We start from the raw sequence: 72,089 nt of genomic DNA, 5'->3' as shown, positions 1-72,089 counted from the left end.
AAATGCCTCTGAAGCCAGAATAAGGACCCAGGCTTCCTCTAAAGCGTCTCCATAAGTGACTCGAAAGACCATATCAAAGATGAGTAACAGTCAAACCTCTCTAGAGCATAAGAAAGAATGTGTCGCAAGAAGACTGCCCTAAGTGAACCATATGAGAAATGACAAGTGCAGGGTGCTCAACAACATGAGCGAAATATGTGTCACGAACTCGAAGGGCCATGTAGTGTGCAGTGGAACAGGAAATATAGAAGAGCAATGATGAATAAGAGATAGGCACAAGGTAATGGGGTAAGGGAAATGAGGTCGAATGTAAAATCATGAAGGCAAGACGTGCAATGCCAATGAATATGAAGGTCAAGAGCCATGACTATGAATGATAAGGCTGGGGAAAAACAACTCTGAACACCAAAAGGAGGAAAAATGGCGACTCTAAGTGCCTGAATGAGTATGTATGATAGCTCTGGACACCAAAACTTAAAGGAGGATGGTGGCACCGAATACCAAGTTGGACAATGGCTCCGAACGCCAAAACAAAGACACGGCTCTAAATGCCAAACTAAAGAAAATGATGGCCCTAAATGCCAAACTGAGGACTTGGCTCTGAACGCCTAAGACTGGTGAAAGTGACTCCAAATGGTAAGAATGACTTCGAATGCTAAACTAAAATGAAATGGTAATCCTAAATGCTAGCAACGTGGTTCCGAACAACGAACTAACAGAGAAAGACAACTCTAAACGCCAGGAACTCTAAATGCTAGGAATATGGCTCTAAACGCCGAACTAGAGGAAAATGGTGGCTTTGAATGACAAGTTTATTAATGGCTCTGAAAGCCTAACTATGAACAATGGCTCTGAGCACCAAACTATGGAGATATAATGGCTCTGAATGCCAAACTATGAACAACAGCTCTGAATGCCAAACTGTGAGCCATGGCTCTAAACGCCAAATTGAGAAGTGGTGATGGCTCTGAACGTCTGAATGTGAGCAATGGCTCTGAACGCCTAAATGTGGATGATGGCTCTGAACGCCCGAATGTGAACGATGGCTCTGAACGCCTGGATGTGAACGAAAGCTCTAAATGCTAAACTGTGGAGAGGTGATAGCTCTGAACGTTTGGATATGAACGATGGCTCTGGATGCCCTACTGTGGAGAGATGATAGCTCTGAACATTTGGATATGAACGATGGCTCTGGACACCCTACTGCGGAGAGATACGACGACTCTGAATGTCAAACTAAGGACAAACGACAGCTTTGAACGCCAAACTGAGGATGCGACTCTAAACACCAAACTGTGGACGAAAACTCTGAACGCTAGGAATAGTGAAAAGATGATGACGACTCTGAATGCCGAAACTGATAAGCGATGATGGCTCTTAACACCAAAACTGAGAAGCGATGATGGCTCTAAACACCGAAACTGAGAATGCGGCTCTGAACGCCAAGATGAAGATGTGGCTCTGAACGCTAAATGAAAAACAAACAATGACTCTGAACGCGAAAATGAAAATGAACAATGGCTCTGAATGCTAAAACTTAAGACGCAGCTCTGAACGCCAAACAGAAGATGTCTCTAGATATCGAAATGAATGTGTGGCTCTGAACGCCGAAACGAAAAATGTGATGATATCGAACTAAAGGCATGCAATGGCTCTGAACGTCGAACAGAAAGAATGACTCTGAACGCCAAACTAAAAGTGATAGCTATGAATGCCAAACAAAAACAACGGCTGTGAATGCCAAACTAAAACAGTGACTCTGAATACCAAACTAAAGAAAGATGGCGTCATCAAATGTCAAAATGAAAATATGGCTCTGAATGCCGAAATGAAAATATATGGTGGCTCTGAATGCCAAACTAATAAAAACCTCGATGAATGTCGAGCTGAAACAACGGCCCTAAATGCCCAACTAAACTGGTAACTAGGAATGTCAAACTGAGAAAGGGGAATCTAGGCGTCATGACTAAGAAGACATGGTGGCTCTGAACGCCAAACTGAGAAAGGGCAACTTTGAATGTCGTAAACCAAGAATGAATAGTGGCTCTGAACGCCAAACTGCAAGGAAATGATGAAGGGGGGATATGCCCCAGTGTAGCATGCTGCCACAACTCTCAATCCATTGGAAAAGTCTGAAAGAGACTCCACGAGTCTCGAAAAATGCTCTACTAGCAAATTAGAATGATCAAATCGACTGTGAACATAGTCCCACAACTCACCCAACTAAATCACGATGCCTGACGAGATGTCTTAATGAGTCAGACGCCTCTAACTCGAAATACCCTGTTGGGAAAGTCCATCGTCATCTGAAATGAATAATCCGATAGAGTCTCAAGGGAATAATCCGCTAAGAGACATACCACAAACTCAAAGCAACAATCCACTGAAGAGTCATGGCTAGTAGGGTGATCAAAACCTGAACATTGTGCTCCACTGAAAGCTCATCTCGACGAAAATCACAGGAATAGTGACCAGTAAAAGCAAATACAATATCTCATGGCCGAGTGATGAAAACTGTAACGGACCTGTGAGAGAGCGATCGCCTTCATAGCTAGAGGAGGAAAATATGCCCCAGTATAACATCAGATGTATATGATCTATCAAGACAACTCAAGAATAACTCTATGGGGATGCATGAAAGATCCGACATGTACTCCCCTGAAATGGCGATGTGGGAATGCATGCACCTGAGATAACTTCGCCCAAGAATCACGACTATATCAGAAAGTGTGAGCCCAGTTAAAGGACTCAAGAAAGGCTCTTCGGAGTATCAGAACACAATGAAATTCATCAATCTGATGTGTATCTCAAAACCGAGGGTGATAATGCAAATCAGTAGGGGATCTAAAAATCTTGACCGAAATGGGGAATATACCCCAGTGTGGCATCAAAAATGTGACGAGTCGAAAAATCAGATGAGCTCAAATCATCCATCATCGAATGCACGATCCAAGTCATCCATGTCTATAACTAAATCAGACCCATAGATCAAAGAGGCGTCTCTCGGAAGGAAGCATGACAAAATCTAAGTGTCGAGAAGTGCAGGCCTAACTGGGCAATTCCCGAGAGGCTCCATTGAGGAATCATTGTAAAGATAGCGAATAGATCATCGTCTCGACTACGTCTCACAAATGGGGATAAGCGCGCAACTCCACCAAGATCTGTAAATCTCATCCAGAATGGAAATATGGCCCAGTATGGCATCAAATGTATGATAGGTCGAAGATCGGGCGACATGAAATCATTTATCATCGAACATGTGACCTCTATGAAGATCTATAAATCTCATCCAAAATAGAAATATGCCCCAGTATGGCGTCGGATGTACGACAGGTCAGAAGAACAGGTGACATGAAATCATCTATCATTGAACATGCAACCTCCATGAAGATCGGTAAATCTCACCCGAAACGGAAATATGCCCCAATATGGCATCGGATGTGTGACAGGTCAAAAGAGTAGGTGACATGAAACCATCTCTTATCTAATGTATGATCTTGGTCATCCAAATCTATGACAGAATCGGGTCCAAGCGTCCAAAAGGGCATCTCACAGAGGAAAGCATGGTAACATTGGAATGCCGAGAAGTGCGAGCCTAACCGGATGGCTCCCAAGAGTCTCTACTGAGGAATCATCTTAAAAATGGCGAATAGGTCATCGTCTCGGTGCACATCTCACAAGTAAGAATGATTAGGTGACTCCATGAAGATCCGTAAACATCATCCGAAACGGAATATGCCCCAGTATGGCATCGGATGTACGACATGTCATAAAACAAGCGACATCGAATCATCCCTCATCAAACGCGTGATCCCAGTAATCTAAACACAACTAAAACGAATCTAAACATCAGAGAGGCGTCTTCTAGAAGAAGAAGCATGACGATATCTAAGTATCAACCATATCTCAAGCACCTGTCCAAGCAAAAGTTGTAGAAGATAACATCTGATCCCATGGCCTCAGGGTGGTCTCAAGACATGGGACGTAATGTAGGCTAGGGTGATAGGGTGATAGAAATGAAGGGAAACTAGGCTCAAATACCCAATGAACAGAAACCCATGCCCTCATGTATAAAACGCAACATGTATAGAAAAGTCCATGAGCCATGGACCTAAAGGTGCCCAATGCGAACATAATATCAATAATAAGACAATGAGGCAAATCAAACTGATAGTGAGATATGCAGGAACGATGAAAGGGAAATATCAAATCTAGAATAGGTCAGTGTAAGAAAAGAACAAGGGGGGTGAAGCGGATGGAATGAATCACAAGCAATGACGAAGATGACAGCGAAACAATGAATATACGAAGAAATGTGGTGATCAACTCAAATCAAACATGAAGTGAAGTCACATCAATAATGAAAGTAATGATGGAAAGGACAATGACCCGGAGTCCCTAGGAGAAGGTCACTCATCTTACTCTCAAAGAGATATGACAAAGTGAATACAAATAACATAGGATCTTAGAGAGCTCACATACGAACTCTCAACAACAAACATACTCAATAAAAATGACCCTCAGATATCAATATACACACTCAATGATTGAGAATACTATGCACATACACACATGTGCTTATTTTTCTTTTCTTTTCATTTTCATTTTCACTATCATTTTTTTTTTTTTTACATATATACAAATGCACATACCCTAAACATGAACAAATGAACCCCAAGGATGATGTCGATAATGGATAGACACCATCTCAAGTGCTAAGGCAACAAAAACTCTCTCTAACGAGATAACCTTCTCAAACTAAGGATCTCTAAACCAATGTCTGTGAGATAGATAGTGGAAATGATGTGACTATCCTCTATGTGATGAACTGAGGAGGATCACCACTCAGGGTGGGGAGAATATGAAACAAAACAAGTAGTAGATAGGATAAGGAAGAAGAGATGAAGAACACAACCAAAGAGATGAGATGAAAATGTAGAGGCGCAGTGATAGGAAAAGATAATGAGAAGAATGTGCCCCTAGGTCCAAGACTCATGAAACTCCCAAACAATGCATGCATATACTAAAGGGCCCCTATCCCGGTGTGAAAAGGTGAGCAAGGCGATAAGAAAGAAAGGTTATAATGCGTGCGAGGCTCAATGGGCTAGCAACGGACTATATATCAAAAGGGTGAAAGGGTATATGGCTAACCAAAATGATGGCCACCCATCCTGCGACCATGGTCTCAAACATAGTACCTCTTTAACTGATCCATATTAGTCGGCTCCAAGAATTGGTTTCCATCTAAATCCATCAACCATGCAGCGCCCTCTGGGGACAACTCCCTGATGAAATAAAGTCCGCTCCAATTGGGTCTGAACTTCCCTCTAGGATCTCTGATCAATCCCCTGATGACCTTCAAAACCAAGTCACATATCCGTAGTAGTCGGGGCTTGACCCGCTTCTTAAAAGCATGGGCCATCTTCCTCTGGTAGGTACGCACATGGTCAGCTACTCTCAATCTTCTCTCATCTAGAAGATTGAGCTGATCTAATCGAGCATGTGCCCAATCTGCCTCGGGAATCTGCTGTTTTAATGCTACCTTCAGTGAACCCATCTCGATCTCGACTAGTAGCACTGTCTCCATACCGTATACCAAAGAGTGGGGTGTGGCTCCTGTAGAGGTGCGAAAAGAAGTCTGATAAGCCCACAATGCGAAAGGGAGCTTCTCCGACCAATCCCGAGAAGTCTCAATCATCTTCCGCAAGATCCTCTTAACATTCTTGTTCGCGGCCTCACTGCCCTGTTCATCTGCAGCCTGTACGTAGACGACCTATAATGCTGAATGTCATATCGCTGCACTAAGGTGTCAACCTCTGCTTTGAAATGTACCCCTTTATCGGAAATCAGCTCATGAGAGACTCCATAGCAACAGATAATGTGTGATCTAATGAAACTAACGACTCCAGATGATGTCAATCTCGCATACAAAGCAACCTCCACCCACTTGGTGAAGTAATCGATGGTGACCAAGATGAATTCATGACCACTGGAAGACTTGGGCGAAATCTTCCTAATGATGTCGATACCCCATACTAAAAACGGCCACGGTGACGTCAACACATGTAACTCTGAGGATGGCACGTGAATGAGGTCCCTGTGTATCTGACACTCTACAAATCTCTGAACAAACTGGCAACAATCCGTCTCCATGGTCAACCAAAAATAGCCAGTCCTCATGATCTTACAGGCCAACATATGTCCTCCCATATGTGGTCCGCAAACTCCCGCATGAACTTCTCTCATCACTCGATCGGTAGAGGCACGATCTAAGTACAATAATAACATCTCATAAGCTGATCTTCTGTACAATGTCCCACCACAAATCACGAATCGAGCGGCTAACTGTCTCAATGCTCTTTTATCCTTGGTCGTGGCGGCCTCAGGATATGCGCCAAGTCTCAAAAAGTGATATATGTCATGATACCATGGCAAACCATCATCTAACTCGGTATCGTCGATCAGACAACAGTAGGTAAGAACAGATCTCGACCCAATCAATAAAAAATGAACAATGGCATCAGTAGGAATATCAATCATGGAAGCTAGAGTAGTTGAGGCATCGGCAAACTGGTTCTGCACTCTAGGCAAATGTGCGTGGTATTGCCTAAACTTCACATCTCTAGTCTTTCACTCGCCCTGAATCTGTCTCAATACCAGATTGGATTCACCAAACACCTCCATCTGTCTAATCCCGAGCTCAAGGGTCGTCTCTAATCCCAAAATACAAGTCTCATACTCAACAATATTGTTCGTGGTAGGATGTCGATCAGAGAATGACAAACGAACAGATCTAGGAATGTGATCACCATGAGGGGATATCAACAAGACGCCTATCCCGTATCCGAAATGGTTAGCTGCACCATCGAAGTACATGTGCCAACCCGATAGACTAGTCACAACAGCGACTTCCTCGTCTGGAAAGTCATCATCAATGGCTCTGCCATCGAAAACTGGTAAAGAAGCTAAGTGATCTGCAATAATACTCCATCTGATGGACTTCAGAGTGATATAATGGATGTCAAACTCTGTTAGAAGCACCAACCATCTCATGAGGTGATCAACCAAGGTGGGTCTGTCAAACAAATATCTCAGAGGATCTAGACGGGATATCAAGTGCACTGAATACTCGGTCATATAATGTCTCAATCGTCGAGTGGCCCAAACCAATGCCAAGCAGTAGCGCTCAATCATGACATATCTCCTCTCATAGTCTAACATCCTCTTACTCAGATAATAAATGGCCCGGTCATTGCCCGAATCATTGAGCTGAGTCAACATGCATCCCAATGCTACGTCTGAAACTGACAGATATAGGAGTAAGGGACGGCCTGGTGTAGGAAGCGCCAAGACTAGAGGTGACAACAAATACTCTCTGATCCTCTCAAATGCGCGCTAACACTGATCATCCCAAACAATAGGTTGACTCTTCCTCAAGAGTCAAAAAATGGGCTCACAGATGTCTGTCAATCTGGCAATGAACCGCTGATGTACTGAAGTCTAACCAAGAGCCTCTGACCTCTCTCTCTATCCTCAGTGTAGGCATGTCAAGGATGACTCTGATCTTGTTCGGATCTACCTCTATTCCTCTCTCACTGACCATATAGCCAAGGAGCTTCTCAAAAGTCACTCCGAAAGTGCACTTCTTGGGATTCAGTCTCAATCTGAACTGCCTGATCCTCTCAAAGAACCTGTCCAGAGCTGATAGGTGATCTGATTTGTCTCGGGATTTCACTATCATGTCGTCTACATAAACTTCGATATCCCGATGCATCATGTCATGGAAAAGGGTGGTCACTGCTCTCTGATAGGTGGCTCATGCTTTCTTCAACCCGAATGGCATGAATCAGTAGCAATAAGTACCCCACTCAGTAATGAAGGACGTCTTCTCCATGTCCTCTAGGGCCATTAGAATCTGACTGTACCCAGAAAATTTGTCCATAAAGGACAACATCGAATGGCCTGCCGTACTATCAACTAGCATGTAAATGTGTGGGAGAGGAAAATCATCCTTAAGACTGGCCTTATTAAGGTCTCAGAAATCAACACAAACTCTCACCTTGTCATCCTTTTTGGGAATAGGGATGACATTGGCCAGCCACTCCGGGTGCTCAACCATTGACAAAAATCCTACACTGAGCTGTTTTTGGATCTCCTCCTTCACTTGCAAACTCCAACGAGGGTATAATCTTCTCAACTTCTACTTAACCGGTCTGGCACGGGGCAGTAGTGGCAAACGATGCTGGACGATAGATGGATCAAGGTCTGGCATGTCCTCATAGGACCATGCGAAAATGTCCAAGTATGATCTGAGCAGTTGGATAAGGTTATCCCTCTCATCTATAGATAAATCCAATCCGATCCTCAACTCCCTAGGCTGATCTGCTGTGTCGAAATCAAGAGTCTTCATGTCTCCTACAGCAGGTGAAACTCTCTGATCCATGGGGTCCGAGTCGAAAACAGAAGATAAGTCATCATCTGAGTCATGTTGCGCAATCTCATCATCAATGCCAAAAATCCGTGATGTGGGTGAAAATGGTGCAAATAATACGATATCATAAGAGACAGGCAAATACTCAAAAATGCTCAAATCTATAGACGAAAAGTCATAAACATAGTCATGACGAGAGACAAATCCTGATAAAACATCCACTGAAAGAGGTAGGTTCACAAAGTTGGACGCTTCCTCAACAAGGCCAATAGGGCCATCAAAAAAATCGACAATAGCTATAGCATCCTCAGCAATCTCTGGAGCAGGAGCAGTCAGGTCCTCCTCAGCAACCTCAATGACGGACACCCCAAAAAGATCGAATGGTGAAGCGAGCTCAAGCTGGACCACCTTCTCAATCTAGCTCAAACTCAATGCAAGCATCTCATCGACATACTCATCACGTGGCACAGCTCCATCCACCATGTCTCCGATCTCGACGAATGTCCCGTGCTCATCGATCTCATCTGGGAAACAAAGCATCATAAGGCTTAAGCGATTTGGAGAGGGAGGGGCGGTCAGCGCAAAAGTCGAAGTACCAGGGACTCTGTCACTCAATCGCAACTACTATACAAAGCGCTAAAGCTCGGCCTCCTAAGTAGTGCTGAGTCCCCCAATGATACCATCTGATGGTGCCTGTGGCTCCAATGCTCTCACGAAGTAACCCGTCAAGCTCAAGGTGTATAAGCGAACAGGATAATCAAACGGCGTGTGAGTCAGTCGAGCCCTCACCCTCTCCTTGTGCAATAGCGCCATATATCGATAATCGACCTCAGTGGGAATGAATCTGAGCCCAAATAGTACATCGTGATCCGGGAAAGCCATGAACTCACTGGGCCCGTGCTGACGCCGCCCCAAACCCATGCCGGGAAGATAAGACATGCCCTTCATCATGTCAAGCACCATCGTGCTACTGTGCTAATCAAATGACATAGCCACAAAGTCTCGGCAGAAATCCTCTATCTCCAGGGTCTGCACCTCGTCGAATGTGAATCCGGTCAGGAGTAGGTCGTCATCACTGTGACTGATCTGAAGTACCAACTCGACAGAAATAAACATGTCTCCCACGGACTACATTGTGACGACCTAACCATCATGAATGAACTTCACCTTCTGATGAAGGGAAGAAGGAATGGCTCCGGCTCTGTGAATCTAAGGTCGGCCCAAAAGCAGGTTAAAGAATGTGGGAATCCTCAAAACCTGGAATACAGCGACAAATGTAGTCGGACCTATCAATAGCTCAATCTCTAAGGTGCCCATAACCTCCCTCCGTGTACTGTCATATGCTTGAACGGTCTGAGTGGAGGGACCAAAATCAGAAAGTGCATAGCCGAGGGCGATGGCAGTGGCCAAAGGACAAACATTCAAGGTCGAGCCATTATCCAGAAGGACAAATGGGACCCGACGGCCTAAACAATCAATAGATATATAAAAGAGACGTGTGTGGCCCGAGCCCTCCGGTGGCAAGTCGTCATTAGAGAATACGATGCATGTGGCTCTGCCATCCGTCACCATATGAATCAATCTCTTAGGAGTAGTAGTAGTCTCGACTCTAATCTAGCTCAGGGCTCGAATCAATGCATCTCGGTGAGTACTGGAAGATGCTAGCAAGCTCCAAATGGAAATGTGAGCCTGAGTGCTCTACAACTGCCTTAAAATCTACTTGTCCTCTCTCCTAACCTCTTCCTGAGAGGACATCCCCTCCAAGGGTCTAGCACTTGCGGGGGGCTGCTGTCGTACCACTCTACCCCCACGGATAACATACTGTACGTCGGAAGTATGAACATCATCAACATATGGAGCCTGAACCTCATCAACATCTAGAATCAAAACAAACAACATCTGAACATTGTAATGTGGGAAAGTCAGTGGCTCGACAGTGGCCGCCTGTACTGATGCCGCCTCAGGAACTAGTTTGAACAGAATGGGCATCGAGGTCCCAAAGTCACCCCGCTCATATTATAAATTTCTTCTGACACTATAGGCTCTGGCTCATAATCATCCCAGCTAAGCATATGGATGCAGTCATCGAACTCAACAAAATCGATGGAGTGCATGCTATCAGCCGGAGGGGGAACCACGTGTGTAGTGTGAGCCGGTAATGGGTTTGTGGTTACACTTGGCTGACCCAAGTGAACCAAACCTCGGTCGATCAGATCCTGGATGGCATGCCTGAGAGCGGTACAGCAATCGGTCTCATGTCCAGGCCCCTGATGGTATGCATAGTGCAAATCCATCCTGAACTGAGGTGGAACAGGCTGAGGTGGCGGCCTAGGAGTGAGAGCGGTCAATAACCCAGCCTCTATAAGCTTCCGAAGAGCCTGGCTCAACGGCATGCCTAATTGTGAAAACTGTCTCTACATCCTCAAAGCAAAAGGAGCAGAGGTCTGTTGGACTCTAGGCCTGGGATGGGAAGATGTAGGTCTCGCAGTGAACTATGCCGCATAACATGGCTGTCCTGTGGCCGAATATGAAACAGGAGGTCTCTCCATGCCCTGGGTGGCATAGTAAGGCAAAGCTAGTGTCTGAGGCATGTAAGTCTAATCATAAGTAGGACGACATGCCCGTGCCCTGTAGTGATGAGGCACATAAGAAGGGTGAGTCCCGGGAAGCTGTGGAACTGGCTGATGATGCCTAGGAGGCCTCTGACTAGTAGAACCGATAGCACTCACATTAACCGATCTCTACCCACCGAATGGTTTCTTCCCCTTGACATCACTAAGGAAAGAGTTTGTCCACAAACCTTTGGAAATACTGTTCTCAACATCATACAAAGCCAAAACTAGAGAACCAAAATCTGTAAATGGTACCCCGACTACATGCCTGGCAATCCTGGGCTGTAAACTCCTCATAACCATCTGTATCTAATCCCTCTCTAAAGGCCTGTCAATGATCTTGGCAATCTTCTCGCGTCAGCGAGAAATGAATGATGAAATGGACTCCTCTGACCTCTGCCTCAAAGCCTCAAGCTCTCTCCTCGATACATCCACAACAGTATTAAACGAAAACTGTCGTAAAAACTCCTGAGCCAAGTCATCCCATGTCCAGCGCCGCGAGGACTCCAAAGACACAAACCAACGCTGGGCGGCTCCACTCATAGATAGTGGGAATAATGTGATCATCTGCGACTCGTCTAATTTGTGGGCCCTCATCACTGTGCTGTAAAGTCGGAGGTGAATGTGAGGTAGACTTAATCTTCAAATTTCCACTTTCAAATAATTTTTCAAAATTCCGATTTCCAAATTTAATTTCCAATTTCCACAATTCCAATTTTTCACACTTATTTATTTAATCATTATTATTTTCATTATTATTATCGTTATTCCATTTATTTATTTATTTATTTATGTCCTTTAAAAATTCCAATCTTTAAACATTTTTCAAAAAAAAATTCCGTCTTCCAAATTTAATTTTCAATCTAAAAAATTCCACTATTCACTTTCATTCGTTTAAATATTACTTTCGTTATTATTATTATTATTCCATTTATTTATTTATTTATTTCTTTTAAAAATTCCAATCATTAAATTTCAAAATTCCACTATTCACATCCATTTGTTTAATGATTATTTTCGTTATTATTATTATCTCATTCATTTATTTATTCACTTATTCATATATTTAAAATCTCATCTCTAAATAATTTCTCAAATTTTCAATCTCTAAATTCAATCTCCAATCTCTAAAATTCTATTTTTCACAATTATTTACCTAATCTTAATTATTTCGTCATTATTATTATTTCATTCATTTATTTATTCACTTATTCATTTATTTATCAAATTTCCAATCTCTAAATTCAATTTCCAATTTCCAAAATTCTCATCTTCGTAATTATTTATCCAATCATTGTTATTTTCGTTATTTTATTCATTTATTTATTCACTTGTTCATTTATTTAAAATTTCATCCCTAAGTTCAATTTCCAATTTCCGAAATCCTAACTTTCGCAATTATTTATCGAATCATTATTATTTTGTCATTATTATTATTCCATTCATTTATTTATTCACTTATTCATTTATTTAAAATTGTGTCTTTAAATAATTCTTCAAAATTCTTGTTTTCAAATTTAGTTCTCTGAAATTCCAATTTTCCAATTTTCAAACTTAATTTTTAGTTTCCAATATTCCAATTCTCGCATTTATTTCGTTACTTATTTATTATTATCATTATTATTGTCATTTTATTCATTTATTTCTAAAAATTCTACCTTCGAATGATTTCCAAGATTTCCAATTTTTATAATTCAATTTTCATAGTTTCTACTTCTTAAATAATTTTCAATTTTGATTTCTTTCAAATTTTAATTTCCAAAGTCCCAATTTTCGTAATTTAATTTTTGAAAATCCCAAACTCTCAAATAATTTTCAAAATTCCAATTTCTTTCAAATTTAATTTCTAAAATTCTCATTCTTACACTTAATTTCTAAAAATCGAATTTTCAAATAATCTCTAAAACTCCAATTCTCAAATAAATTTCAAAAATCTAGTTTTCCCTCGAACAATTTTTATTTCTGTTTGGTGATGCATGTGATATGTTTTGTGTTCTTTATTGTACACTAACCCCATTTTTATGATAGCGCATTGCTCGTTCGTGGCCCAGGTACACATCCACTCCCATTCTGGTCATTCTCTATGCATGTTTTGATTCTCATATGTGCATGATCGATTTGAGTATCCATTGATTTTCCTATTGATTGTCACGTCAGCTTCATTTTATTAGTAGAAACCCAACTTTAGGGACTTAGAGGGGTGCTACGGTCTTTACCGTACCTTCTCGATAAGTAACCTGACCCCCGAGCCCAATCCGGTTTTTCACAGACCACCTTTTCCAAAATAAGGAGTGACACTCCTTTTCCAAAATAAGGAGTGACACTTAAGGTTTTCTTTCTTATTTCGTTTACCCTTTTAAAAAAAATAAATAAATAAGTGGCAAATTCAAGTCATTTTCTAATAAATAAAATCATTTTCAAATAAAAATTGAGTTCGCCATAGAGTGAAAGCGCATGGGCCAAAATGTGGGGTCCACAAAAGGCTTGAATTCTTTTAATGTATTTATATTTATTTATTTTAAAAATTAAAAACTACTTTTATTAAAACATGTTTTATTATATTTTAATTATATAAAATATTTTAATTGAGATTTAATTTCTAAAATTTTATTACAAATTTGTGGTGACAACTTTTCACTATTAACATTAATTTATTTAAATAATTAAAATTATTAAAAATTATATCAATAATTTATCTTATCAAATTAATTTTAATTTATAAAATATTAGTACTTTATTAAAAAAAATTATATTTTAGCAATTTTTTAATAAATTTTATTTTTAATTTTTTAAAATAAAAATATTTAAATTAAATAAAATTAAAAAGATAAATATAAAAAAAAATTAAAGGTGAAGTGATAGTAATTTTTTATAATAGGATGAATGTCATAAATATAAAAAATAATTAAAAATAAAGATAATATAAAATAAAAGGGCAATATAAATTTAAAATAAAAGTTAAATTAGAAAAAAAAAAAATTACATATCCACGATTTTTTTGGCAATATTTCAATTTTTTTTTTTTTTTTTTTGGCAATACTTTTCCCAACCAATAATAAGTGATTGCTCTTTCATTAAACGAAATATCACAAAACTTTCATTCACGGACATATCATAAGAGTTTTCTATCTTCCTTGAATCTTTTAAAAAATCATTTTAATTTTAGGGTAACCTGATTGTAGATTCCCTGCAACCTCCCATACGTCTTACCAACTAAGCAAAATCTTGTAGTTCTCTTTGTTAAGGGATGTAACACAAAAACATTCCACTTGCCTACTTGATCTTTTTTCTTATACCTCTCAAAGGCTTATTAAACAACAATCACATGAAGAGAAATAATTACACTAATAATAAAAATATACTTTCATATGGAACTTAAATATTCCATTTATATATATATAGTCAACTTCTGGAAACTTCCACAACTAAAGTATACTTTCCAAGAGAGCACCTTGATGATGCCATCAACCTTACACCCTAAAGGTCTTCTTCCACATACAAATTTCCATTTTCCATTTTTTTTTTTCAATTGCACGGATGGAGCTAAATCATTTTGACAGACAAGCGTCTAAAAATGTACAACAAGGCAGTTCTGACTTCTGAGTAGCTGCAGATTACATAGAGCATAAATATTAGAAATAGAGACGCCGTCAAATTGTATGTCTTTTATTTCAAAATGATTAAGCTCCGCCGTTTCTTCCCCATGCCTCTCCACTATTTATTCTTCGTTTCTCTCAGGCATTCATTCCTCTTGCTTCTCCATCCCCTTCAGATTCAGTTGGAGAATGGTAACCTGAAAGACAGTGAAAGCAGCTATCAGGCTAGAAAAGACATAACCCATGTTTGGTTCCGGGAAATTTTGAGGAAAAATTCAAGGGAAAGAAAATAAAGACTAAATTTGAAGTTACTAAATTATTTTTATATGTTTCTTCGAACTTATTTCACTTATTTTAACTCTAAAATGTAGTTTATATTTGGTTTTCCAAAAATACTAAAGAAAAAAAAAAGAATGTAAAGACAAATGAATTTTTCATGTTTGATTGTACTATAAAAAATATTAAAAAAAATCAAATATAATTAAAACTAGTTAAAAACTCACGTATTTTAAGTTATTTAATCTTTATATTGATGAGTTAAAATAAGTAAATTGAGTTTGAATTAGTCAATAAAAAAAATTTATTAACTTTTAATCTATTTTTTTTATTTCCCTTTACTTTTTCTTTCTTTCTACTTTTCTTTGTATTTTTTTCCCCTTACATTTTACCTCAAATTTTTTAAGAACCAAACATAGCCTTAGAAATTAAATAATTTAAAAATACATAAGTTTCTAACTAATTTTAATTGTATTTAATTTTTTTCATATTTGTTTACCTTATAATCAAACACAAAAAAAATCATTTTCTTTGGTATTTTTTTTTCTTTCCTTGGTAATTTCCGGGAACCAAACATAACATTAATCTCAAAAATTTAGATTTCCAAAGTATTTCACAGTGCAGTCAAGTTACATGCATGGGCATATGTTCCTTTACCTATAAAAAATTCATCTGCATAGGCAATACTACTGACTGTTTTGAATTGAAATAAGATCTCAGATTTGACATGCAAATATATCAAATAAACATACCCCAGCTTGAGAGAAGTATCAGAGTTGTGATGGCCTTGATTAGGATCTGATAAGCTGCAAATATTATTTGTGATTGATTCAGATGAGTGGCCCTGTTGAAGAAGAGGTTGTGCTTCAGAAATATTCTCCATCTGCAAAAGGAAAGTTTAGCATTCTTGTAAACATGAAGCACAAAAGATCGAAAAATAAAAAGCAAAAAGAAGGTATAGTTAAAGTTCTTACCTCCTTTCTCAACCTTTCATTCTCTCCCCGCAGCAGGTCTCCCTGCATGAAAATAAAATATAAAGAAAATAAGAGAAATTAACAAGCGTGGAAGAATGAAATCAGGAAAACCATAATTTTGTAATTGAGAAGAAAATTAGGCAATCTTATAATCAAAGGGATCTGGTGTAATTAGGTTAAAAAAGTTCCTAATTTTGTAGCTAGGAAGTACAAGCTGAAAATGAAACAAAAGAATTTTATACCTTTTATTCCTTCCATCTCTCTTCTTCTACATAATATTAGAGCTCTAGGCTCATGAATTTGGGAAGAGAATAATATTTTTTGTTTTGGCCTTCATTGCCAAGTTGGAGGTCATAGTTGATCTTTATTCTCAACCTTAAGAATTTGCCTCTCGTTTGCATTGTGCCATTGTTGCAAACAAAGCCTTAGAAAAACTGATCGTGAAAATAGTCAAAGACCTCAACAAAACCCTTGTTGTCACCCCATTCTCTCTTCCAACAATGAGGATCCTTGCGTGTAACATCTCTGCCTTACACTAAATCTCCTTCTCACTATTGCTGCAAGTGAAGATTTTTCCTTCTACAAGCATTCCTTGCACTGTAAATATCGTCAAAAATCAAGAGTGTTAGACCTTAGACGTAGTTTCGTGACCATCGAGAGTGCTAGACGCCCAACACAGCTGCTGTGGCCATCAATATCCCACATCAACGCCAATGGGATTGCTAACATGGTTCTTTGAGCCCTATGGGTAGTCTTTAGTGAGTTTTTTTTTTTTTTTTACTTAATAGCTCTTTGTATATTTTCCCTAAAAAAAAGAAGGAAAAATGCCCAAGATATCAAAAACTATCGTTGTCACTACTCAATCTAAAAGTATGATTACCAATCACAACACAAGATAATTGCATAATATCCAAGCAACATGCAGGCTTAATGGAAAGAATTATTTAAAATGACCACCTTCTTGATACGACATGAGCATTTTTGTTCCAAAAATATATGCCTAAATCTTATTATGGTGAAACTATTCTAACCGCCACATTTCATAAACCAATTACCTTCCAGAGTCTTAGGTTTCAAAAGTCTCATGGAAATACTCTCATTCTTTTATCCTCATATGAGAACTACGAACCATCTCCTTCTTAAAGTATTTGGGAGTATGTCCTTTGTGCATGTTCACAGTTCAAACAGGGGGAAATTAGACCTAAGAGCATTCAAATGTATTTTTATGGGATATTATTCAACTCAAAAAGGATATAAGTGTTACCATCCACTATCTAAAAAGATTTTTGCCTTAGTTGATGTTACTTTCAATGAAAGTGAGTCTTATTTTCCCCAACCTTATCTTTAGGTGGAAGATTCCATCAAGGAATACAATGATCGAGGATCCTATTTCATTGATCCCTTTATCATTGACCCTCCTAAAGTATCTGATTCAGTATTTGTACCTTCCTTCTTCGAACCTGAGTCATCATCCATTGAACCCGCATCAAGAATCAAATGACTAGAAAAGTGTACTCAAGGAAGAAAGTTGCAATCCCTAGACTTAAATAAGTCCAAGAATCTAAATCAGTTTCTAGAAATGAGGTAATAGTATCTCATACTCCCTTACAAACTGAGTTAGAACTTTAGCCTAAAAAACCCATATATCAAAACCTCTTTATTGCCATCAAGAATGGAACAAGAGAATCCACTAAACATCCTTTGTATCTACTTTCCCATATTGTGTCATTCGAAAAGTTGTCTCCATCCCCTAAAAGTTTTCTCGCAAGTTTGAACCATATTCATATTCCTACACTCTATCCGAGGCTTTATCAATGAACGTTGGAGACAAACCATGAATGTAGAAATAGAGGCCCTAGAGAAGAATAAAACTTAGAAGATGGTATATTTGCTTGTAGGAAAAAGGCCAATGGGATATAAGTGGGTTTATACTGTTAAGTATAGAGCAATTAGGATATTAGAGAGGTGTAAGGCGAGATTGGTGGCTAAAGGATACACTCAAACATATAACGTGGATTATCTAGACATTTACTTCGATTTCCAAGATGAACACAATCATAATTTTGTTATCATTGGCAATAAATTATAATTGGGATCTACAATAGCTCGACGTAAAAAATGCATTTCTCAATGGAGATCAAGAAGAAGAAATTTATATGAAAGTCCTTCTAGGATTTGGACATAACCTAACCACTAAAAACGTGTATAAACTGAAGAAAACTCTATATGGGCTGAAACAGTCTCCAATGTGTAGTTTGGAAGGTTTGCTAAAGTAATGAAAAACATGGATACAGACAAAGTCAAGAAAATCATACATTGTTCATCAAGCATTCAAATTTAGGAGTTACAACCCTTCTAGTATATGTAGACAACATTATCATGATGGGAAATGATGGAAATAAGATACAAACTTTGAGGCAATGCTTGACCAACGAGTTTGAGATTAAAGAGTTAGGAATGTTGTAACGGACCTTCTCAAGCAAATAGGGAAGTTGGCGTGTAAACCAACAAGCACACCAATAGATCCTAATCATAAGCTTGGAGAGGCTGAAGAAGATGTTGTGGTAAATAGAGAGGTGTATCAACATCCGGTAAGAAGACTCATTTATCTCTCACACAAGACCAGATATAGCATATGCTATGACTGTGATTAGTCAATTCATACACATTCAAAAGAGGTTCTTCTACAAACTGCTAATCCAATGCTATAGTACCTTAAGGGGAGGGCCTCCAGGAAAGGGCATCCTATTTAAATGAAGATTGGGACTAGTACTTGAAACATTTACATATGCAAATTATGTTGAATTTGTGGATGACAAAAGATCAACCATTGGGTATTGCACCTTTCTTAGTGGGAATTTGGTGACATGGAGGAGCAAGAAGTAGAGTTTGGTGGCAAGGTCCAGTACAGAAATGGAATTTCATGCAATGACTTAAGGAGTTTGTGAACTACTATGGTTAAAGATCACTTTGGAAGATTTGAATATTAAATAGGATGACCCAATGAGATTTTATTGCAACAAAAAATCTGCAATTAGTCAATTAACATGGCACATAATTTGGTGCAACACGGTCAAACGAAACACATAGAGATAGATAGACATTTTATTAAAGCAAAACTAGATAGTGGATTGATCTATACTCCTTGTGTATGTATTAATCGTCAACTTGCAGATATACTCACAAAAGGTTTAAGCAGTACAACGTTTCAAGTAAGTGCATCCAGGTTGGGAATGAAAAACATCTATTCACCAGCTTTGAGGGAAAGTGTGGAAGAATGAAATTAGGAAAACCATAATTTTGTAATTGAGAAGAAAATTAGGCAATACCCTAATCAAAGGGATCTAGTATAATTAGGTTAGGAAAGTTCCTAATTTTTTTGTTAGGAATTTTTGTATATATGTGGGTCACTGTACAGGCTGAAAACGAAAAAAAAAAAAAAAAAGAATTTTATACCTTTTATTCCTTCCATGTCTCTTCTTCTACAGAAAGCACAGTAAAAGCATAAAGTATGCATCTTGACCCTGACTGCATAAAATCTAAAAAAAGTGCAAAAACTTTACCTTGTTTCTTAAGATGTTCTTAACCAAAGCATCTAACTAAATTTTATCAGGTACTTTTCAACAATTATTGTCAACAAATTAAAATTAGTAAGGGGAGACCCTCATGTGCTCATCCCTTTCACTTGGGAAGCCTTTGAGGTGTCAAACTTGCAAACCCTGGGCTTGGGAAAGCTTGCGTACACAGACAAGCAAGACATCCCAAAAAAAATGTTTGTGTAATCTAATTACATCTTGAGCCTTCCTAGAGCTATTGTCAAAACAGAGTGTGCGTAATCCAACAAGTCCCAAGTCCCTCTTGAGTTTTATTGGTCTCACCGTTGTTGAATTTGTTGTAGTTTCCAGGTTCAAACCTTCTTTTTGCAAATTTCCCTGAAATATTTATTTCCAATAGCAAGCTTGATCTTTATAGACTTATTGCAACTTGTATTAGCACTACTGCAGTTGCAAAAGTAATTATTTTTTTTTCCGTAAACAAATGCATTGGTTAAGACTTTTAACAAAAGGTTAAAAGAGCCAGGAAGCATCATAAATGGTGGAAATCATCACTTAAGAACCAATCACAAAGTCAAACTTTTCAATGTAAACCTGACACTAGCTTGTCTCTATTTCTTTGGTTTTCTCTTTTACTCTAAAAATTTGTATATGGAATGCTTTGGAAAATTTAGAAGTTAGGTTCTTGACCTTTCTCTGGAGGTCACTGATCTCTGTTCGAATTCTTTCAGCCTGAAACCAAAAGAAAGTTCAACAGGTTAAAGTATGTCAGAAAATATCATAATCATAATTCAATAAAACAGACCTTTTCTTCCACGACGCTGCACAGACCAGCTTCAAGTAATTGCTCTAGTTCAATCAATTCTTCTATTTTTAATCCCTCGAGCTCTTCTCCTTTCATTTGCCTGTTGCAGATGGGATTATGTCTCAGAATCACAATGTGGTATGTAATGGAGAAAGTGAATGGAAGTATGATAATATCAAATATATCCCCTGCATCTTTTTACTGTACATCCCAGTAATGAAATAGTTGTACTGTTATACCTCAGCCTCTGAGTCTGCTGAGCAATTTCTTTGCTCAAGGCTGCACAGGTTCTGTTCTCCAGCTAGAAAAAGTTCCAATTGAAAATTCTTTAGTATTTATACACACTATGCATATAAATTAGGGTGCATGCAAGTAACTCCCATGAAAAACCAATTCCAAATGGTCTTATGCAAGCTAAAGATCATGTTCCCAAGAAAATGGTCCAGTACAGAACTTAAAGTTCTTGCAAGTAACTCCCAAGAAAATGACTTTTAATTGATCTTACAAAAGTAGGATCATGTACCACTCCAGTCAAGTCCGGAATGGATGTGTCCCTGTTTAAAGAAAGGCATTACCCGCCTTTAGGAGGAAATTTTAAGGGCTTTTCTGGATGTCACTTGTCATAGAATCAGGGTCTGAAGTTGCAATTTCAGGTGCATTATATTTGCAGTCACTGTTCCTTTCTCACAAGAAAGGCATCTGCAGTACCATGCTGTAATATGATTGCAGGGACAATTAGAAGTCATCTCCCTAAAATTGCTTCAGATATCAATGAACCAAACTTCAGACAAAACAATATTGGTTTGCATTGGACTTTTCAAATCCCCCTGTTAGGTGCATGCATGTATTGGATCATTTTGTTAAGAAGATTGGAAAATGAAATCTTTTATTAGAATTTAATCCAAACACACCAAGACCTAATATTTAGGAAGTAAAACTCAAAAACATTTGAATGAAAAATAACCAAGAAGTGTAAAGATACAAATCAAAGATAAGGTGAGATAATGTGAGGCACTATTTACCTGACAAGTATACATATGAGACAAATAAACATTAGGAAAAAGTACTTTATCAAATGCCTTCCATAATGAAATGTTAAAGGGAACACTGTTGATGATCTTAGAATTTTTTTATCCAGAAAGTTTAGGTTTCCGTTTGTTTCGGTTCATTTATTTATGTTGTCCAAACACAGAGAACACTTTAATATACACAAGGACTATAGAAGAGGCCACATCTTACCTGCAGCTCCAGAGATGGTGGCTCTGGTTTCTCTGGAGTCTGTGGATGCTGATTGTGCCTTTCAATCACCTGGTTCACACTTCAAAACAAAAAGCATGGCACATTCACTTGATAAATAAAATGAATAGAACATATATGAAGGTGAACTTGCAAGTAATATCGGGAAGTACCCACCACTAGCCATTTTGTACGTCTGCTTATCTCTATCTATTCTTTTGCTTTAAAAACGCCATGTGCTGATGTTGTTTTCAATTATAATTTCTATACAATACTTCTATTTCCATTTTAGTATAAGAAAAAGAATACAAAACAGACATTGTCTAAAACTAGAAATGCAGGTGTGAGAGAGCCTGATATTACAGAGCCAAATCTTTGCATGCAGTACCATATTTATCATGGACCAGAGCAAAAGAAGGCTTCTGATGCAACTTCTACATATGGTGGGCAGTGAGAGTTGCATAATCTCTTTCATCACAAGGCTGCTGAGGAAATACAGTTATCGTGTCTAGATCCCATGATCATCAAATTGCTTGGCTGCTTCCCTATAGCCCCATATTGGGTGGGAATACTCTAGTTTGATTTTCTCTAGTGGGGCCAAGAGTTTTGTTTTCAATTAGATGTTGAAATGGATGAAGAGATTATTAATTTTGACGACGTTTTTTATGAGACCCTTATATTTGCTACATGCTTATGACCATAGCACAGTAGAACACAAAGAAAGAAAAAACAGAAGGAAAAAAAAAGGTAAATATTAGGCACCCTTTGAAAGATGGTTAATAGTCCAAGTTATCAAGGCTTGGTAAATATCCTTTTTCATGTTTTGCAATTAATCAATCAATTTGGCTTTGAGATAGTAAGTTCCTTAGATTACCAATAAGAAAACGTCACTGAAACCACATAAAGTAAGCCTATTCCTCATGGGAACGATTAAATTTTCCTTTATAGAATAAGAATCACGCAACATAACACTATCCACACAACCTCAAGGATTTTGAAAATGGTCTTCCATTCGTCACATAGTTTGACCCATGATGAATTTCAAAACCAGGAAGACTTAGATCTCTAGAAATCATGCAAACATCTCATATAATCTCAGAATCAGAAACTATAAACTGTAAAACCGCCTAATTGCACAACTACCACCACAACTATCCTGTTCTTTCCCAAGTTCAAAGTGTCCGAATCCGGTACGACTTGGCCTTTCTGCGTCGAGTCTGATACCCAATACCATTTTAAATAAAGATTCAGTCAAAAATCAATTAAACTTGGGTAGACTCGGTACTCGGCCATGTCGTCCCAGTGGAATCGGCCAAGTCGTCCGAGTTGCCAAATCATTACTCAAAAGTTGAATTTTTCCTTGAAAATAACAGCAAAAGAGCATAACAACCAAAATTGAGAAATATCTGAAAAATCAATGATTATCTTCAAAAGGGAAAATTTCTAAGAAACCATGATTGAAGACACGTGATGAAAAAGATGGTCCTATGAAGGCTTTGAAAAGTTTTTCAATCCAACCCGTGATTGTCTTTGAGTTGTATAAGAAGGAAAGGTTGAGAATGTTTCATCGCTGACCTCACAACGGATGGACTGCAATGCCTTCGTGTCAGTAGTGCCATTGTGGTGACTGGCAAGAAATATCATGTCCTTCCTCTTCCATTGACAACCGGGTCTCCCATCTCTCTATCTCTTTGCAGCATTGTATGCTGTAGAGGTAGCCCTCTGCCTCTGCCAAGCCGGGGTGCTCCTCTCTCTCTCTCTCTCACATGTGGGAAGGTTGAGAGTATTTCATCGCTAACCTCACAATGGATGGACTGCAATGCCTTCGTGTCAGTGGTGCCATTGTGGTGACTGGCGAGAAATATCATATCCTTCCTCTTCCATTGACAACCTGGTCTCCCATCTCTCTATCTCTTTGCTTTGTTGTATGCTGTAGAGGTAGCCCTCTGCCTCTGCCTCTGCCAAGCCGGGGTGCTCCTCTCTCTCTCTCTCTCTCTCTCTCTCTCTCTCTCTCTCTCTCTCTCTCATGTGGGTTTCACAATTAGGGATTTGAATACATGGACTCTTACGGTTTTAAATGTTGATAGGTGTGATATATACTGAATATTACTATGTGTTTTAAATGCTAATTAATATTTGTGGTATAAATTCCAACTTTTTCATTTTTTTTTAATTGAATTTTGTAAATGAAGAGTTAGGTTTGTTTTCAATTTTAATATTAAATATTAAACAATTTTAATTTTCATAATATTTTTTATTAATTTTTTAAAACTATATATATAATTTTTTTTATAATTTTTAAATTTTATTTATCTTATTTTACATATCATCCAATATTCAATTGAAATGCTAAGGCCATTGATATATCTCGATCTTCTGAATCAATAATCTCCTCTCACAACTTTGAAAAATCTTACGTTCTATTAATTGAGTTGATCGTGTTATTTTGCACTCATTTGAAGAATAGACTCATGGAAATCATATCAATTTGATGTTGGATGACACATATAGGAGGATGCTCGACTGGTAGTTGATGATGTTCCTAAATTCTTACAAAAAAGGCTCTATCTACTCCAGCACATTCATAGGTTGATTATCTTAATTATTTCAATTTGACGATAAAAACAAGCTACTAGGTAGGCATAGAGTATTACTAGCGGCCATCATAGTTAAGAAAAAGAAAACCTAAACCGTACAACTAATTAAATACATGTCATCCAAGAAACAAAAATGTATACTGTCATCTCAATCTACTATAAAAATATTGAAATTTAAGAAACCAAAAAGGAAAATCAGATGTGTGTTATAGGATAAAACTAACAAAAATCACAAAATCATCAATAAAAATGATACGATTCCTCAACACAATTCGAACCCAACATGATTGTTATGAGTTTGGGTTGATTAGAAATGGGTTTTGGTCAAATTCGTGTTGACCTGTATAACTTATTTAATAAATAAATAGTATTTTTATCAACTTACATAATATAAATTTGACCTGAAATGATCCATTTAACAATCTTATTGATTAACCTAATTATATTTTTAAACTATTTAATTCATATTTACCTTATTTTAATTTTGTTTTTAAATAAATATGTCAACTAAATTATAAACATGTTTGATTAAGACATAAATCATATATATATATATATATATAATTATCAAATGAGTTAAATGAATTATACAAATGTGTTACCTATTTAATAATTAGATAGCATTTTGGTCTATATTTTTTATACAATTATTATTCATGTTATGTTAGGTTTAGATTGACCTATGTAATAGAATGCCTAAGTTTGACATGACATGAATACAATCCACAAACACATACAAATCACCACCCCTAGACTAAGATTATGTTTGGTTCACGAAAAGTATTAAGGAAAGAAAAAATGATAAAGAAAATAATTTTCTCAAATTTCCTTTCACTATAAAAAAATACGAAAGAAAATAAATATAATTAAAATTAATTAAAAATTCATATATTTTTAATTATTTAATCTTTATATGATGGAGAAAAATAAGTTAAATGAGTTTGAAAAAGCATATAAAAATAATTTATCGACTTTAAATCTATTTTTCCTTTTTACTCTTCCTCTTTATTTTACTTTTCTTATATTTTACCTCAAAATTTTCAAAACCAAACATAGTGTAATGGTTACTTTTAAAAGAAAATTAAAGAAATTGGTCAATCAAACACATAGATTTCCTTGTTGCATTTTTTTTCCCAAAATTCTCCTCATTACTTGTTGATATAAGATATAACAATAGAAAAATAAATAAACATTTATTATCAATAGAAAATTGGATATAGATAAAAGATTTTCTCTATTATATTGAGGAGAGAACAGGAAGAAGTAGGTGAAAAACCTTAGGGAGAATTATCTTTTGGGGGTAGATGGGCCCCCAAATTAACAAAAGGTTCATATAACTCTTCAAATTGAGTTGAAGGATATGAAATAGTAACGGACAAATATACCCTTTAAGAACACATATAAAATATTTTATAAAATTAAGTTAAATAATTTTTTTTCAATAATTTTTTTTTCAAAAATACTAAATTAAATAAAAGTAGTTTTCAAAAATATTAAATTAAATAATTTTTTTTTCAAAAATATTAAATTAAATTTTTTTTTTCAAAAATATTAAATTAAATTAAAGTATTTTAAAAAATATTAAATTAAATATATTTTTTAAATATTAAATTAAATAAATTTATTTTTAAAAAAATATTACATTAAAAGTATTTTAAAAAATATTAAATTACATAAAAGTATTTTTTTTTAATATTAAATTAAATAAAAAATATTAAATTAAATAAAATTATTTTTCAAAAATATTAATTTTTTTTCTCAAAATCAACAAAGGGCATTTTTTGAAATACTGAAGAATGATATCCTTCAACTCAATTTCCATACTTTCATTGGGTCTTGGGCTCAATTTGAAGAGTTACATGAACCTTTTGTTAATTTAGGGGTCCATCTACCCCCAAAACATAATTCTCCCAAAACCTTATCTATTAAGTGGCTGAGATCACTAGAACATTTTTCTCCATCAATCAAGTCATTAATTGTTATTAAGGCCAATTCTCAACTTTTCTCCAATTGAATATACATACAAACAATCTAAGTGATTAAAACATACAAGGACACAAAGTATTTCACAATTTTGATATCTTGAATCAATTTTAGAAATGTTCATTAGAATAAGATCCTCTTATTGTTTTTTAAATGAGCTTGAGAAATGATGAATTTCCCTTTTCCCTTTTAGTCTCATTTGAGGAGTTAACATTTTGGTTGTACCAATTGTGTATAGGCTATAGTTTCAATACCCAACATATTGATACAAAAAAAAAGATAAAATAATATAAATGCAAAGATACAGAAGGTTTTCCAACTATTCTTACATGCATGGATGAAAGTGATAATTCCACTCTATTATAAAAATTTATATATTGTTGTAGTATGTGACTCATATTTGAGCAAAAAGACATATGGAGAAAAAGGGGCAAAATGTTGGAGCGAAGTGGAGTGAAACGGGAGTGTAGCGAAGTGGAGCGACGACATTTGTCATTCAGCCTTATACTTCTTTTGTTGTGGGGCGAACGATAGGTTGGAGGGTGCGGGGGGCAACACCCCCTACGGTACGGTTCAGGGGTATTTTTGGAATTTCATTCCTAAGGGTTAGTATAAATACCCTTTTTAAGTAACCCTAATTTTAACATAATGAAAATCATCTTTCATGTTCCTGTGGACATAGGCAATTAGCCGAACCATGTTAAATCTTCGTGTTCTTCTTTCTCGTTTTTCTATTTTTCGCCATTAATTGTTGCACGGATTCCAACATATATATATTATAAAGGATAAAAACTAAACAACAATAATATTGGGTTTGAAACATCCCAAGTTTTTCTACTCCTTGAATCTACACCTTGAATCATGAGCTCATTGCTTTATAGTATAATCTTCATAAATCTATCTCCATCTCATAACATTTTTCCTCTCATAACCTAAATTATTTATATATACATTTCCAATAACTTTATAACATTTTCATGCTAATATTTTTCTAGACAAAAAAAAAATTAATAACAACATTTAGTAAATAAGACAAATACAATGGTGCCAACAAAAAAAAAAAAAAAAATAGCCACAAAACAAAAGAGAAAAAAGGGGGAAAAAAAACTTACTCCATTTGCTAAGTAACAAATCAATCAATGAAATTTATCATAGACAATGAAGTCTCATCTATAAGCTTTCTTGTACTTTCTTGCCTAGAGTAAAAGAGTAGAAAAAAATTAGAGTTTGGGAGCTTGGTCCATTGGATCCACACTTTCAAATAATTTGCTTTCTCTCTTTTCAAAATGTCCAAATTAAGCACAAAAATTGCAGTCCTCCATGCCTTCGTTTACTTCTTCCCTGCAAAAGTTCTATACCAATTTAAAAGATCAATCTCTCTTACAAGAGAAGGTAACAACTACTTTCTGCCCAACAAAGAGAATACAAGTTTTCATAAGAATCTTGGTTTCGTACATTGAATGAGATTGTGATAAAATGATTTTTCTTCATATTTGCAAAGATAAAACTTATTCTAATTAAGGTCCCTTGACTTTTTTTTTTTTTTTACTGATCCAAGGTCACAATCTTCCCCTAAGCTATTTCCTAATTGAAGAACCCTATTTTCATCTGAACCTAAGAATTCCAAACTATTTAATATGAAAACTCTATTTTGCCTTAAACTAAAAAAAAAGAATATGAGGCTTTGACTGAGAATTCTGCTCTTTGAATCCATCCCAACTACATTTTTCACACTATCCCCTCAAATTGGTCTCCCTTGCAAGACCAAATAAATGTCTTTGATACTTTCCCAACTTTCAATCATGGAATTATTTCAAGCAACAAATTCTTCAACATCTCCACATACCTGAAATCCAGGAATCATTTGAGTTGGTTATGGCATATAGTGAGAAAAAATAAGTGCTCAAAGCGGAATCACCACACCACATCTCAAACAAGTTATATTTTTAAAATATTCTACCCGTCCTAATTGCCTTCTATAACCCTACTTCAAACTCATCCCTCACTTTACATGAATACGAACAGCCAACTTCTTCCTAGACTTCCTAATAATAACTCATTTCCATATGGGCTCTATTTTTGAAGTAAACTACCAGCTCCACTCACTAGGAAGAGTCTTGCTAAGGACAAATATGTTTGATTCTGTATCTATCTTCCTTCTTTTCATGCAAGCAAACGACTATTTTATCAAGTGAAACTTTTTCTCAAGGGCTCCTCCTTTCCAAAGAAAATCTCTTTGAATTTTCCCAAGTCTTAACTTACCTTTCTTGGAATTTCAAACTATGACATAAACAAATTAGCATGCTAGATAAGAATTTTTGTTTATGCATAGATAGCCTTTTGCAAAATCTCTCTTGCAGCACAGGAGATTTATCCCTAAACAACTAGGATAAAGTGAAAGAAGGCATCCTCCTCTGATCATGAAAAGACAACTATATAACCCCTTGAATCGTCTATCCATAAAGAATCGAAGGATGTCCCATTGATACTAGGTCCTTAATCCCCTAGATTACATAAGAGACTTCGAAAGGAATTAGATACCTCCTTAATTTCAACATCCTCTATGAGCCAAAAACCATTCACTCTTGTTCTAGTCATGTAATTGCTTCCTCTATGAACATCATCCATTTTGGGGAAAAATTTGGTCTTTTTATTCTCCTTCAACCAAACCCTCCATACTTCTGCCTATGAGAAGTTTTTTTCCTTTTTTTTTTCCCAGCATAGCCAGCTTATTCTTCCACTACCACCCTTCTAGCTTCATCCTCTTCAACAAAGTGCATAGCTTACCTCTCCTTTCAATTCAAAAAACATCAATTCCTTCCTAACTACGACACTACTAGAAACCTCTTTGTTCCAAGCTTTTAGGTCCATCTCCAAGGCTTTGCGTTTAGAGGCCAGAATATAGCTAAAAAAACCCCTTGAAGCTTCCAAGCATGTGTTTTAGTGTTATCTCATTGCAGCTCTTCTCTTAGTTGTAGTTTACTTATGAATAATGCATGAAAAAATTGTTCCTCAAAGGTCCTATCCAGCCCTGGTCTATATGTTCTATTAAAAGACTCTTTATACCAGTGTGAACTAATTTGTTTGCATGTAAGAGTTTATTGCTACAGGCTAGGTTTTGGAGATGATTCCATCTATAAGTTAAAGATCAAAAATGATGGTGGACTTGTGCTACCAGTACAGCCAACTACACTGACTGAAGTAATGTGATCTTTTTGCAGTACATATTCTTCTGATTAACCTAAGGTTACTAAGGTTCATCATACATACAAAAGACTAGTAGTGACACAAGCCATGTCTCGGCAAAGCACTTATGTAGGAAACAATTCAATTCTCCATTAAGAGGCCCATTAAAAGAAGAAATTGCCGACAACCTTAACCTTTTCTTGATGTAATAAACAAATTTTAGGCATACAACCAAAAAACTCAATTTTCCATTCAAAACTTCAAAAAAATTCAATAAACCTTGCTATGATGTTATAGACAATTTTCACATCCTCAATAACATACAACATTTACAATAAAAAACAAACATCATATTTAGATGGGCTATTACAATTTCCTATAGAAAATTTGAACAAGAATATCAAAAGAGAGTACAAATTAAGAAAATAAGTCTCTAACAGCTACAGGTCTTAATGTACACTTGTTATGGAACTAACTATGACTTCCTTGACAATGTCAAAGCATATGTACAAGTAGTTAGTTTGCATGCAATCTTTGCAAGTGTCAGTCTGATACTCTTAACAAATGGTAGCAGTAAAGACAAGTCTTAAAAAGTGGTCAACATAAGCAAGCTTGATGTTTTATGAAATAACATTTGTCTGGGGGGCATTTTATGTTGGCAAGTTCATCTGACTTAGTTGGTGTACTTGGCTTGGGATGAAATAGGATCACCAAAAGAGCTAGACCTCCAATCCCCAAGGGAAAAAGGTTATGTCTCCAAGATCAGTCATTGCAAATTTCTGTAAAGAGTTGAGATGCTTGATGAAAACTGGAAGGGCTCAACGTTTGATTCACAGTGAAGTGGGTGGTATTTGTGGTGTTTGTGGAAGTGCCCATCAAGAACTATAGAAGGGTTAACAACTAAATTGAATGTTTCTGTAGAATTGAGGCCTGGAGGGATATATATTCATCTGCATCCGGACAAAATATTTTCATCCAGGGATGAGCTAGGGCAAACATTAATGTTATTTTAATACAAAGGAAGGTCTTGAAATTCAAATCATGCATGGAAGACATCATCCAGGAAATACAAGCTGTGGGCTACATACAAATGAACAGAAATGCAAAAGGAGTATATAGTATGTTTGATAGAAAAATAGCCTTTGGCTTGCAACCTTTGTCTTGTGGTCTACTGGTGAGGGGGCTAACAAGATGGATAACTTGTAGGTACAAGGTGAAGGATCAACAACAAGAGTGATAGCAGTGAGCCCCGAACAGATTACTAATCATTGTTCAGAATGATCATGCATAAGTGTTAAATAGAAGATAGGGTATTTCTACGATCTGACCGAGGTAATTTTAAGGAATGTTAAATTGAAAATATTGTACAATCATAGTCTGAAGTAAATAACTGAAAATAATTAGAATATAGTGAGGAAATTCAAGTACCACATAAAACCCTAGCTCATATAAATCATGGTGAGATAGATGTAAATTATAAATAATTAGAACAACTGCAAATATTTTTATCCCCAAGCATAAGCATTTAAATCATATAAATTACATGTAATGCCATCCAAATTTAATCATATTCTTCTACACATAGATCTACACTACATCCAAATATTTAGATGCTTTAGTTAATAGAACTCATAGTATTAACATACCAGCCTCTTTGTAATGAAATAAATCCACTATATATGAACTCATTTATGTGCTTGGTCTCACTAAAATAGCATTATACACACTATTTGCACAAATCAATTATGTGAATATTCAATTTAATTAATTAAATTTTTTGGGTAAGTGAAATAAGAGTTAAGCAAAGCATAATTTCTCTCCTTCAATAAGTAATTGAAAATAATAATAAATAAAATCAGATAAATTGGAAATTATGATTAGGAGAAGACAAAATGTTATTTAGAATTAATATAATCCAAATTATAATATCTCATGCGACTCATCAGTTTAAAGAATAACAGCAGTAGGAGCCATAACATGAAGACATGGAAATTAGTAGACACCTTAAAGCACAGCATGGAGTACCCATAGGACAAATGCAAAATGGGATAAGGAATTTCACATGCAATGAAAGAGCAATAGTTCACAGCACCATCATCTTGAAGAGGATTTGCAAAAGATGCTTTCAGCCTTTGTGTTCAAACAACAAAAGCATGTGGAAGCATCTGAATTGTGTCTCCAGTGGATGAAACCAAGTGATATATGAGTAATTATGTTCAGTAAAATGATACAACATTAAAAACAATACAGATCATAAGGGGTGGCCCCCATGTTCCACAATGAATAAGATTAGCACTTTTAGTAGAAAATTAATAGACCAGAAAAAGCTTCTTAATTATCACCTTTCCTCATGGATTGAATACTCATTCTGTATAAGAATGTTTAGACAAACAATTGTGGTGCCATGCCTAATTCTTGTGACATTTTTCCAAATAACTTCTCTATTTAAGAAGTGGCTACTGCATCAACTAATTCACATGATTCACATGCCAAAGTAGTGTTAGAAAGTTAAATTTGATTTAAGAAGTTTCTAAAAGCTAAAATTAGATTCAGATTCTGAAAGTTAAAAGAACATTTTAATTTTAGTGATTGATTTGGTTTTTATATTTAAGTAGTTGAATCTTAAAAGGTTTTTATTTTTATATTCTTATTATTAGGAGTTTTTATTTTGTTAAACGTGAGTATATATAAATAAAAGGTTATGTAACATTTAAACAGAAGTGGTAGAAGGCGGTAAATTTGTAATTCTCCTTTATTTTTTATCTTCCTTTATGTAATTGTTTGTTTTTCTCTTTCAACACTATTACATCAAGAGACTGGTATCAGTCATACGAAAAAGATAGCAAGTGGAATATATCCATTTCAAGTCCCCAACTCATAAAAAACAATTAAGATAATTATATCAAGATGAAAGTTTTGTTTGGTTTACAAGATGTATGGGAGGTTGTGGAGAAAAGTTACAAAAAGTCATCAAATGAAACCACTCTATCCCCAAATCAAACTGATTTTTTGAAAAATATAAGAAAGAGAGACAAGAAAGCTCTCACCATCATCTATGAAGCAATGGATAAAGTTACTTCTAAGAAGATTTTAAGTACAAGCATCTCCAAAGAAGCAAGAGAGATGTTACAAAATATAGTTGATAAGGTGTGAAAAGTTTGTGCTCAAACTGTTAAAGGAGAACTTAAATGTTTGTACATGAAAGTATCATAATTAATCTCCAATTATTTTTTCTAAAGTTTTGACTATTGTAAATTTATTAAAAGGAAAATTAAGGTGAAAGTTTAAACGACATTCATGTGATTGAAAAATACCTTAATCTTTAGATTTAAAGTTTGATTATATATATTATTATGGCCATTGAAGAATCTAAAGATTTAGATTCTATGACCATTGATCAACTTATAATATCATGACAAGTCTATGAAGAGAGATTGAAAAAAAAGAACAAAGAAAAATTAGAACAGGTCCTCCAAACAAAACTTATAATAAAAGAGAATGAAGTATATTTTAATAAAAGAAGTCAAAATAATCATGGACATAGTTGTGGATGTGGTCAAGGCAATAAAGGAAGAGATGGTTTCAATTCATCAAACAATAAAGGAACAAACCAAAACTCATATCACTTAAAAGGGAGTGAAAGATGGCACAACTCAAGACAAATGAGACGAGAAGGTATGATAAGTCCTAAATTTAATGTTATAATTGTAAAAAAAAAAAAAATATATGTTCATAACACTTACAAATATAAAAGTGCCACTAACAATAAGAAAGGGCAAGCCAACCATGTTGAGAAGAAAAATCAAGAAGAACCTACTGTATTGTTAGCATATTAAAGAGAAAATGAGAAGAAAAACACATGGTATCTTGACATTAAAGCGAGCAATCATATGTGTGGATTCAAAAATAGATTTGTGGAATTTAATGAATCAGAAAGTGACCATGTTACTTTTGGAGATGCATCCAAATTTTCAATAAAAGGTAAAGATAAAATTTTAATTCATTTGAAAATAGAAGATATCAATTTATCTCAAATATTTACCATGTACCTAACAAGAAAAAAAATATATATTAAGTTTATATCAACTCTTAATAAAAGAAGTCAATAAAAGAGCATGAAGAAAATCTTAATAAAAGAAGTCAAAATAATTGTGGACACAATGTGGACATGATAAAGGCAATAGAGGAAGAGATGGTTTCCATTCATCAAACATGAAGGAACAAACCAAAACTCATATTCCTCAAGAGGGAATGGAAAATGATGCAACTCAAGACAAAATGAAAGGCAATAGTATGATAAATCCGAAATTCAATGTTAAAACTATAAAAAATAAGGTCATTATGCTTATGAATATAGAAGTGTCGCTAACAATAAGGAAAGGCAAATCAACTATATTGAAAAGAAAAATCAACAAGAAGCTATTGTATTATTGGCATATAAAAGAGAAAGTGAAGAGAAAAACACATGATATCTTGACATCAAAGCAAACAATCATAAGTGTGGATTCAAAAATATGTTTGTGGAACTTAATGAATAAGAAATTTGCCATGTTTATTTTGGAGATGCATCCAAAATTTTGGTAAATGGTAAAGATAAAATCTTAATTCATTTGAAACATAAAAAACATTAATTTATCTCAAATGTTTACCATGTGCCCAACATGAAAAATAATATATTAAGTTTAGGTCAACTCTTAAAAAAATGAATATAATATTCATGTGAAAAATCAAAGTCTTTCAATAAGAAATTAGCATGCCAATTTAATTATTAACGTGTCTATGATAAAAAATAAAATATTTTTAATAACATTCAAAATGATGTAAAATATCTAAAATCCTATGTCAATGATTCTTCTAGAATTTTTTTTTCATCAATAAGCAAAAGAATTGTATTATGAAGAGGCGCTAAAATAACGACCCATAGAATTACAGTATAGAGACACTCGCTCCCTTACAATTGGACCCAAAACAAACAAGGAAAAACAAAAAACCCTCTCCCTCATCGCAAACCCACCCAATCTACAAAATCTATTAAGGTCAAAGGACCATATTTTATCCACAATTTGGTCTCCGACCAAAATAAATACACAAAAGAAGCTTTCAACCTTTGGAGGGACAACACGCTATCTTCAAAAGCAATTTTATTCCTTGCCTTCCAAATGACACAAAACAAGCATAACGGTCCCACTTGCCACACCTCCTTCATCTTCTTACCCACAAAAGAGCCCCTCCACCCTAAAAGGATTTCCTTTACCGAAAAAAGAAACACCCAAGACACTCCAAAGAAAGAAATGAGCAACATCCACACTTCCCTTGTTTTCTCACAATGAAGAAGGAGGTGATCAATCGACTCCTCAAACATTTGGCACAGAAAGCATCCATTAGCCAAAGCCCAACCCCTCTTTTGCAAACAGTCCAAGGTTAGAACTCTTCCCCACGAACCCTCCCAAGCAAAGAAACTTAATTTGGGTTGCACACAAGAGTTCCAAATAATCTTCGAAGGGAAATAAACAAGAGAAACCGGCTGCAAGGAGTTATACAAAGACTTTATCGAAAAAAACCCCATCCTTTGAATCCATCCATCTCACCCTATCCTCCTCATCCACACTAACCTTCTTCCCATCCAAGCAACAAAAAACCTTTCCACCTCTTCCAACTCTCAATCATTGAAAGGTCTATTGAAACAAGGACTCCAACCCCCTCCCCCCCCCCCCCCCCCCCCCCCCCCCCCCCCCCCCCTCTTTCCCCGCAGCTATCCAAACTTCATTTACCCAAGCCTCTTTGGAAATTGCTAGAGCAAATAAATAAGGGAAAGTCTTGCATAAAGGGGTAGTTCCACAACACTTGTTTTTCCAAAACCTCACCTTCTTTCCATCACCCACCACAAAATCAAAAGAAGGGGTCACTAGATGTCCCAACTTGCTTATTGCTTTCCACAACTCGACTCCATAGGCCTCTCTAGCCTTACAAGAGCTCCATCCTCCTCTTTCCTCCTCGTATTTCCTTCTAATCAATTAGTTCCAAAGGGCCTTTCTTTCAATTGCAAAGCTCCAAACCCACTTTCCAAGGAGAGCCCTATTGAAAGTCCCAAGACTCTTAACCCCTAGCTCTCCTTTTCTTTTTTCTACACCAACAATTGGTCACCTTACTAAGTGCGGTTTTTGCTCAAGAGCCCTACCACCCCACAAAAAATCCCTTTGAAATATGCTCCAATCTCAGTCTAACCACCCTAGGCAGTTGGAAAATAGACATGAAATAGATAAGTAAATTGGACAAAGGACTTCGAATTAAGGTAATCCTCCCCCCCTTTGAAATGTATTGACGTTTCCACATAGCCAATCTCTTGTGGAATCTTTCTTCTATTCCATTCCAAGCAGCAGCAGATTTAAAAGGAGCACCCAATGGCATTCCTAAGTAAGTGGAGGGCAATCTTCCCACCTTATAACCGAACTCTTCAGCCAGCTCTTCCACATTCTCAACTCTACCAACCAGAATCAACTCACTTTTTTCCAAATTCGCTCTTAACCCTAAAATTGCCTCAAACCACATTAACAGCTAGCACAAATACGTCAAGTGCTCCTCCTTTGCCTCACAAAAAAATCAATATATCGTCAACAAACAACAAATGAGAGACCTGGACTCCTTCACCTATTTTTCCCCGAACCGAGCAAGGCGATAAAAAACCTCCAGAAACTACTCTCTTCAGCAGACAGCTGAAAGCCTCCATCACAATAACGAACAAGTAAGGCGAAAGAGGGTCCCCTTGTTTTAAACCCCTTGAGCTCTGAAAAAATCCAGTAGGGCTTCCATTCACCATAACAGAGAATCTAGCAATGGATAAACACCACCTTATCCATTTACGCCACCTTTCCCCAAACCTCATCTTCTCCAACACTGCTAAAAGAAAATACCAGTCCACGTGATCATGGGCTTTCTCAATGTCCAATTTGCAGAGAATCGCCCCTCTATTACTTTTCAAAATGGAGTATATTGCTTCAATAGCAATTAGCACTGCATCTATAATTTGCCACCCCTCCAAAAATGCATTTTGAGACGTTAAGATCACCTTAGCCAATACTCCCTTCAACCTGTTAGCTAACACCTTCATTAACTACTTGTACAACCCTCCCACCAAGCTAATTGGCCTAAAATCCTTCAAGTCCTCAGCCCCATTTTCTTAGGTATCAACACTAGAAAGGTTGCATTTAGACTTCTTACAAAGCTACCAGACTCATGGAACTGTTTGAAGAAGTTCATCACCTCTACCTTTACAAAATCCCAAGAAAACTGCCAAAACGCCATTGAGAAACTGTCAAGGCCCTAGCGCTTTCTCTTCATAGAAACCTGACAGTGCACCAAAGACCTCCTCCGAGAAAGGTTTCTCTAACTCTTCCACACCCAGCTCTTCCAACCTCTCAAAAATCAAACAGTCTATATTGGGCTTTCAACCACCAGGATCTGCCAACAGACCTTGGAAAGCTCTGCTCACTTCCTCTTTAATTTCACTTTCCTCAATGAGCAACCTCCTATTCAATTTTACTCTAGCCAACCAATTCCTTCTTCTATGAGCATTAGCCATATGATGAAAAAACATTGTATTTCTATCCCCTTCCTTCAGCCAAATTTCTCTAGACTTCTGCCTCTGCGACGCTTTTTCTAAAAGGACCCACTTTTTATAAGTCTCTCTTGTGTCCTTCCTAGCTTCCTCTTTTTCCATCGACAGTGAGTGAACACTCTCTTCCTTGTCCCAAAAATCCACCAAATTCCAAGCAGTTTGCTTCTTAGATTCAATCTTACCAAAAACCTCTTATTCCATCTTCTCATAATCGGTTTCAAGACCTTCAATTTTTCAATCAAAAAGAAGTTGGCTAACACGGTAACCCGAATCCCCTTCCACCACTTCCTCAACACCTCTTTAAAGCCCTCCTCCTTCAGCCACATATTTTCAAATCTAAAAGGCATGGACCCTCTCCTCATCCCTCCCCCATCAAGAAGAATTGGAAAGTGATCAGAAACCGGCCTAGCCAGAACAACTTGAATGGCCCCCTAAAAGTGAACTTCCCAATCTTCAGAAATGAGAAACCAATCAATTCTCGACTTCAACCGATTATTAAAACCTCCACTCCAAGTGAACAACCCCTCTGAAGAGGCAAGTCCCTTAGTTCTTAGCTCTCAACCACCTTTGAGAATCTCCTGCTATACACCACGGCTCATTCCACAAACCTCTAATGGCCCCTAGCTCACTCAAAAAATATTCTCTCTCCAACTTCACAGTGGGTCCATACACTCCTGTGAAAATCCAGAAAAAACAATCCTTACAATTCTTGAAGCAACAAGAGACTGAATATTTGCCCACCTCCATCTCCACCATCTGTAACACCCTATTATCCCATAACACAACCACCACCCTTGTTGCACCCCTTGTATTCATAGCCCCTCACTCCAAACATCTTCCTACCCCAAGACTTCTCACAATCCGACTAGTCATTTCCTGAATTTTTGTTTCCTGGAGGCACACTAAATCCACCTTCTAAGTTTTAATAACATTTTTTTATCAATTTTCTCTTGTTTTTATCTTTTGCCCCCCTTACATTCCACGAAAGGATTCAAAGCCTCATCTAACATTCTCCGAATATGTTCTAATTGTTACAAGAAGTTTTAATGAGGATGCTTAGGGGAGGAAGAAGTCGGTTTGAGGTGGAGTCCAAATTGTTTGAGATTGTGGTTGAGGATTCGGGTGGAAAGCTGAAAGGATGTATATGGGAGAGAAGCAGGAGTTTTATTTCTTGGATTATATTTGGGGAGGCTAGTCTTCGTTGTCTTTTGGAAGGCGTTGAAACCTGTTGTAGAAAGGTTGATGATCAAAGATGGGTTATTGAATGGATGGAGGGAAACAGAAAGTTTAGAATTAAGCGACGACTGAATAAGGCAAGAAGGTTCATCCTATGCTCTATTCGAGATATAGAAACTAAAAGATATAACATTATTTTCCCTGAAGGGAAGGGTCAAGCCAATGGCTGGAACTCTTTGGCCGTGAGGTTGAGAGGTCTTGGAGTGATCCCGTCAAAAGGTTTAAAGTTCACCAATGTGCCAGAGGCTCCGTTGAAGTCAAAAGGAGTCTTGAAGGTTCAATGGAAGGAAAAGAGGGTGGAAACAATGTCTTTTGCAGATGCTGTTAAGTTAACCCCGAGAAGGGTAGGTGAGTCAGTGTGGTTAGAGGTAGGGGAAAAAGAGGTGTGTGGAAGACTAGAGCAACTGAGACATTGTCTGATAGGGAGGTGGGGTTCTATCTCAACTCCATTACCTGAGTTGGATTACGTTAGGAGCTAGACCCGTCAGAATTGGGAGGTTAAGGGGAAGATGACGATTGCTGTGTTAGGTAGGGGTATTATGATGTTTGATTTTGAGTTGGCTCAAGAGGCTGAGCGTGTTTTGGCCAGAGGCAAAAGAAGCATTAAGGAAAATTGTCTTATCTTGGATAGATGGAACCCAGAGGTGGGGTGTTCCTGCAAGATCTCCAATGTCGTAGAGGCATGGGTAAGGGTGGTCGGGCTCCCACTCCATTTCTGGAGTCTTGAGGTGTTCAAAAGAATTGGAGATGGGTGCAGAGGATTTATAGGAGTGGATGAAGAAACCAAATCCATGTCTAAGTTGCAATGGGCTAGGATTTTGGTGAAGCGTGCAGATTGGGAGGTCCCTAACTCTGTTAATATAGTTTAGGGGTCGGGCTACTTTTCTCTCCAACTGTGGTTGGAATCTGCACCTTGGTTATCGCAAGTGGTGTCGGCGGGAAGCTCCTCCAGGAAGAGCGGGCTAAGGGTAGGCGAAGAAGCTACTGGGTCTCATCGGGTGGCTTGCTGCGAGAGTCAAAAGAAGAGGGTGGAGCAATTAAGGTTGCAGGTGGAGGTACAAGACGTGGCACTCGCTAGAGGAAAACCACCCATGCTTTCTGGTGAGGCCTCTGCAAAAGAGATTGTTGAAAGAAGATGGGTTGGTGGTCCAGTCGACCTAATGGGAAGGGGTAGGGAGTCCTCTCCCATCAGTCTGGACAAATTTGGATGTGGGCTGGCAGGCCCTTGCAGTGGGCCTAGCTGTGAACCTTCAGCTCTAAGCTGTGGGGAGGCCCAAGGCCCTTGTCTTGCAAACCGGGTGGTTTTGGGTCGGGATCCAAGGCCTAGTCACTTAAAAGGCCCCTTAAGTATCAGAGAGAGGGTGTCGGCCGAGGCCTGTGGGCCTGTTCGAGCTGTCGCAATGGGAGAAGGGGTCTTTAATGGGAACGAGTCCCCAATCTCTCCTTCTAGGGCTCGTGTCATGCAGTCGCCATCCAAAATCAATGGTGCAAGTCGAGGCACAAGCAGAGAAGCCGACCCCTTTGTCGGGTTGCTGAGAGACTCGAAGATGCTATGTTCCTCATAGTTGATGGTTCGGGGACACTTGACTGACGAAGCGCTTTGCGAAGAGGCATCCAGGTATGTCGATCTTTGTTTTATTCCATTGGGGGGCCGGAATCTTTTTTTTTCTTCTCCTTCTTCTTTCGGACGGGTTACGTTGAATGAGGGGTTTTTCAGAGGTTCAGCTTCCGTGGTTAACGAAGAGGAGCAGACTCCGTTAAGCATCATTTTGGTTGACGGTAGCAATGGGGTGCTAGCCTTTAAAGGAGAGAAGCCAGTGGCTGGAGAAGGTGCGGGAGGAGAGTTTGAGGGGTTGCTTCAGGACCTGGATGGATGTCGTTGGGATGACAGCTGCCTGGCGAGGTTTAGTAAATTTTTGGGCTTCTCTACGGAAGGTTTTGAAGGCGAAATCCTGAATTTGCTCCTAAGGACTAAGAGAATAAGAAAGCAAAATTTGAAGAAGGGCTCGTTAGGGACCACTAAGTTTGACCGGGAGTTGAAAAAACTTGAGTGGTCTATTAATTATAATGAGGCGAGAAAGAAGAATTCTCTGGTTAGAGAAGGTGGGGTTAAAATCTTGATAGTTAGATGAAGCTAAAGATTCTATCCCGGAATGTCAGAGGGGCTAATGACAAAAATAAAAGGAAGGTAATTAAGGCCCTAATCAGGTCACAAAAAGTGGATGTGGTATGCTTGTAGGAGACCAAAATTTAAGAAATGTCCCAAGGGGTTATTCATAGTCTTGATGTGGGAAGATTCTTAGCTTAGGGAACTGTGAATGCAAGGGGGGCAGTTGGAGGGGTGGTGGCCTTCTGGGATAAGAGAGTGTTGGAGTTAGTAGGCCTAGAAGTGGGAATTTTCTCAATCTCATGTCGATTCAAGAACTACGAGGATGGGTTTATGTGGTTCTTTACGGGGATCTACGGACCTACTTTAAAAAAATATAAAGAACTTTTTTGGGAAGAGCTAGGTGCCATTCGAGGACTGTGGTCTGATCCTTGGTGCATCAGTGGGGACTTCAATGTTATTAGATTTTCTAGTGAACGTATTAGAGAAGGAAGATTGTCTGGTTCCACGAGAAGGTTTTCAAAGGTGTTAGATGAGTTGGCTTTAAGAGATTTGCCTCTTCAGGGGGGTCCTTATACGTGGAGTGGAAGGCTGAATGGCCAATCCAGGTCAAGAGTGGATCGCTTATTGATTTCGGAGGAATGGGAAAATCATTTTAGTAGGGTGTCTCAGTGCACACTCCCAAGGCCTGTGTCTGACCACTTCCCAATTCTGTTAGATGGGGGTGGGGTGAGGAGAGGTCAAATTCCTTTTCGTTTTGAGAATATGTGGTTGAAGGAGGAGGGCTTTAAGGAGCTTTTTAAGGGTTGGTGGCAAGGTTTTAATTACAGTGGGTCGTATAGCTTTGTCCTCTCAGAAAACTAAAGGCCTTAAAAGTTAAGCTGAAGAATTGGTGCATCGGTGGGGACTTCAATGTTATTAGATTTGCCAGTGAACGTAGTAGAGAAGGAAGATTGTCTGGTTCCATTAGAAGGTTTTCGAAGGTGTTAGATGAGTTGGCTTTAAGAGATTTGCCTCTTTAAGGGGGTCCTTATACATGGAGTGGAAGGCTGAATGGCCAATCCAGGTCAAGAGTGGATCGCTTCCTGATTTCTGAGGAATGGGAAAATCATTTTAGTGGGGTGACTCAGTGCACACTCCCAAGGCCTATGTCTGACCACTTCCCAATTCTGTTAGATGGGGGTGGGGTGAGGAGAGGTCCAATTCCTTTTTGTTTTGAGAATATGTGGTTGAAGGAGGAGGGCTTTAAGGAGCTTCTTAAGGGCTGGTGGCAAGGTTTTAATTACAGTGGGTCTTATAGCTTTGTCCTCTCAGAAAAACTAAAGGCCTTAAAAGTTAAGCTGAAGAATTGGAATAAGGAAGTCTTTGGTAAAGTGGGGGTAAACTTGAGGATGGCTTTGTACAAAGTTTCTTTGTGGGATGATCAGGAGAGGCAGAGAGCTCTAAACGAGCAGGAGTTAGAGGCTGGAAAGAAGGTCAGGGAGGACTTTAAAAAGTGGGCGATTATGGAGGAAATCTCGTGGAGGCAGAAATCAAGAGAAACATGATTGAAGGAAGGCGATAAGAACATAGGATTCTTTCATAAGATGGCAAATTCTAACAGTAGAAGGAATTGTTTGAAAAAGATTAAAGTTAATGGTAACTGGCTTTCAGAAGATCAAGAAATTCAAAGGGGAGTGGTGAGGGCCTATCAGGAACTGTTATCGGATCCTGGTGGCTGGCACCCGAGTATGAGCAGTATGGAGTTTGATAGAATTGGGAGTGAGAAGGCTGTCAGGTTGGAGGAGATGTTCTCCATGGAAGAGGTGTATCTGGCCCTCTCAGAGCTGAATGGGGACAAGGCTCCTGGCCCAGATGGATTCCCCATTACCTTCTGGCAATTTTGTTGGGAATTTGTTAAAGACGAAATAATGGGCTTCTTTAAGGATTTTTTTGAGAGGGGGGAATTTGTTAGAAGTCTAAACCCCACGTTCCTGGTTTTAGTCCCTAAGAAAGGCGGGGCTGATGATTTATGCGATTATAGACCCATCAACTTGGTGGGTGGTCTGTACAAGATTCTCGCCAAGGTCCTGGCTAATAAGTTGAAGAAGGTAGTGAGTAAAGTGGTGTCTCCTACCCAAAATGCCTTTGTTGAAGGAAGACAAATCCTTGATGCTGCATTAATTGCTAATGAGGCCATAGACTTGCTGCTGAAAGGGATGAAGCTGGTGTGTTATGCAAATTGGACCTAGAGAAGGCTTACGATCATATTAACTGGGACTTTCTGTTGACAGTGATGCAAAAAATGGGTTTTGGGGAGAAATGGGCTGGTTGGATCAGGTGGTGCATCTCCATTGCCTCTTTCTCGGTTTTGATTAATGGATCGCTTGCCGGTTTTTTCCAGAGCACTCGAGGGTTAAGGCAAGGGGACCCCATTTCCCCTTACTTGTTTGTTTTAGGTATGGAGGCCTTAAGCTGCCTCATTAACAGAGTAGTTAGGGGGGGCTTCCTGACCGGCTGCGGGTTAAGGGGTAGGGGTGGTAGTGGGATTCAAGTGTCTCACCTGTTGTTCGCGGATGATACGTTGGTTTTTTGTGAGCAGTTAGGGGGGGCTTCCTGACCGGCTGCAGGTTAAGGGGTAGGGGTGGCAGTGGGATTCAAGTGTCTCACCTGTTGTTCGCGGATGATACGTTGGTTTTTTGTGAGGACTCCCAAGATCAAATGGCTATTCTAAGCTGGCTTTTAATGTGGTTTGAAGCCATCTCTAGTCTGAGTGTCAATTTGAACAAGAGTGAAATTCTGTCGGTGGGAAAAGTTGAGAATGCTGAGGTTTTGGCTTCTGAAACTGGGATGCAAAGTGGGTTCTCTCCCCTCCACTTATTTGGGGCTACCTCTAGGTGCTCCTCATAAATCGGTGGCTGTATGGGATGGTGTAGAAGAAAGGATGAGGAAGAGACTCGCTTTGTGGAAGAGGTAGTTCATTTCCAAGGAGGGGAGAATCACTCTCATTCGGAGCACTTTGGCTAGCATGCTGATCTATCTTATGTCCTTGATGTGTATGCCAAGAGTTGTTAGATTGAGGCTTGAGAAAATCCAAAGGGACTTCCTTTGGGGTGGGGGTGCGTTGGAGAAGAGGCCTCATCTTGTAAAGTGGGATGTGGTTCGTTCTCATAAAATGAAGGGTGGTTTGGGGATTAGAAATTTTTCTATCCTCAATAGAGCCCTGTTGTGTAAATGGAGCTGGCGTTTTACAGCTGAAAGATAGTCTTTTTGGAAGCTTATTATCAATAGGAAGTACGGGGAAGAAAGAGGAGGGTGGATCTCTCGTGAGGTTAGGGAGGGCTATGGGATGGGGTTTTGGAAGGAAATTAGAAAGAAAGGCGTTCTGATGTTTAAAAACTTTTCCTTCACCGTAGGGGATGGTAGAAAAGTGAAATTTTGGAAGGACATTTGGTGTGGAAACATTCCTTTTTGTGAGGCTTTTCCTTCTTTGTTTGCCTTTGCGGTCTCTCAAGATGCGTGGGTAGCGGATTGCTGGGACTCTATGGGGGATGTGGGGGATGGTATCCTTGTTTCTCTAGACCCTTTAATGATTGGGAGATGGAGGCGGTGATGAGTCTCCTTTCGTTCCTTCAAGGAAAGAGGCTTTTTGTTAGGATGGAGGATAGAGTGTTGTGGAATGCTTCTAAGAATGGGATTTTCTCTGTAAAATCCCTTTACAATACTCTTGATTCTAGTAGTGCAGTCCCGTTTCCTTGGAGAATCATTTGGAGCCCTTGTGTGCCTACAAAGGTGGGTTTTTTTTGCTTGGGAAGTTTCTTGGGGGAAGGTTCTAACCCAATATCAACTCAGAAGGAGGGGCGGGATTTTAGCAAATAGGTGCTTCTTGTGTTGTGATGAAGAGGAAACAATAAACCACATCCTTATTCACTACCCTAAGGCAAGGGTGTTGTGGAATCTTGTGTTTTCGTTGTTTAGTGTCAATTGGGTCCTTCCGCTTACGATTAGAGACACTCTCCTTGGTCGGTCCGCTTCCTTTGTGGATAAGAAGCGAGGAAAGACTTGGCGGGTAGCTCCTCTCTGTTTATTTTGGACGGTTTGGAAAGAAAGAAATAGGATAGTTTTTTCTAATGAGGCTTTGTCGATCCAAAGATTGAAAAACTCCTTCACTTGTAATCTTTTCTCTTGGTCTAAGTCTTGTTTAGATGGAGAACCTCGTTCCTTATTTAACTTTGTTGATTGGTTGGGTTCTAATTGAGGGTTGGTGAGTGTTTGCTTTCTTGTGTTTTTGTTGAGGGGTTTCTCGTGTATACTCCCTGTATGTTTCGAGTTGCCTTCTTGCTCCCTTATTTTAATAAATTTTCTATGTTTTATCTATCAAAAAAAAAAAAAAAAATTCTTTGAATGACCCTGATCCCCTTCTGACCCATCGTAATTTATCAAACATTCAGGTTTCTTCAACTCTCAATCAAATCTAGAGGATTTCTATCATTTGCTCTTTTTTCTGGTTATCCTCTCAAATCGTTCTCTTCTTTCCCTCATTCTATTAAAAAGCTTCAAAATCTCACCTTCAAATCCCTCAGTGGGCATTCTCAAACAATGACAAAAATTTGTCAAATAACTGTACCTCCACGACTCCACATCCCCTCCTTCTTCCTCAACCCTTCCATCCCTCCCCTCTCTTATCGGGAAAGACCCCCCCCCATTGCCCTTCTCAAAAACCCTTTCTTTTGCCAACTACACACTCAAAGGATTTACAGAAAGCTCCTTTTCATTTTTCTTCAAATGACAACAGCGTCATGGCCCTCCTCTATGGTGATCAAAGCCCCCTCCACCCCAGAGAAAGGAGAAGAAGAAGAGTCTTGTCCCCAAACACAAACAAAAGAAGGTGAAAAGAAGGAGTACCTAGAAGCTTCCCCCATAAGGCACACGTCTGCTGGAGAAAAACTACCTGAAACCCTTTCTATCTCTTCAAAGCTCATTCTGCTAACCAAAAATTCTTCTACAAACCACTCCTTAGATACCATTCGAAAAACCGAAGCCCTACCCTTTTTTAAAGGCTCGTCCAAGAAAGCCCAATCTGGATTCGAAACCCGCTCCGCTCCTTTAATGGACTACCCCGCTTCCCAAAACGACTTGGGCCCTCTCCTCTCATTTTCCTTTAAAACACAGCCTAACCCATAACTTAAAAGGTTTGTAGGGCCTTCACAAAACAGGTATGTATTCCCTTGGGCCCGAACTGGATACAAAACTCGCTCCACTCCTTTACTGGACAATCCCGCCTCCTAAAACGACTTGGGCCCGCTCCTCTCATTTTCTTTTAAAGCATAACCCATTTTAGAACTTAAAAGGTTTGTAGGGCCTTCATGAAACAAGCCTGTATTCCCTTAGGCCTGAGCATCCACACAAACAGGCTTGAATCCATTAAACGCAGCTGACCCCCCTTTTTTACTTAAGCTCACCCCTTCACTCCCCTTTTCTCGATTTCCCTTCCCAAAGCCTGAAAAATTGTCAACGAAAACTGTCATCCCATCTCCATCACCTTTCTCTTTCCCCCTATTCTTTCTGACTGAACCTACCCCATCAATCTCTGCTGCACACCAAATATCCTTACCCATACCACTGTTGCTCCTCGCGCGTGAGCCCACATCCTACTCTTCCCTAACCTTTTCCCCCTCTCTCCCTTTCAACTTATTCATTGGCACCACTACAGAAATCCACGGCGACACCTCCCACGACAACTAGACTAATAATAATAAGAATTCACCACTAAATGCAAAGTCCCCAGAAAATCTTTCCCTCTGTCTTCACCAAAATTCTAGCCCATTGGAGCTGAGAAAACCTTTTTGTTTCTTCATCCACCTCAACAAAACCTCCATAGCAGTCACTAATTTTTTTAAACACTTCTCCACTCTAACATGAAGCAAGAAACCCACCACCTTCACCCACACTTCTTTTGTTGAACTTCCTAATCACAAGCATCCCGCCTCCTCACTCCATCTCTCTAAGTGCAACAATTTATCCTTATAGCGGTGTGTCCCCTTCTTTAACACTCTCTCTGCCTCCTCCTCATCTTCAAACTCCAGCAAAAAGAAAGCTCCTCCCAACTTCAAAACTTTCATGCCTTTCTTAAGATTCCAGAAGTACTCCCCCCATTTCCTAAAAGAGGCCATCTCCCACTCCACCACCAACCCAAAACCCTATCTACTAACTAAGCACCGACCTAACACGTCCTCCCTACAACTCTCTACCTTCAAACTGTAGCCATAACGCATCTCCTATCCTTCTAGCCGGCTCCCTATCAACATCCACAAAAGCCTTTTTCTCATCCTCCACAGTTTTTCCAAGGCACTTCTTGGCCTTGCCTTCTTTTGTCACTACTTTCGTCTTTGATTCAGCTCGGGAAGCTGCCACTTCAGTCTTTGCTTCAGCTTAAGTAACTACCCCTAAAGCTTAGTTTCTCAGCGAGAATGGCCCATCCCCCTAGCAATCCCTTTCCTTCAAGGAAAACTAAGCAAAATCTCTTAGTCTCTAAATCGATGAAAGAACATAAGACGTGTCACCCCGCCCCGTTTACACGCCTAACTGGTCTGAACTTTCTTCCTTCTTCTTCCTAAACTTTTACCATCCTTCCTTCCTTCTCCTCCCTACAACATTCTTCAAATCCTTCCAAAAGGTTTCTTAAACTTAAATCTCCAAACCGGATCTAAGAGGAAGACCTCTACTCCTCTCCACAATGGTACCTTTTAGCTTCCTTCGGACTTCCTCTACCGAAACTTTGAATGACTTCAACTCTATCACAATCCAACACTTTCCCTCTCATTTCATCTCTCAAACAACATATTTAGGCAGAGTACAAATAATACTATAGAAAGCTCCACGAGCAGCTTCAATCTTAGATTCTAAAATGTACTATTCTTCTAGAATTTGATACTTAAGATTTGAAAATCTAATTTTGGAGGTTTAAAATTGTTGATCAAGGAAAATATAGTGAAAAGATTGGCCTCAATATATCACTTGAATCAATTATGTGAAGGATGCTTACTTAGAAAACATCCCTAAAAAGGTTTTTCAAATGAAGCAATGACAAGAGCAAAGGACCTTAAAGCTCATTCATTAGATGTATGCAACCCAATTCATCCAACACTTTTGGTAAGAAGAAACATTTTTTTACTTTTTATTAATGATTTTAGAAGAAAAACATGAGTAAATTTTTTCAACCAAAAATCTTAAGCATTTAATGCTTTTAAGGAATCTAAAACACTTGTAGAAAAGGAAACTGACTATAATATAAAGACATTGAGATGTGATAAAGGAGTTAAATTGACATTAAAATAATTTGAAGAATATTGTGAAAATCATGAGATTTGTCAACCTTTAACAATTCCATAATCTCCACAACAAAGTGATGTAGTTGAAAGAAAAATAAAACTATTCTTGACATGTCTCAAAGCATATTGAAAAATAAGAAGATGACTAAAGAATTTCACGCTAAAGTGGTTTATTATTTATATCATTTTCCTAATTGAAGTGTAAGGAATAAAACATCATAACAAGCTTGAAATGAAAGAAAGTCGAGTATTTCACATTTGAGAGCATTTGAGGGTATTGCATATGCTCATGTTCTAGATCAAAAGCAACTTACATCAAATGACAAGAGCGTCAAAATATTTTCATTGATTATGACTAAAGCTCCAAAGACTACAAGTTATATAATCCAAACAATGGAAATTTTAGTATTAGTTGAGATATCAAGTTTAATGAAAATGAAACATAAAATTAAGGTGCTCAAGAAGATAACTATGATATTCCTCCCCTCTATGAAGAAGAAGAATAAATTAGAGAAAGCTTGCAAGATATTGTTACTCCTCCATCAACACCTCCATTATTGAAGTTCTAACAACATTATCTTCATTGAAAAACTCAAACAAAAGGACAACACATTTTGGAAGTTTACAAGAGATTTATGAGGTAACAAAAAATCAAAACAATCTAATCCTCTTTTGTCTTTTTGCAAATTGTGAACCAATGTTTTTTGAAAAAACAATTCAAAATAAAATATGAAAAGAGGCTATGGACGAGAAAATAAAAACAATAAAGACGAATGTCAATGAGAAATAATACCTCTTCCAAAAGGGAAAAAGGCAATTAGAATAAGACGAATATAAGAGACATAGAAGAATGTAAAAGGAGAAGTAGATAGATACAAAGAAAAATTGGTGGCTAAGAGTCATGAGCAATAACAAGGCATTGATTATGCAAACAAGAAATCATTTATTGCAATGTACAAAAAAAATCCTAATTTCCTTGATTGAAGCATGCTCATCAATGCAAGATATTATTTTAGTGAAAGATGAAGCGCAATCAAAATTTTCAAAGTTTTAAGATCAAATTGTGGATATGTTTACAAAGCTTCTCAAGTTTAAAAATTTTAGAAGACTAAGGATGCTACTTGGAATTATAGATCAAGTTTAAGGGAACATGTTGGAAAGTTAAACTTGATTTAGAAAGCTTCTAAATATTATAATTAGATTTACTTTCTAAAAGTCAAAGAAAACATTTTATTTTGAGTAGTTGATTTAGTTTCTATATTTAAGTAGTTGAGTACTAAAAGATTTCTATATTTTATTAATAAGAGTTTTTATATTTTTGCTGTTACAAGTTTCTACTTTGTTAAGTGTGAATAAATGAAAGAGAGTGAGAGTGAACACGTGAGCGAAGGCGAGGAAGGGGAGAGTCGAGCGGAGAATCGTGGGAAGAGGAAGGGAAGCAGATTTGTGGTGGAATCAAAGGTGTTCGAGGTAGAAGCCAAGGAGAGAAAAGACAAGATCCAAGTTATCATCTTTGAAAGCAAGGGAGAGTTACTGTCTTGGGTCCTCCTAGGGCCGACGAGTGTAGGGTGGTTCACAGAAGGGTTGATTCAGTGCATAAGGGATGGGAAAGAAGGAAGATGGGAGAAGGGTTGGAAGGAAAAAGGGAGGAATTACTCTTTGGTGAGAGAGGTCAACAAGGCTGGGTGTTTCATCCGTCTAGGGGTGACTAATATGGAGAATAGGAGATTTAGTATTTGTATTCCAAAAGGTAAGGGGGAGAAGGGGGTATGGGCTTCTATGGTGGAGTCCTTACGGAATGTGGGACTTTGGTTCGAAAAGAAGGAAACCGACCAAGAAGTAAGGGTCTCAGGCAAGTCATATGTGGAGGTTGTAAAGGGTGCGAAGTGCAGGGATGCCACAAGGGTCAGAGTGGAGGTAAAGGGAGAGGAAATAAGGAGAAATGTGAGTAGATTGGAGCATTGCTTGGTAGGAAAGGGGAACCTTAGATCAGCAGGAGAAGAAGACTTGGAGAGATTAAGGTGGTCAGTGGCAAGAGCGTGGGGGTTGAAAGGTAAATTAGGCATGGCTAGACTGGGTAAGGGTTGTGTTATTCTGGAGTTTGAGATTGTGGAGGAAGCTATGAGGGTTCTAGCCATAGGGGAGAGATCAGTGGGAGGGATTCAGCTAGGGTTGGAGCAGTGGAGCCCGAAATTTGGATATTCTTCAAAGGGTGAAGCTAGGAAAGAAGCTTGGGTAAGGATTCTAGGTCTCCCAATTTCGCTATGGGTTCCGTCAATTCTGAGGAGAGTGGGGGAAGTGTGCTGCGGGTTCTTAGGCATTGACGCCCTAACAGAAAGGAAGGAGGAACTGGAGTGGGCTAGGGTTCTGATAAAATTGAATGAGGAGGATTTGCCGAGTACGTTGGAGATCGGGGTTGAGGGGGAGGTATACGCCTTGTCTCTATGGTGGGAGATCTTGCCATCGCTGAGGAAGAAATAAGGGGACGACCGAGACGGATATAGGCGGCATAATGGGGAGGTTAGGGGTGATGAAGATACACGCGCGGGGTTGCGTGTGGGAGAAACATTGATCGCTTGGCCCAAGGCGTAGTGCTAGATAGATGATGCGATGGGAGAGCAAGTAGGAGGTGAGGGTAGAGATGAGTTTGAAAATGGGGCCCATCTCGGGCAGGTGACCCAGCATAGTTCAGGATCCGCGGGTGATGGGCTAAGTTTGTTTGGCCCGGGTATAAGTCCTGTGGGCTTGAAGCTGTATATGGGCCATCTATGCAAGGCCCGTCACTTTCTAAGGGGGCTGAGTTTGTTGCAGTAGGGCCAATGTGTGGGTCGTCTGAGGGGCGAGCCTCCGATGAGCTGGAGATTTTGTCTCATAGGCCTACAATCATGCTTGGGGGTTGTCCGGGGCCTTCTCAGGCCCAACTCCATGATAGAGGCGATGCAGCCGGTCTGGGCCTTAATCTGTAAATGGACTTCATAAAATGCCAAGAGAAGGAGGTAAGCGGGAAGTAGCAGCCGATAGTTCAGAGTTCAATGGTAGAGTGTGCGATAGTGGAAGAAGCCTCAAGGTAAGGGTCTGACTCAAATTTGTGGGATTTAAGGGTTGCAGGGTCCTCTTATTCCTCTTCTATTCTTTTTGGTCAGACTCCGGAGGGGGAGTTTTACGACCACTCTGGGGAGATGAGGGAGAACCTTCAGGAAGGAAACATGCTGAAATTGGCAGCTGCAGGGGGGTCTACAGTGAGTGGAGAGGGCTACTGGGACTTGATTGAGGTCAATTGTGCCGCAATAAAGGTTCAAAATCCGGAGTGGAATCCAGTTCAGGCTGGGTCCCAGGATCTCAGGGGTGAGAAAGAGATTAATTGGGAGGAGAGTAGCCTGGCCAAATTTAGTAAGTTTTTGGGATTTTCAACAGAAGGCCTGGAAAAGGAAATCCTGGGCTTTTTGTCCAAGATTAGAAAAAACGGGAAAGGATACATAGCAAAGGGATGTTGGAGAAATTAAAATTCGAAAGGGAGCTCAAGAGGTTGGAGTGTTCAATCAAATACAAGGGGAGTGTCAAGAAGAACAGTCATCTAAAGGGTAGACAGGGACAATTAATGATTGTTTAATGAATCTCAAACTTTTGAGTTGGAATGTGAGGGGAGTAAACGACATTAATAAAAGAAGGATAATTAAGTCTTTTGTTAGAAAACAGAAGGTGGACTTGCTATGTATCTAGGAGACAAAAATTCAATTAATGATTAAAGGGGTAGTGAAAAGTTTAGGGGTGGGGAGATTTTTAGACTGGAGAGCTTTAGAAGCTGTTGGATCAGCTAGAGGTGTGTTGATCTGCTGGGACAAAAGGTCCTTAGAAATATTGGAGTGGGAGGAGGTTCAATTTTCAATTTCTTCTAAATTCAGAAATGTGGAAAATGGGGTAGTCTGGGTGTTTACGGGTGTTTATGGCCCTTTCACCAAAGAGGATAGGGAGTGTCTTTGGGAAGAATTTAGGGCAATCAGAGGAATTTGGGGAGAACCCTAGTGTGTAGGGGGAGATTTTAATATTATTCTATCCCAAGGGGAAAGAAGCAGGCAAGGGAGGGTTACCTAAACTATGAGGAGGTTTGCTCAGGTTATGGATGACCTAGAGCTTGTTGACTTTCCCCTACAAGGAGGATCCTTTACTTGGAATGGAGGGCTTCATAATCAAGCCTGGGCTAGGTTAGACAGATTTATGGTTTCTTCCAGCTGGCTCGATCAGTTCAGCAATGTGATCCAGAAGAGACTACCTCGGCCTATTTCGGATCATTTTCCAATTCTAATCAAGGGGGGTGGCATAAGAAGAGGTCCTTCACCTTTTAAGTTCGAGAATATGTGGTTGAAAGTGGAAGGGTTTAAAGACCTCATGCGGAGTTGGTGGCAGGGGATGTCGATCAGTGGAAGGGCTAGCTATAAGTTGGCTACAAAATTGAAGGTGATTAAACAGAATTTAAAAAGCTAGAATAGGGAGATATTTGGGAGCTTGGAGAGTAATAAATTGGTTGCTTTACAACAAGTGGAATACTGGGATCAAGTGGAAAACAAGAGGAGACTGATAGAGGAGAAAACCTCCATTAAAAAAGAAGCAAAAGAAGGATATGCTAAGTGGGTTAATTTGGAGGAGATACATTGGAGACAGTTATCAAGGGAGTTATGGCTAAGAGAAAGTAATAGAAATACGGGTTATTTTCATCGAATGGCAAATGCACACCGAAGGAGGAATACCATGGATAGAATAAAAGTCAATGGGGTTTGGCTGTCAGAGGAGCAAGAAGTAAGGACAGGAATAGTAGACGCCTTTCAACAGTTACTAACGAAAGACTCAGAGTGGAAGGCGGATATAGGGGGGTTATTTTTGAATCAGATTAGTCAGCAAGAAGCGGATACCTTGGAGCTTCCCTTCATGGAAGAGGAAGTCCATTCGGCCCTAATGGACATGAATGGGGACAAGGCTCCAGGTCCGGATGGCTTCACGGTGGCTTTTTGGTAATACTACTGGGAGTTTGTGAAAGAGGAGGTTTTAGAGATGTTCAAGGAGTTCCATGAGCAAAACGCCTTTCTCAAGAGCCTCAATAACACGTTTCTAGTTCTTTTACCAAAAAAAGGAGGAGGGGAGGAGCTGAGGGATTTCAGGCTTATCAGCCTCTTGGGCGGGCTGTACAAACTTTTGGCCAAGGTGCTGGCCAATAGGATTAAAAATGTGATTAGTAGAGTGGTTTCCTTATATCAGAATGCTTTCGTCATGAGCAGGCAGATTTTGAATGCATCTTTAATTGCAAATGAGGTGATCGACTCATGGCAACAAAAAGGAGAGAAAAACCCAATCTGCAAATTGGATATTGAAAAGGCATATGACAGCGTTAATTGGCAGTTCTTGATGAGGGTTTTGCAAAAAATGGGGTTCGGGACTAAGTGGAGGGATTGGATATGGAGTTGTATCTCAACTGCTAAATTTTCAGTATTAGTCAATGGAGAGCCAACTGGGTTTTTTCTAGCTCAAAGGGGCTACGGCAAGGTGACCCTATATCCCCATATCTGTTTGTCATGGGAATGGAGGTTCTGAGTGCCCTTATTCAGAGGGTTGTGGAAGGGGGCTTCATTTCCGGGTGCAATATTCAGAGGGGCAGTGGACAGGTTGTTAATATTTCCCATCTTCTCTTTGCGGATGACACAATAGTTTTTTGTAAGGCTAGGAAAGAAGACATAACCTACTTGAGTTGGATTTTATGTTGGTTTAAAGCCGTCTCAGGGCTGAGGATAAATCTGGCTAAAAGCGAAATTATTCCAGTAAGGGAGATGGAAGAGATCCTTGAGATGGTTGTGGAGTTGGGATGCAAGGTACGTCAACTGCCATCAACTTACCTGGGGCTGCCCTTGGGTGTGTCCAATAAAGCCTCTTGTGTGTGGGATGGGGTGGAAGAAAGGATGAGGTGAAAATTGGCCATTTGGAAACGGCAATACATCTCCAAGGGCGGAAGAATCACCCTCATAAAGAGTACTTTGGTTAGCATGCCTTTATATCAATTGCCCCTCTTCTATATGCCTAGGACAGTGGCAAGAAGGCTAGAAAAGCTGCAAAGAGATTTTTGTGGGGAGGGGGAAGTACAGAAAGAAAAGCCCACCTAGTCTATTGGGAGAGGGTGTGTGTGGGTAAGGATAAGGGGGGGGGGGGGCTTGGTTTGAGGAAGTTAGTCCCCTTGAACAAAGCTTTGCTTGGAAAATGGGTGTGGAGATTCGCTCGGGCCAAGGACAAGATGTGGAAGCAAGTTCTTGTGGCAAAATATGGGCAAGAGGAATTTGGGTGGAGGATTAAGAAGGCAAATGGGGCGTTTGGTGTTGAGGTTTGGAAGGAGATCCTGAAGGAAGCTGATTGGTGTTGGGATAATATGACTTTTAAGATGGGAAAAGGCACTAGAATTAGGTTTTGGACTGATCCTTAGTGTGGGGATGTGGAGCTATCTCTGAGATTCCCTCAACTCTTTGCTGCGGTTACCCAAAGGAACGCCACAGTAGGGGATATGTGGGACCAGAATTCTGGTCAAGGAGGTTGGAATCTAAGGTTTATTAGAGGATTCAACGATTGGGAGTTGGACATGGTAGGCAAATTACTCCAAATCTTAAGGAGTCAAAGAATCACCTTGGAGGAGGACTCGGTATTTTGGAAGGGAGGAAAAAATGGGATGTTTGGCGTTAAGGAAGCGTATGGTTTGATGATCAGCCCTAGTGTCTTCATGTTTCCCACAAATGGCATTTGGGTGGAGAACGTTCCTACTAATTAGCGTTCTTTGCGTGGGAAGCTACTTGGGGGAGGGTTCTTATCCTTGATAGGCTTCAAAAGAGAGGATGGCAGTTTCCTAATTGTTGTTATTTATGTGGTAGTGAAGAGGAAAATGTAAATCATCTGCTTATTCATTGTACAGTGGCTAGAGTGTTGTGGGAGATTGTCCTTGGTTTGTTTGGTGCCCAGTGGGTCTTTCCAGAAACTGTAAAAGAGGTGGTTCTTAACTGGAAGGGTTCTTTTGTGGGTAAAAAGAGGGAGAAAATTTGGAGATCCATTCCATTATTTATTTTTTGGACGGTTTGGAAGGAGAGGAATAGGTTAGCATTCAGGGGGGGGGGGGGGGGGGGGGGGGGGGAGTTAGCTATTCAGAAAATTAAGAATTCTTTTGTTTGTAATGTGTGGGGGTGGGCCTCGCTTCCTTATAGGTTTCTTGGAGTGGTTAGCCTCCAATTAAGGGTAGGTGGGTTTTTTTGTCCCTTTTGTCTTTTGTTGAGAGGCCCTCGTCGCCTCGTATACTCCCTGTATGCTATGCGGCATTTTGCCTTTTGCTAATATATGTGTTTACTTATAAAAAAAAGTGTGAATATCTACAATGTAATTTTTGAATACGAGTGGTGAAAGACAACAATTGTGGTGCCATGCCTAATTTTTATGACATTTTTTCAAATAACTTCTCTATGAAATCTTGGATAATTGTGACAAGTGGCTACTCCATCAACTGATTCACATGTGACAGTAGTAGTGTCCCTTTTTGCATCTATATGGTATTTTAAGAGTTTCAAAAAGCAACTGAAATTTTAATAGATGCAGAAAAGGAACCCCTTCTTTTGTTGTTAACAGCTAGCAGATCAAAGTTTTCTGGGTAAGCAAAGAAGTTTGTAATAAGAACAAAGACACACAGCATGCTAATTACTTCTTAATGCTCTAAAAAGTGTAATAAGTCAGAAAAGATAAAGAGTGGTTGCCGTAGTGTAGGAGTTTTGGATTGGCAATACTTAACAAAAGATCATGTAGAAGAGCTTTCAGCAAAACAGTTGTTATCGCATGTATGTTTTGGAATATATCTAGTAGGTTTGAGCTGCCAACAAAAACAACATTTGGAAGAGCAAGCATGAATGATTGTTACTGAACAACGGCAAAGTTGAAGGACAGCATCATCCCCTTTGATCAGATTTTCTAATTTATTATAAAGACAGGGTTTCGAGGGTACAGATTGTTGGTATAACAGCTGAAAGGACGACTAATCGATTACCTCTTTTGCCATAGGGATGCTGAAGGAATTTGAGCTCCCAAGTACTCTAGATCAAGTTCATGCAACTCTTCACAAACTAATTTTTATCAAGTACATGTTCTTAAAAGATTTTCTTGATGCCATCACTCTAAACTATGTGGATATGCTATTCAAGTTTGATGGAGATGTGAGTGAGAAATATTTTTCAAGGCAAGGAAGAATGAAGAAATTTTGGGGTTATAATCCAAAGTATTGGTTTAGGAGAAAGAAATTAAGATGAGTAAACTAGAAGAACAGAAAATGAAGCTAGGGCATGCATAGTTTTGGCTATAATGACATACAAGTGATGAAGCCCTTTGGGATAAATATTGAAATGGAAGTCACAGACTGTGATGACTTAATGACTGATCAGATAACAGAAGCAGCCAAGTTTGGCATGATTTTATGGATTTTGAGAATGACTTTGTGACTGATCAGGTAACAGAATCAGCCAAGCTTGGCATGATTTTCTGGATTTGAGGTTTCCTGCAATAGCTGTATGCTTCAATACAAAGTGATTACTAGAAGCTTAATGATTAAAATCATAAAACTATTACCAAGTTATTTTCTCAAGAACTTTATATTATTTATTAGAGACTGTTAACAAGCTCATTAATCATCAGTTGTTAGAGTGCTGTACACACATGATTTTGATGGTCTATATAGTTTCTCAATACAGTTTACAGAATGGTAGTACTCTATGTTGTCCTTTTGTATAAATTTCTTAAAATCTAAATGAAAATATTCATCATTGTTTGAAAATTTTGGTTCATAACTAAATAAGGGGAAGAAAAGGAAAATGAAAGAGGAACAGAAACAAAGAAAGAGGAGATTATTCCTTTATCTTTCTTTGTTTGTGTAAGCAGGTATTTCCGCATATATACCTTATGCTAATTAACTATGGTGCTTAACTTGTCTAGGGAAAATTTTCCCTTCAAATTTGAGTTGAACTTCTTTTCTGAATTTCTTCACTCATCAACTAAACAACAAGAGTTTAGGAAAGCTTCAAACTTCCCGTTACCTTCACAAATCTTCTCTGCTAAGTCAACCAAATGAGAAAAGACAAGCAATTAAACTTAACAAATGGCACCTAAGCTTTTAGCACACTCCAGTCCATATATACACACAACAAACATGCATGTAATTGAATATATGCAGTACTTGTCGTCTGATTTTGTTTTAAACTGATTTTTCCATGCATGTGTGGCCAAATTTTGAATCTATTTTCAGTATTTTCAGTACAATGAAGTAATGAGATTTAATGCAATGAATCCGTTGTAATCTCACTGTTGAGCATTTGTAGTACTTTCTCTTTTGTCGGAGACTACCCTTACAAAAAACTGAGAGAGTTGTAAATGTTCATAAATGTATATATCTTTTCTCCATGTGGTAGATCGCCTTGGATGTAAAACTCCTTTTTCAAAGCCCTACAGCATCTAATATGGCATTGATTTCCCAAGCTTTTACCTCTCACAGTGCTCAAACTCAGATTAGGTTCATACTAAAATAATAGGTTTCTTAAAGTCAAGTCAAATCCAAGCTAATCATGGGACCAATATTTCAATGAACCTGTCTATTTTCCAAAACCTAATATTGAATTGTAAACAAATCTATAGCTATATGAACTTAGGCCTATGAAAAATATTGGAATCAATAACTCCAACAGATCATCAAACAAATTCCATGCCCAAATCAAATTATATATACATATGAATCAATGCAGAATATGTTATTAAAAACATGGTCATTTATGTCATAATTTGGCGTTATGTCCTCCTTTAATTTATGCAGTGCACGCATGTTTTCTTGTGATTTTAGCTTAGCCAACTAATAATTCTGTGACATCTACCCAACAAAGGATGCTCTTTCAAGCTCCATCTGTCTCCCTAAATATCCCTCTTATTCCTTACAAAATCATCTTAATGATTGTCAGTAGGAAGAAAACCAGCACCTCGTCAAAATGAAGGACAGTACACAAAACACAAAGATGATAATTAGAAAAAAAAAAAAAAAAAACATATCTTCAGTCTAGAATAATTAGATATATGCCTAATTTAATTAAAAGCTGGAAGAAACCTCAATTATTGATTATGATTAATTATTAAGGAATATTAATTCATAGCATGTGATCCACAAATCATATATTATCACATGCTTACAGTTGGCAAGAAAGAGAACCACTGTGTAAGGAAAACTGAAAGATCTGAAAAAGTTTGAGCCTTCAAATGAACCCAAGAACAATGTATCAAACACTGCCCTAAGCTAAATAAAATTTCACAGAAAACGTACCATGTATAGTTATTTTCCTATGTGTATATCTAGGAAAGAAAATTATACATTATTATTTCTTGGTTGTAAAGCTTTGGTTGTAAAGATTGGTTGTAAAACATGAGGGGAAATTAAGCTAAGCAGAAGACAATCATGATAGCACAATCACCATAACAAGCAGCCACATCATAGAGAATGATGTTGAACTTAATTTTTTTATTCGAAACACATAACACAGTGAAAAATAGTAGAATACTCTCCACTCTGAGAAAATAATTCAGACAGTACTGTGCATTTGGGAGGGTATCCATTTGTTTATTAGATTTGATGATGCTTTTCCAAATGCATAGGAAAAATAGGGTTTGAGCTTGATTCAAAAAAAATAGTGAACAAATAAAGAAAAGGTACTAGGATTGCCTGCAAAATGCACTGAGATTCATATATCTATGTATAAAAAGAAGGAATGGGAGAGATGAGAAAACTAACCTTGAGCTTGAATACTCAAAGAGCTTTCCTGCTGCTGAGAAGACAATAAGCTCTATCTCGGCATCACACAGTGTCGAGAGCTCCAGTGCTTTCTTAAAAAGCCCTCTTCTCCTCTTTGAGAAGGTCACTTGCCTTGCTGCTGTGTTGTCAATCTTCTTGATCTGAATCTTCTGCCTCGGCATTGGAAAATTTTCAACCACACCCTTCACGGAAAAAATCAACACAACTCCGTATCAGACCAAAGAACCATTTTACTCCTTATATGTAGAGAGAGAGAGAGAGAGAGAGCAAATAAGGAAAAAAAATCAGACCCTTCACAGATCAAACTGGTACTTCAAAGAGACTTCAATAGAGGGAGAGAGAAAGAAATGGGGGTTTGGAAAGAGAGAAAAAAAAATGTGGGTGTGAGATAAGAGAAAAAATAAACAAACGACCATACATGAAAAGAGAGAAGCACATTTCCAAATTAAGCAAAGAATCTAAAACCGACCCTAAAGAGAGAAAAAGAAAGCCAAAGATATGACATGGATGAGAAACCAAGGTTGAAGGAGCCAGGCGGTAGCTGAAGGAAAATGAAAAATCCTAGCAATATTCCAAAGACATTGGGCTGATCAGCACTGCAATTTTCACAGATGGAGCTAGCATAGTGGATTGGCTATCTAGATTTGCATTCCATTTTTACCTTTCTACGTTGCTTCCAGTTCTGTGGACAGGTCACAAACCCCACGCTCCCAGCCACCAATTGTTTGGAAGAGAGAAAAAGAAAGATAGAGAAAGAGCAGTGACCACTGTTGGAGAAGAGAAAATTCCTTTTTATGGCCAAACGCAGGGTCTCTCCTCCTTTTACTTTCTCTCATATGTATGGTCCTTGTTGTGAAGTAATATTTGACAACAGCATTAAATCTAGTATTTGCCCTTATATGCCCATACCCTTTTCTTTCCTTTTTTAAATCATACAGAAATTATCCACCAACATAAAGTAGTTTTAAGCATCCAACCCTTTTGTTATTACCTAAATCTCAACTTTTTATAACTTTATAGCATTAGTACAATAAAATATTAAATTCTATATATAATAATTTGGAGGTACTATATAATAAAATTTTATTGTACTTTATTTTTTTAAAATTCAACATCTTTTTTTCTCAATGCTTTATTTCCTAAAAAATTGTATGTTAATCAAATTTGTAAAATATTGTACTTTATTTTTTCAAAAATTCAACATCTTTTTTTCTCAATGCTTTATTTCCTAAAAAATTGTATATTAATCAAATTTGATTAAGCAAATTATTGAGTGGATTAAGAGGGTTACTGAAAATAATTTGGTTTTAGACTTTAAGTTGTTTATTTTTCTACTTTTTCATAATTTATTATAAATTTTTTATTAAATAAAAAAATAAAAATATTTTACTTTTTTATTTAAATAAAAAATAATATATTGTGTTTTTTTTTTACTTTTTAATATTTAATAAAAATAAAATATTATAAAAACAAACAAACTAATACTTAATGTTATTAAATACTATTTAGTTTTAAATTCTATTTATAACTAAGTAAAAAAAAAAAAACAAACAAATGCCACCTAAGAGTTGTAAATTTCTTATTTTTTCAAGAATCTTCTTTTAATTGTCATTTTTTTTATCATTATGGTCATATAGTATGAAATTTATGTGATATATGCTAAAATGGTAACAATAGGTAGATTTTGAAGGATAATTAAATAGTGTTAATGACGTTTTTATGCTAATTTTTATATGAAAAGTACATCATTATTTTTACCATAAAAATATTTTGATACATGGTATGCAATTTTCTCTTTTTTGGATTCAAATTGAAAAAAAAAATATTAAGTCCATTAAAATAATAATATTAAAGGATATAACTAAAACTTTATATTTTCATAATATTATATATAGTAGCTTGTCAATTTTCGAAGTTATATTAATTTAAACGATAATCTTATGATACTAATTTGATATTATACTAAATTTTAATATAAAAAATCATTAAATAGGAACTTAATATTATAAAATATAAATTTCAAACAGTTATTTAAAAATAATTAATATTTCATGCATTTTTTTTTTATCAAATATAGTACCTTTGACCATTTAACTACTATATTTTAATAATATAAGTACTACTTTTGATTATTTTAGATACTCTTTTTAACATGTGAGTGCATAAAATTTAAATTATTTTCATAGGATTATTATTTTATAATTATTTTTATGTAAGAGCGTGAAAATATTTTTTTTTCTAATTTATTAAATAAAAGTAAAAAAATAATAATATTTAAAAATGAGAGCTAAATGTTAAAAAAAGAAAAAAGAAAAAAAAGGAAGAGGCTATACCAAATAATAGAAAATAAAACTTTTTTTAAGGAAACTTTAGGGCTGAGGTGGCATACAAAATGCTTCAAACACTATGTTAGTTTATTCGATTCTAACACCATTTTTAATTTAACGTCCAAAATGACAATTCCTTTTTTCTATTAGTTTTTCCTACTACGAAAACAATAAGAAAACAAATTATAACTTTAAGAAATGAAGAATGACATTAATTAGCAATAAAACACTAAAAAAAGTGTTCAAAAAAGAATTTTAACAATAACCTCATAATGATATAACTAAAACTTTATATTTTCATAATATTATATATAGTAGCTTGTCAATCTTCGAAGTTATATTAATTTAAACAATAATCTTATGATACTAATTTGATATTATACTAAATTTTAATATAAAAAAAATCATTAAATAGGAACTTAAGATTAAAAAATATAAATTTCAAATAGTTATTTAAAAATAATTAATATTTCATATATTTTTTATCAAATGTAATATATTTGACCATTTAACTACTATATTTTAATAATATAAATACTACTTTTGATCATTTTAAATACTATTTTTAACATGTGAGCGCATAAAATTTAAATTGTTTTCATAGGATTATTATTTTATAATTATTTTTATGTAAGAGCATGAAAATATATATTTTTCTAATTTATTAAATAAAAGTAAAAAATAATAATATTTAAAAATGAGAGCTAAATGTTAAAAAAAAAAAAAGATTATACCAAATAATAGAAAATAAAAGTTTTTTTAAGGAAACTTTAGGGCTGGTGTGGCATACAAAATGCTTCAAATACTATCTTAGTATATCCTATTCTAACACCATTTTTAACTTAACGTCCGAATCCCACATTTGGTAACCTAGGACAGGTGGTGGGACCCACGTTCAAACCCAAGTTACAAAGATGAGTAGTTAAAAGTTAATAAAATATTGTGTTTATGTGATGTTTATTTTATGCTAAAAAATATCGTCATCCCACATTTAGGAACCTAGTACAAGGGGTGGGACCCATGTCCAAACCCAGGTTGAATGATTACTTCGTAGTTAAGTTAAAAATTTTAAAATTTTCATTTTTTTGGTCTTTTTTTATTATGGAAGTGTGCTTTTCCTTCAATTAACCGTGCCACGTTACAGCAGTGAAACATCAATGGCAGCGTTGTACCCTCGTACTTGTGATGTCCCCCACTCGTTTAATTTCTCGTGATGCGAAAAATTGGGGGAAGAAGTGGCCTGTGGGCAGAAAATATCTGGTGTGTTTAGGGTTTTGGAGCGGCGGTCTTCTGATCAATCCCATCATGCATTCGTCATTCAGTCGTTGTGGGATTAGCAAAATCAGAGTCATCATCCCTTCTCGCTCTTCCTCTAATCAGGTAGGTATGATATGATCTATCATTCAATGCCTCTATGGACATGGAGGAAAGTTTATTTTTCAATGATTATAAATATCAACTTGATTTTAGAATTTTAAACACCAACTTTATTGGTTCGGTTTCTTATTGTAAATAAATCTCCATCCATATTCTAATATCTAATATTTAATAAACTTTTTTAATGACTTTATTAAGATAATTTATTATTCCAATCAATTTAAAATATATTTATAATATTTTTTATTTAAAAATTTAAATATATTTTGAATTAGGACAAACAGGTAGTATCAATTTTGTTCCAAATATTCATATTCCATCCAACCGATAACAAAAATCTTCCTTTTATTATGATATGTGTCATTTTCAAATCAATATTATTTATATAAAAAAAAATTAAATATTTTTTAAGCCTAAAATTGAATGGAGCAAATTCGATTATTTTTTCTTATGTTCCTTCCATCCTTGAAGCCGACCGTTTATAAAAAAAACTTAATTTGATTATTTATTTATTTTTGGAAAGTCCAAGCATATGTGTGGATCTCCCATTTCTACTCATCCGCTTCCACTCGACCGCGAACTCGTTTTTTATTTAAAAATGACTTAGAGTCATCATTTATTTTTGTTTTATTTTTAAAAGATAAACAAAATAAGAAAGAAAATCCTAAATTTGACTATTTATTTGGAAAAGACAGTTTGTGAGAAACCAAATACAGGTTCGATGTCAAGTTACTTATTAGGAAGGTATGGTAAAGACCATAGCACCCCTCTAAATCCCTAAAAACGAGTTTCTACTAAATAAGGTCAGGTAGATGTGGCAATTGATGAGGAAGTCAATGGATACCGGTGAAATAATCAAATAATAAAGTGAATAATGTATCGAGATAAACGAAGTAGGAATGAGATCGTACCTTAACAACAATTAATAGGGCGCTATCATGGAAACAAGGTTAGCTCAAGTATAAAATTATCACATGCATATCAAATAGTAAGACAAATATCGAGCAATAGTCATTAAGCATAACAATTGGCAATTAAAAGAGAAAACTCATATGTAGGGCCCTCACCAAAGCCCAAGTCATTTTGCACGAATTAGTTTCACAAATTTCATTATTTTAGAATTATGAAAAATTCATTCTTACTTATTTAAAAATCAAGAGAAACGGAAAAAATTATTTTAAAAATCAAAGAAAAATTTATGAAGGTAGCGCCTGAAAGAAAAAGGCAACAAGTTTATTAAAAACGAGATTTTTTTTATGACCTTGAACCCTAAGGAAAAATGAAGGGTGGTAGAATTAAAGAAATATTTGAAAATTGGAGAGAAATTAGAATTGCTTGAAAAACTAAAATTTGAAAATTGGAGTTTCGAAAATTACCTTTAAGAATTGGAATTTTGGAAATTAAATTTGAAAGAAATTGAAATCTTGAAGATTATTTGAGAATTGGAGTTTTGAAAATTAAGTTTAAGAATTAGAATTTCGGAAATTAAATTTGAAAGAAACTGGAATTTTAAAAATGATTTGAGAATTAGAGTTTTGAAAATTAAATTATGAATCGAAGTTTTGGATATCATTTGAAGATGGAATTTTAAAAACAAAAATAAATAAAATAATAACAACAACAATAATAATAAACTAATGTGAAAATTGGAATTTCAGAACTTAGAAATTGAATTCGGAAATTGGAATTTTGAAGAATTATTTAAAAATGGAATTTTAAAAATAATTAAATTAATAATAATAATAACAATAATAATAATAATTAATTAAATAAATGTGAAAATTGGAATTTCAGAAACCGGGAATCAAATTTGGAAATCGGAATCTTGAAGATTATTTAAAGATGGAATTTTAGAAATAAATAAATGAATAAAATAATAATAACGAAAATAAATAATGATTAAATAAATAAATGTGAAAATTGGAATTTTGGAAATTGGAAATTAAATTAGGAAATTGGAATTTTGAAGAATTATTTAAAGATATTTTTTTAAAAAATAAAAAAAATAAATAAATAGATTAATAATAATGATAATAATAATAAATAAATAAATATATGTGAAAATTGGAATTTTGGAAACTGGGAATCAAATTTGGAAAATGGGATTTTGAAGAATTATTTAAAGAGGGAATTTTAAAAATAAATAAATAAATAAATAAGTAGATTAATAATAATAACAAAAATAATAATGATTAAATAAATAAATGTGAAAATGGGAATTTTGGAAACTGGGAATCAAATTTGGAAATTTGAATTTTGAAGAATTATTTAAAGATGGAATTTTAGAAATAAATAAATAAAATAATAAAATAATAATTATAACAAAAATAATAATGATTAAATAAATAAATGTGAAAATGAGAATTTTGGAAATTGGGAATAAAATTTGGAAATCGGAATTTTAGAAAAATAAATAAATTAATGATTAAATAAATAAATGTGAAAATTGAGATTTTGGAAATTGGAAATTAAGTTAGGAAATTGGAATTTTGAAGAATTATTTAAAGATGGAATTTTTAAAAATAAATAAATAAATAAAATAATAATAACGAAAATAATAATGATTAAATAAATAAATGTGAAAATTGGAATTTTGGAAAATTATTGGAAAATGGAAATTTTTAAAAAATTGAATTTGGAAATTGGAATTTTGGACGATTATTTGAGAACGGTATTTTGGAAAATTAAATTAAAAAATGAAATCTTGAAAAATTATTCTGAGAATGGAATTTTTTTTTTTTTTAAAAAATAAAATAATAATAATAATAGTAATAAAAAAATAAAAATAAAAATAAAAATCTTGGAAAATTGGGATTTTGAGAAATTATTATGATGTTTTTAAAAAAGTGCATTTGAGAATAGAATTTCAGAAGATTAAATTTCGAAAATTGGAATCTTGGAAAATCACTTTGAGAATGACATCTCAAAAAACTAAATTTCGGAAATTGAAATGTCAGAAAATTATTTTAATATCAAAATATGAAGAAATAGTAAAAAAAAAAAAGGTTTGTGGTGATCCTCATTTGCAAGACTTCTCCACGTGTTCAAAGTGGCAACCAATCTATTCCCTATGCTGCCAGCATACCAAAGAATGCCACAAGACTACTTCCCATATTACAATAATGCCATTCAAACCCACTTTCCATGCAAGTCTCTTAACATACCCACCATGCACTTCCCGAGAGCACCACAAACCCATTTTTTTTATATGAAAAACAAACACCACAATGCTGCCACCTTCTTACCTATCCGCCATTCTCACTACCATGTGCATGGAGTTTCCATTGGTGGAATGGGGGTATATGGTAGTGAGAGAAACGAGTTCGGGTGGATGAGGTGATGAAATGAAGCCATGCACGTAGAGATTAACATTGGGTGGAGTCATGGGTAGTGAGAGAAATGGGTTTAAGGGTGTGGTGGGTGTGAAGTTATAGGTTTGATGGAGGATAGGAGGTTAGTGAAAAAGGGTTCAGTAGATATGAAAGATGGGTTAGAGAGCATTAAAGTGGTGATGTGCATGGAAGTTTAGGGAAGATGAGATGGTGAGCTTGGGTGTGAGGGGTGGTGAGCATGAAGGATGGAAAATCGGTGGATATGAATGGGAAGGGGTGGTGAGATAAATGGATTTATAGGAAATAAGGGAAGTGAACTTGTAGATGATGAATGGTAAGGGTGGCGGGTTGAGTAAGTGTGAAAGAAGTTGTACGTGGGAGCGTAGTACCGGGTTGGATGGGTGGGTTTTGAAATATATGAGGAATGAAAAGGTGGAAATGACCATGCGCATAAAGCTCCATGCACGTGGGAAGATAAAGAACAAGGTGGGTGAGGAAGGAAGGGTGGAACGGGTAATGGTAGTGATTTGTTCCCAATTGGTGTCTCAGCTGGTTCATGTCCAGTTGGTGCTCTTTGATTGAGGGAGTAATCAACAAAATTTATAACCTACATCACCATGCATTAGGATAGCTTTAGCTAATATAGCATAGTGGCTCTAGGATCGTTCTCTGGGAAGGGTTTTCAACTCACAACTGATACCAATTCAAAGTTAAATTGGTGCTTTTTCATTTCAAGGTTAGCTTAAGAAATAAAACACAAACTTTGGTTAAACGAGGTTTTGTTTCAAGCTAACTAAAAAGAAAGTAATGGAAATTACTTATGAAGAAAAACATTCCTTGGAGGTTTGGGTTCATAGGGGAGGTTCCTTATGTAAAAACAGAGCTCCGGTCATTTGGTTCATTTCCTCGCATTAGAGAATTAACATATAGTCAATTCTCTAACCGGTGTTGTACAGATGTATCCTTTAAATGGATTTCAGCTCTAATTCCCTCTCACTGATGCAACTTGCAATGGCTCGTGCCTCTCACCTAGCATTTGCCATTCAAGGTGATCTTTAACTTTGGACTTCCCTTCTCAAGCTTGCAAGAGATAACTAATGGATGTCTCCTTGGAGTCCAAAAGCTTACCAAGTGTTGGCAATTCTAGAAAATCCTACCTTCAAGTCACTTCCCAAAAGCTCGCAAGAGGTAAACAGTGTATCTTCATGGACGGAGATCACTCATCTTACCAGGTGTTGGCTCAAGTGAATTGAAGGTGTTTTAAGTTAACTAAAAATATAGAAATCATTAAAGGATCACACTTTCTCTTCATTAATGGCTGAAACCACAAAGCTATAAATTCTTGCACTTGGAACCTTTCCCGACAACCTTAGCTCTAAGGAACTAAAAGTCTAGCCACTCATTCTCTGAGGAAACTTCCTCAGAGCTTGTTTGGCTAGTAAGAAAAATTAGAAGAAAACAAAAATATATAGGAAAAACAGAGCAAGTGCTCTGTAAAATATATTTCTTGCAAAATTGTACAAAGGATGCGTCTGAGAACAAGCTCCCGACTCTCCTTTCTTAAAGAAAATTACAAACTATATATAAGAGGTTATTCACCCTTTGTTCTTACTTAAAGACTAAGGAATCATATGATAGGTGGGTTACAAGGAGAGTTTGGGGATTTAGACATCAAATATCTGAAGCAAAATATCTCAAAAAGTCGGTCGAAAATATCAGGAAGCTTCAGGAGAAATTCTGTTGCACTATGCAAAATGGAGACTTGGTCGTCAGTATTATCAGAGTTTGCTTTTTGATTGTGGGCGGAAATGGATTCGGCGAATCGCGAGTGTCTGACGAGCCAAGCTGTATTGGGAATTTGAATTGTTGGCTGCGGATGCTCTCCGGGTAAGCGCTATCAGAGGATCCGGACATGTCTAACCGGACAGAATTCCGGATATGAGATATCCAAAGAAGGTGAAATGTCGGCTGGACAGAATTCCGGATGTGAGATATCCGGAGAAGGTGGAATGTTGGCCGGACAGAATTCTTCCCCGGGTGAAATGAGCTATGCCGCGTGTCACAAGGGGGACCGTCTGCGTGTGCAAGGTGTAGGGACCCCTCCCCCTGATGACACGGAGCGTGCATCGCTATCCGGAGTAACTCCATCCGGATTCCCCAAGAGGACACGTGGCGCGCTCCCCTATCCGGACTCCCTCAGGGAGAAGCACACGGCACTCGTGAACATCACACCCCAGACGATAGCATATCCTATCCGGATATGTTGTCCGGATCATTGACTAAAGTGAGCAAGCCTTGCTACGTCATTCTGACAGCCTGCCACAACCCACGTTCCGCCGCCCTCCGATGGTGTGTTCGGACGCCCTGTCCGGACATCTTTTGTAGGGAAGACCAAACCAGAACTCAATCTGGGTTGAAAGCGTGCGTCCACTTGGCAGCTATGTGGATCATTGGGACACAAGGCATCAACACAAGGGAGAGAGAGCCACGTGGCATTGTTTAGGGAGGATCCCACACTCCTTGCATTCCGGATTTGCTTATGGAAAAGGACTTCAAAGCTTCGGTTCTTCATGTTTCTGAGCTTTCCATTGCTTTGCCATGGATTTCAAAGAACTCTCCTCAATCTCGGATTGCTTTGGTGATAAAAAACTATCAAAACACCAAAACTTAACACAATTTTATTAGAATTGATTGCAAGGGTCCTTAATATGTTAATTGGGTTAAAAGGTGATAACTACTACTCAAAAGTGTTTAAAAGAGTTAATTACAAGCTATGAAATAACACTTTTTGAGTAGTAATCAGGTAGGTAATGGGTCTTGTAGTGAAATGAATGAAAAAAATGATGAGGGAAATGGGTTAGGGGGCGGAATGATTAGACGGGTATAGAGAGACGATGGTGAAATGGGATGAATTTATATGCATGTGGTGGGTACGGGGAGTGTGAAGAAGGGGTAGTGAGATAGATGAGTTTTTAGGTTCATGGGGAATGGGTTAGTGAGAGAAGTGGGTTAGTGGGCATTTGAAGAATAGTGACATGGGTATGGTTATGGGTATGGCGGGTGAAGGACGACCATGGGTAGAAGATGACCTCTTAGGAGCCAAAGATGCATTAAATTCCGAAAACTTTCCTTCAGAAGACTAACCAAGAGGTGTATCTGAACCATTCAGAAAAACCTTGTTGTTGTAGACATCTTCACCACCCTGAGCACTTGGGACTATCGGTGCATGTGTGGAACTACCGGAAGAGTAGTCACTCAGACCCAGAATTCTCAACTGTTATGAAAAGTGACCCTCATGAAGTTTTCCCAGAATCACCCCCAAACAAGATGGCTAACCCAAATGAGATCCTCACACCCCGGACAGAAACAGGAGAATGAACATGGAAGAATAAAAATGTAAAAACAGAGTATGTACCCAGCCTTATGTCATGGACTATCAAAGAGCTAGGAGTCGGTGGAATCCAGAGAAAATAAGAGCATGGTTTTGATACATCAAGTCATAAAAAAAAAAAAAAAAAAAAAACAGAGTATCAAGAGGAGCAAAAAACAACCAAAATAAATCTAAAAACAGAACAAGCATACCCGAAATCTCACAAAACAAACGAGTGGCCTATGACATCCACACCAATCAATAAATGAACTAAAAAAAATAGCAAGAACCAGAATAAAACGGTATGAAATGAGAAAATACCAGAGAATGATGAAATCATACCTGGACCCTACTGACGAGCTCTTCTCCTGCTTCTCCTTACATTTTTCTTTCCTCCCTGTTTCTCTTCTCATTCCTTCCAGATCTCACCCAAAAGAACCCTCTCTTGTCAGCTTCCACCCGTTCCACTGTTCTTGGCTCCTCAGTTCCTACCGGTTCCCCTGCCTGCTCAGATCATCATTCTTCCTCCTGAAACTCCAACCACCACCATGGTGAGGTGGTCGCCTCCAAGGCTATGCATCCCATGCAGTTGAGCATGGGAGTAGTCCCTCACTTCTCCAAAAAAAAAACCAAAGTATTTCTCCTCGGGGTGGCTAGCTCAAAAGGGGTCTACAAATATGCCCCTTTTCGGTAGAGTTCACGAGAAATATGAACACTAGAGTGAAAAGAAAGTGTAAATAGTGAATGAAATGAAGTGGACTCTATCCAAGAAAAAGAAAGACCCCTAATGGCGCACAAGTAGAATACAAACTCTCTCTAACCAATAAAGGAACAAAAAGGGTTCCAAAATCCTAAGAGAAAAGTGGATCTCTCAAAGTGCCTTTGAAGCCGCACTAAGGATCTGGACTCCCTCTAAAATGTCTCCAAAAGTGATTCAAAGATCGAAGTCAAAGTTGAGTAGTAGTCAAACCACCTAGGAGCATAGAGAGGAACATATATAAAAGGAAACTACACATGCACCATACAAGAGCGAGAAGTGATGGGCACCAATGATACAATCAAAATACAAGCTATGAGCTCAAAGAGCTATATCATGCATAAGGGAGGATGATAAGCTCTGAAAAGTCATGACTTCGAACGCCTGAAATGTGGCTCTGAACGCCAAGACTGAGATGGACGATTTTGAATAGCTAAACTATGGCTATGAATGCCCCTAGGAGGAATGGCTTTGAAGGCCTATGGAAATGGTGACTCTGAATGCAAAGTGAGAAAGTGGTGGCTCTGAACATCAAACTAGAAAAAAATGGTGGCTTTGAACGCTGAACTGAAGAGAGATGGTGACTCTAAACGCCAAACTGAGAAGATACGGTGGCTTTGAATGCTGAACTAGAAACAAACAATGGCTCTGAACACCAAAATGAAACAACGGCTCTGAACGCCAAATTGAAAAAACAGCTTTGAACACTAAACGAAAATGAACAACGACTCTGAACGCAAAACAGAAAAAAAGGCTTTGGATGTCGAAATGAAAATGTGGCTCTGAACGCTGAAATGAAGATGTGGCTCTGAATGCCAAACTAAAACGAACAACGACTCTAAATGCCAAATGGAAAGATGAACAACGACTCTGAATGCCAAACCAAAGATGATATAATGACCTTGAATGCCGAACTAGAACCATGGTTTTGAACATTAAACTGCGAAGAAACAGTGGCTCTGAACGCCAAATTGAAAGTAATAGCTATGAATGCTAAGCAGAAACAACAGTTTTGAACGCCAAACTGAAAAAACGGTTTTGAACGCCAAATGAAAAGATGAACAATGACTCTGAACGTCAAACCAAAGATGATATAATGACCCTGAATGCAGAACTAGAACCATAGCTCTGAACGCTAAATTGCGAAGAAACGGTGGCTTTGAACTCCAAATTGAAAGTAATAGCTATGAATGCCAAGCGGAAATAACTGCTTTGAACGCCAAACTAAACTGATAACTATGAATGTCAAACTGAGAAAGACGACTCTGAGTGTCATAACCAAGAAGATATGATGGCTCTGAACACCAGGCTGAAAATGGACGACTTTGAACGTCGTAATTGAGAATGAAAGGTGGCTCTGAACGCCAAACTGCAAGAAAATGATGAGGGGGGAAATATGCCCCAGTGTAGCGTGCCGCCACAACTCTCAATCCACTGGAAGAGTCTGAAAGAGACTCCATGAGTCTCGAAAGATGCTCTGCTAGTGAGTCAGAATGATCAAATCGACTATGAACATAGTCTCACAACCTATTTGACTAAATCACGAGATATGATGAAGTGTCACAATAAATAGAACTCCTCTAACTTGAAATGCTCTACTAAAGGAATCCATCGTCATCTCAAACGAATAATCCACTAGGGAGTCTCAAGAGAATAGTTTACTAAGGTAACCACTACGATCTCAATGCAACTATCTACTGAAAAATCATGGATAGCGAGGCCATCAAAACCCAAATGTCGTGCTCTACTGAAGGCTCATCTCAACGAAAATCACACGAATAGTAGCCAATAAAGCAAATAATATATCTCTCGGCCGAGCGATGAAGACTGCAACAGATCTATGAGAAAACCATCATCTCTATAGTTGAAAGAAGGAAATATGCCCCAGTATGGCATCAGATGTATCTGGTCTGTCCTGATGACTCGTGAATAACTCAATGGGGATGCGCAAGATATCTGACATGTACTCCACTGAAATGGTGATGTGGGAATCCATGCGCCTGAGATTACTTCGTCCAAGAATCACAACAATATCAGAAAGTATGAGCCTGACTGAATGACTCAAGAAAGGCTCCCTCAGAGTGTCAGGACAAAATGAAATCGAATCATCAACCTGACGCGTATCTCATAACTAGGGATGATCATGCGAATCAGTGGGGATCTACAAATCTCAACCGAAAGGGGAACATGCCCCAATATGACATCAAATGTGTGACAGGTCAGAAAATCAGATGACATCAAATCATCCATCATCAAATGCATGGTCCTAGTCATCCACGTCCATAGCAGAATCAAACCCACAGATCCAAGAGGTATCTCTTGGATGGAGAAGCATGATGACATCTAAGTGCTGAGAAGTGCGAGCCTAACTGGATGGCTCCCGAGAGGCTCCACTAAGAAATCCTCGTAAAAATAACGAACACGTCATCGCCTCGGTGTGCATCCCGTAAGTGGGGGTGATCATACAACTCCATGAAGATCTATAAACCTCACCCAAAATGGAAATATGCCCCAGTATGGCATCAGATGTACGATAGGTCGGAAATCGGGTGACATGAAATC

At 37.4% G+C, this 72,089-nt stretch overlaps 1 protein-coding gene across 3 annotated transcripts; it reads right to left on the bottom strand.

The window, feature by feature from the left end:
• Positions 1-14,412: 14,412 nt before the first annotated feature.
• LOC117911093 (MADS-box protein JOINTLESS-like) lies at positions 14,413-59,141 on the bottom strand. 3 transcript variants are annotated; one of them, XM_034825279.1, is made up of 9 exons: positions 59,026-59,141; positions 58,344-58,546; positions 21,488-21,566; positions 20,488-20,549; positions 20,249-20,348; positions 20,134-20,175; positions 15,890-15,931; positions 15,668-15,798; positions 14,413-14,836 (listed from the first exon to the last, which is right to left on the bottom strand). In XM_034825279.1, exons 2-9 carry the CDS (start codon positions 58,523-58,525, stop codon positions 14,818-14,820), a joined length of 657 nt encoding a protein of 218 aa, XP_034681170.1. In that variant the 5' UTR covers positions 58,526-58,546; positions 59,026-59,141; the 3' UTR covers positions 14,413-14,817. The 3 variants fall into 3 exon arrangements, with proteins under 3 accessions (XP_034681170.1, XP_034681169.1, XP_034681171.1); XM_034825278.1 differs by lacking the exon at positions 59,026-59,141 and adding an exon at positions 58,834-58,948; XM_034825280.1 differs by lacking the exon at positions 59,026-59,141 and adding an exon at positions 58,655-58,692.
• Positions 59,142-72,089: the final 12,948 nt, after the last annotated feature.

This window comes from Vitis riparia, chromosome 3, assembly GCF_004353265.1.
Source record: "Vitis riparia cultivar Riparia Gloire de Montpellier isolate 1030 chromosome 3, EGFV_Vit.rip_1.0, whole genome shotgun sequence".
In the NCBI taxonomy this organism is placed as follows: domain Eukaryota; kingdom Viridiplantae; phylum Streptophyta; class Magnoliopsida; order Vitales; family Vitaceae; genus Vitis; species Vitis riparia.
This window is presented reverse-complemented; position numbering and strand designations above follow the sequence as displayed.

What these genes read in the sequence shown, in the direction of transcription:
- LOC117911093 (XM_034825278.1), bottom strand. Translation starts at nt 58,869, where the DNA reads ATGTCATATCTTTGGCTTTCTTTTTCTCTCTTTAGG. An exon ending in TCAGTGACCTCCAGAGAAAG is followed by an intron (nt 15,932 to 20,133) that starts GTCAAGAACCTA and finishes ATTTTCATGCAG; the next exon opens with GGAGACCTGCTGCGGGGAGA. An exon ending in ATGAAAGGTTGAGAAAGGAG is followed by an intron (nt 15,799 to 15,889) that starts GTAAGAACTTTA and finishes TTCCTTTTGCAG; the next exon opens with ATGGAGAATATTTCTGAAGC.